The sequence below is a fragment of the Lutra lutra genome, chromosome 8 (assembly GCF_902655055.1).
Source record: "Lutra lutra chromosome 8, mLutLut1.2, whole genome shotgun sequence".
NCBI classification, from domain to species: Eukaryota; Metazoa; Chordata; class Mammalia; order Carnivora; family Mustelidae; genus Lutra; species Lutra lutra.
Window position 1 is genome coordinate 104,444,884 of NC_062285.1, and position 72,089 is coordinate 104,516,972.

Genomic DNA, 72,089 nt, shown 5'->3' on the forward strand with positions numbered 1-72,089 from the left:
GGTGACCCTTGAGCTTCAAAAATATTAATCTGACAATAAAGTCTAAAGTGAACTGGAATGAAGAAAGTCCAAATAAGGAAAGTTAGGAAACTAGGACAATGCTTTGGGAATCTGAGTAAGTACAGGTTGTAAGAAGGAAATGAGGATCAGAATGAAATCCATTAGGACTTGGTTGCCAACTAGAAATTAAAGGTAAAGAGAAGAAGGAGTCAAATATGACTTAATCCTAGAATTAGTAATAGAACTAAGGAAACCAGAAAAGTGAAAAGGATTGAAGAAAATAAATTGAGCTTGGTACATACTGAGCCTGACACACAAGAAGAATGTCCAGGTGGAAAAATTCTAAGAGAAATTGGAAATGTATCTGAACTATTAATTTCTTCAGAGAAGAACAAAAGAATTTTCTCTTTTCAGAGTTTTTTAGAATTTATTTTTAGATCAGCTTGCACTTGCAGCTCAATGTATTCTGGGAACAGAAATGTTTAGAAGGAGAAGGGACAGAATTGCTTTAAAATTACATTAGATCGCTGATAAATCTGATTGGAAAATATTTTAGAGATTCTTATAATGCATGTTTTCTTTTCCTAAACTAAAGATATCTATTCTATTAAATAGCTCTTGAGAGACAATTCCAACTCATGTTGAAAACTGGAATGGTCAAGAAATGACCATTATAACTTTTACAAGCTAAATATAATCGATTGTAATTTAAAACTATTTACATTCATTTTTTAGAGACATTTTCTATTGTTAAATTGCATTTTTTACTCAAATTTTATTCATTACTTACTATGATCTGCAGATCCACTTTTGTATTAATGACCTTTATATTTGTATTTTGCTCTTGAATTCAAATTTACTGAGATGTATTGCCAGGAATTTACCATTATTCCTTGACGTGTTTAAAAGATTTTTCATTCTTTTCTGTTTGATTGTATTTATAATATACTTCAGTATAGCATTACCTGGATGTCTGATTGAAATAATTTAATGATTCATTAAATGAATTAAATTCACTGAAGATATTTATGACAGAACACAGAAAAATTATTTTAACTTTTCTGTGGTCTCAAAGGTTTGAAGGCAGAAAGTAATGATTATTTGGGAACAACTGAAGTGGCATTTGGGAATGTTTTTCTTCTCATTTAGATGTGGTTTTAGGCATGTATAAGAAACTATTGGGGTTGTTTAAGTCTTAGTATACCAGGCTCTTTCTCCTATATATGTAATTGTATAGTGTAAGTTTTTTTCTGCATTAGGCAAAAATAGTAGCAATTTTATCTGGAAATTAAATGTAAAAGTATATCTATATATAAAGGATATCTTCTAGCCCCTTCTAAAATCTATTAATAATTTACTTTAACCTTAGACATAATTCTACCTTATCATAGATCATATTTGTTCTCTTGGTATCATTTGAAACAATGCTGGTCATCATTTCCCTTTTTTAGATGTTCTTGTGGCCTAACGTCAGTAATATTGAATGCTGATCATTTTGCTCCCATGACTCTAAATCACCTTGTAGAGATGTAGCCATATTTGACTCTTTTTATATTTAAGTTGTAGCCATATCTTGTCTAATCTATATCATAAATAATCTCTGTGTACTCCTCACTAACTCCACTGGTACAATCATCATTTTCTGGATGGTTGAAATCAACTTCTAATTGACCCTCTTACCCAGTCTCTCATTATCTCCCTTTCTACGTCATAGTCTAAGACATATCCTTAGCATGTGCCCAATTCTTTTTTAAAATTATTTTTATTAACATATAATGTATTATTTTCCCAGGGATACAAGTCTGTGCATCATCAGGTTTACACATTTTACAGCACTCACCATAGCACATACTCTTCCCAATGTCCATATCCCAACCATCCTCTCCCTACCCCCTCACCCCCGACCAACCCATAGTTTGTTTTGTGAGATTGAGTCTCTTATGGTTCATCTCCCTCCCAATCCCATCTTTTTTCATTTTTTTCCTTCCCTACCCCCCCAAGACCTCTGCCCTGCCTCTCAAATTCCTCATATCAGAGAGATCATATGATAATGGTCTTTCTCTGATTGATTTATTTCGCTCAGCATAATACCCTCTAGTTCCATCCATGTCATTGCAAATGGCAAGATTTCATTTCTTTTGACGGTTGCATAGTATTCCACTGCATATATATATATATACGACTTCTTTATTCATTTATCTGTTGATGGACATTCTAGGTTCTTTCCATAGTTTGGCTATTGTGGCCATTGCTGCTATAAACATTCGGGTACATGTGCCCCTTCAGATCACTATATTTGTATCTTTAGGGTAAATACCCAGTGGTGTGATTGCTGGGTCATAGGGTGGCTCTATTTTTAACTTTTTGTGGAACCTCATCCTGTTTTCCAGAGTGGTTGCACCAGCTTGCATTCCCATCAGCAGTGTAGGAGGGTTCCTCTTTCTCTGCACCCTCACCAACATCTGTCATTTCCTGACTTGTTAATTTTAGCCATTCTGACTGGTGTGAGGTGATATCTCAATGTGGTTTTGATTTATATTTCCCTGATGCCAAGTGATGTGGAGCACTTTCATGTGTCTGTTGGCCGTCTGGATGTCTTCTTTGCAGAAATGTCTGTTCATGTCTTCTGCCCATTTCTTGATTGGATTATTTGTTCTTTGGATGTTGAGTTTGATAAGTTCCTTATAGATTTTGGATACTAGCCCTTTATCTGATATGTCATTTGCAAATATCTTCTCCCATTCTGTCAGTTGTCTTTTGGTTTTGTTGACTGCTTCCTTTGCTATGCAAAAGCTTTTGATCTTGATGAAGTCCCAATAGTTCATATTTGCCCTTGCTTCCCTTGCCTTTGGTGATGTTTCTGGGAAGAATTTACTGTGGGTGAGGTCAAAGAGGTTGCTGCCTGTGTTCCCCTCAAAGATTTTGATGGATTCCTTTCTCACATTGAGGTCTTTCATCCATTGGAGTCTATTTTTGTGTGTGGTGTAAGGAAATTGTCCAGCTTCATTTTTCTGCATGTGGCTGTCCAATTTTCCCAACACAATTTGTTGAAGAGACTGTCTTTTTATCATTGGACATTATTTCCTGCTTTGTTGAAGATTGGTTGACCATAGAGTTGAGGGCCATTTCTGTGCTCTCTATTTTGTTCCATTGATCTATGTGTCTGTTTTTGTGCCTGTACCATACTGTCTTTTTTTTTAAGGCTTCATGAATAATTTATTCCATTTGAAGTTTTTTTTTTTTTAAAGTATAAACCTTTTCATTTCCTCAATCACAATTTGTACAACTCAGTGTTATGGCACGGCAGCAATAGTGTTTGTTCCTTTTTTTTTTTTTTTTTGTCACATAAAAAAAAAAATTGGACCATATTAAATGTCACTGCTAAACAACAACTTTAAAACGCCCCTTCATAAAGTGACCAAGCTATTTTGAGAGAGTTGATGCTGACATGTCCAGTAATGACGTTACAATTTGTAGTTTAAACTCAGTAACTTTAAGGTCCACAAATCCAGTTTACTTTGAAAACTAAAGCTATTTTAAAACTTCATGAATACATCAACCTGAGGAGTATTTTAGGTCCCAAATCCAGTTTTTAATTCATACTCCACAAAAGAGAAAACATGAAAATTTAAACCACAATTCTTACTGTCTTGATGATGACAGCTTTGTAATAGAGCTTGAAGTCTGGAATTGTGATGCCACCAACTTTGGCGTTCTATTTCAACATTGCTCTGGCTATCTGGGGTCTTTTCTGGTTCCATATAAATTTTAGGATTATTTCTTCCATTTCTTTGGAAAAATTTGATGGTATTTTGATAAGGATTGCATTAAATGTGTAGATTGCTTTAGGTAGCATAGACATTTACACAATATTTGTTCCTCCAATCTATGAGCATGGAACATTTTTCCATTTTTTTGTGTCTTCCTCAATTTCTTTCGCGAGTACTTTATAATTTTCTGAGTACAGATTCTTTGCCTCTTTTATTAGATTTATTCCTAGGTTTATTATGGTTTTGGATGCAATTGTAAATGGGATTAACTCCTTAACTTCTCTTTCTTCTGTCTTGCTGCTGGTGTATAGAAATGCAACTGATTTCTGTGGTTGATTTTATATCCTGACACTTTACTGAATTCCTGTACAAATTCTAGCAGATTGGGAGAGGAGTTTTTTGGGTTTTCCACATAAAGTATTATATCATCTGCAGAGAGTGAGCGTTTGACTTCTTCTTTGCCAATTTGGATGCCTTTTATTTCTTTTTTGTTGTCTGATTGCTGAGGCTAGGACTTCTAATACTATGTTGAATAGCAGTGGTGATAGTGGACATCCCCGCCGTGTTCCTGATCTTAGTGGAGAAGCTCTCAGCTTTTCAGCATTGAGAATAATATTTGTGGTGGGTTTTTCATAGGTGACTTTGATGATATTGAGGTATGTACCCTCTATCTCTACAATTTGAAGAGTTTTGATTGAGAAAGGATACTGTACTTTGTCAAATGCTTTTTCAGCATCTATTGAGAGTATCATATGGTTCTTGTCCTTTCTTTTATTAATGTATTGTATCACATCGATTGATTTGTGGATGTTGAACTAACCTTGCAGCCCTGGAATAAGTCCCACTTGGTTGTGGTGAATAATCCTTTTAATGTATTGTTGGATCCTATTGGCTATTTCTTCCTGGTTCAGTTTTGGTAGTTACGTGTCACTAGGAATGCATCCATTACTTCCAGACTGTCAAATTTGCTGGTATATAGTTGCTCATTATATGTTCTTATAATTGTTTGTATTTCTTTGGTATTGGTTGTGATCTCTCCTCTTTCACTCGTGATTTTATTTATTTGGGCCCTTTCTCTCTCTCTCTTTCTCTCTCTCTCTCTCTCTTTTTTTTTTTTTTTGGCTAAGTCTGGCCAGGTGTTTATCAATCTTATTAATTCTTTCAAAGAACCAGCTCCTAGTTTTGTTGATTTATTCTACTGTTCTTTTGGTTTCTATTTCATTGATTTCTACTCTGATCTTTATTATTTCTCTTCTCCACCTGGGCTTAGGCTTTCTTTGCTCTTCTTTCTCTAGCTCATTTAGGTGTAGAGTTAGGTCGTATACTTGAGACCTTTCTTGTTTCTTGAGAAAGGCTTGCATTGCTATATACTTTCCCCTCAGGACACTCTTTGCTGTGTCCCAAAGATTTTGAACAGTTGTGCATTCATTTTCATTTGTTTCCATGAATTTTTTCAATTCTTCTTTAATTTCCTGGTTGACCCATTCATTCTTTAGTAGGATGCTCTTTGGCCTCCATGTATTTGGGTTCTTTCCAAGTTTCCTCTTGTGATTGAGTTCTAGCTTCAGAGCATTGTGGTCTGAAATTATGCAGGGTATGGTCCCAGTCTTTTGGCATTGGTTGAGACCTGATTTGTGACCCAGGATATGATCTATTCTGTGGAATGTTCCATATGCACTAGAGAAGAATGTGTATTCTGTACTTTGAGATGGAATGTTCTGAATATAGCTATGATTTCCATCTGGTCCAGTGTGTCATTTACGGCCATTATTTCCTTGTTGATCTTTTGCTTGGATGATCTTTCCATTTCAGTGAGGGGGTGCTAAAGTCCCCCACTATTATTGTATTATTGTCAATGTGTTGCTTTGATTTTATTATTATTGGTTTATATAGTTGGCTGCTCCTATGTTAGGGGCATAAGTATTTAAAATTGTTAAATCTTCTTGTTGGACAGACCCTTTGGGTTCGATAGAGTGCCCTTCCTCATCTCTTATAGTCTTTGGCCTAAAACCCAATATATCTGATATAAGGATTGCCACTCTAGCTTTCTTTGGATGGCCATTAGCATGGTAAATTGTTTTCCACCCCCTCACTTTAAATCTGGAGATGTCTTTGGATCTAAAATGAGTTTCTTATAGAGAGCATATTGATGGGTCTTATTTTTTTTTTAATCCATTCTGATACCCTGTGTCTTTTGATTGGGGCATTTAACCCATTTACATTCAGGGTAACTATTGAAAGATATGAATTTAGTGCCATTGTATTGCCTGTAAGGTGACTGTTACTGTGTATTGTCTCTTTTCCTTTCTGGTCTACTACTTTCAGGCTCTCTCTTTGCTTAGAGGAACCCTTTCAATATTTCCTGTAGGGCTGGTTTGGTGTTTGCAAATTCTTTTAGTATTTGTTTGTGCTGAAAACTTTTTATCTTTCCTTCTATTTCAATGACAGCCTGGCTGGATATAGTATTCTTGGCTGCAAATTTTTCTCATTTAATGCTCTGAATAGATCATGCCAGTTCTTTCTGGCCTGCCAGGTCTCTGTGGTTAAGTCTGCTGCCAAACTAATATTTCTAGGATTGTATGTTATAGACATCTTGTCCCACGCTGCTTTCAGGATTTTCTCTTTGTCACTAAGACTTGTAAGTTGTACTATTAGATGACGGGGTGTGGACCTATTTGTATTGATTTTTGAGGAGGATTCTCTGTGCCTTCTGGATTTTGATGCTTGTTCCCTTGGCCATATTAGGATGTGCATAATTTGCTCCAATATACCTTCTGCCCCTCTCCCTCTTTCTTCTTCTTCTGGGATCCCAATTATTCTAATATTGTTTTGTCTTATGGTATCACTTATCTCTTGAATTCTCCCCTCATGGCCCAGTAGTTGTTTGTCTCTCTTTTGCTCAGCTTCTTTATTTTCTGTCATTTGGTCTTCTATATCACTAATTCTCTCTTCTGCCTCATTTATCATAGCAGTAAGAGCCTCCAATTTTGATGGCACCTCATTAATAGCTTTTTTGATTTCAGCTTGGTTAGATTTTAGTCCTCTTATTTCTCCAGAAAGAGATTCTCTGATATATTCCATGCCTTTTTTGAGCCCAGCTAGCACCTTGCTAATCATCTTTCTGAACTCTAGTTCTGACATATTACCAATGTCCATATTGATTAGGTCCCTAGCTGTCAGTACTGCCTCTTGTTGTTGTTGTTGTTGTTGTTCTTCTTCTTCTTCTTCTTCTTTTTTGTGGTGAGTTTTTCCACCTTGTCATTTTATCCAGATAAGAATATATGAATTAGAGACTAAAATACTAAAAGGGTGGCAAAGACCCCAGAAAAATATATGTTAATCAATTAGAAGAGACCTGAAATTGGTGGGAGAAGAAAGGGAGAAAGGGGGAAAAATATATTTAGACTGGTGAGTAGAACAGAGCCACCCACTTGATTTTGGGTGTATTCTGGTCTCTTAGAAGAAACTACCTCCCAAAATGTTAAAGAAAGAAAAACTTATATATATTAAAAAATAAGGGTAAACACAATGAAGGGATGGAATATGAGTATAAAGATGAAAATAAAAGAAGTATTCTAAAAAAGGAATTGATAAGATAAGTTGGTTGGAAAAAGGAAAAAAAAAGAGGAGAGAATGTGATCAGGCTTGAGACTAGAACAAAGCCATGTGCTGGATTTAGGGTATATTTTGATCTATTAGAAGAAATTGTAACCCAAAATTTTAAAGAAAAAATAAATCCTGTATGTATACAAAAAAAAAATGTTAAATACAATGAAGGGATAAAATATGACTCTAACAATGAAAAATTTTAAAGATTCTTTAAAAAAGGTATTTTAAGATAAAATAGTTAAAAAACATTACAGGAAGAAAAAGTTAAAAAATAGTTAAAAACTGTTACAGGAGGAAAAAGTTAAAAAAATAGAATAAAGAAATAAAATTAAAAAAATTTAACTTTACAAGACTAAGGGATCGTGGGGGAAAAAGCCATGAATTCTATGCCTTGCTTTCCATTAGCTCCGGAGTTCCACAGTTCTTGTTGATCAGTGAACTTGGTCTTGGCTGGATGTTCTTGCTGATCTTCTTGGGGAGGGGCCTGTTGCAGTGATTCTCAAGTGTCTTTGTCCAAGGTGGAACTGCACTACCCTTGCCAGGGGCCAGGCTAAGTAATCTGCTTGGGTTTGCTCTTGATATCTTTTGTTACTCTGCTTTCTGCAGAGGTTTGGAGGATGGGAAAGAAAATGGTGGCCTCCCAATCTCCAGCCTGGAGGAGCCGAGAGCTCAGAGCCCCACTCCTCAGTGTGCCCTCAGAGAAAAGCAGTCAATCCCTTCCGTCTCCCTGGTCTCCAGCCACACTCCTTGCTCACCCAGCCTATGACCAAGCATTTCTCTACCTGGCGCACAGCCCCATTTGGAGTCTCCAAACCCAGCAGATTCCTGCTGGGAATTCCAGGGAGACTCTCTGGATTTGCCCCTTGTGGGGTTCCTGCTAGAAGAGCAGTGGTATGACTGTGCCTTAGATCATGGTTTAAGGGAACCCCAAGCTGAGAGCTCACTGCTTGGCTTCATCTCTGTAGCTGGCTTCCCAACTTGGATACCTGGAAGCTCTGCCACACTCAGACACCCCTGTTCTTTCTGTGACCCCATGGGTCCTGAGACCATACTGTCCCTGCAAGGGCTCCACCCCCGCTTAATCTCTGGAGTGATGTCGCTCAGTGGAGCAGACATCTAAAACTTCTGTTTTTGTGCTCTGCTGCTCAATGGCTTGTTGGGAGCCGGCCTCTCCCCCCGCGGTCTATCTTCACATCGTTTTGTATTCATGTCTCTGCACATCCTACCTTCCAGAAAGTGGTCGATTTTCTGTTCCTAGAGTTGCTCTTCTTCTTCTCTTCTATCTCCTTTTGAGTTTGTAGATGTTTAAAATGGTTTGATAAATATCTAGCTTAACTCCTGGGACCTAATGATATTTCAGTCTGCCACTCCTCACCATTTTGCTTCCTCCTTCTCGTGTGCACTCATTTCTTACAGAGCTTTCTTAACATGCAAGCCAAGGCCTGGACACGCTTGCCATAAAATCCTTTTCAAAGCAAACTCAAAACCTCTCCCCTTAGCAATATGTATTCTTTGATGATGAAAATATATCTTGTTCCTTTTGTTTCTATTCCTTTTCTCATGATCTTCCATATTACCAGGACACTTTTCCACTTCCTTCTCTGCTTTGTAAATTCTTCCCATTTTAAAAGGCTTAGTATAAATATCACCTCCTGTAGTTTTCCTTGATTCTTCTTCCAGAATCACTTTTTAATCTTTATCTGAGTTTCTACAGACACCTCCCTTATAGAACTCATCATGTTGTACTAGAGTGAATTGCTTATGTACTTGACTGCTTGCAAAAGACTGAAAGCTTCTCATGAATAGATGTGCCTTATTTCCCTATGTATCCAATGACAAAGATAGTACCAAAAATTAACCAGCCCCAAATAATTGTTTGAATCTCTATGTTATCATATTTAGAGACATAGAGAAACCAACTATCTTTAAGGGAGATTAAGAACTAAGAGTCTCAAAATTTACTGAAGTTTATTTTTTCCCCACGGGATTATTATAATAATCAAGACAGATATCATTAACAGGGTATAGAGAGTAGAGCAACAGACCTTCTGAGGTTCAAGCTGTACTTGCACAGGTTGTCCTGTTGATATGTTGTAGGGAAAACATTTTTTCTTGAGCAGCTAGCCAGACAAGACAGAGAATGGTAGGAGTGAGAGCAGCACGTGAGTATTAGCAACAGAGGATGGCCTTTAAGAGTCTCATAATAAGCAGAGCTTCCTGAGGTTTGGGACCTACAGACTTCTATAGACCAATGGGTAATTGGACAAGATCAGGTCTTGTACTCACATATCTCCTTTCTCCATACTATCTTCACTCTTATTTTTTCCTTATTCTTCCTTTTTTGTTCACATTACTCTAGATTTAAAAAAAAATGTGTATTGGGAAAGAGAGGAATATGGTTAAGAACAATTAATAAGAAAGAATTTCTTGGAATTTACACGTTTGTTCTCAGATGCATGTTTATTCTGTACCAGAGAAAGTAGTGCTACCTATACTACCAAGTAAATTCCCAAATCTCAGTAGTTGAACATCATGGAGGTCTATTTCTTGCCCACATAAATTCCAATTGACAGTTTGTCAGGGAGAGGGTGGGGTGAATGTGTAGTGGGTATGTGAGAGAGTAAATGTGTGGAGTATGTGTACATGAGGGGATTTCTGCTCCAGACAGTCATTCAGGAATCCAAGCTAATAGAGACTCTGCATTCTTCAGCATAGAACTCAGTTAAGTAGACATTTCTAACTAACATCTATAAAAAGAACTCTAGGAAGTGCCAAGGAGAAAAGGGAATTGAGTCATTGAACAAGTGGCCAATCTCTGTCACGCTAAATGCAAGTAGTGCTACCTAGAATTAGCAAGAAGAAAGTTTTAGCTGTTATATTTATATCCATATGCACACATACGTATGTGTGTATCCACAAAAAGCCACAAAACAAATTCAGTTAGAATAGTCTTTAAAAGCATAACAATAACTAATCCCATACTTTTCTTTTCTTTTTTTTTTTTAATTTTTTTTAATTTTTTTTTCAGCATAACAGTATTCATTATTTTTGCACCACACCCAGTGCTCCATGCAATCCGTGCCCTCTACAATACCCACCACCTGGTGCCCCCAACCTCCCACCCCCCACCCCTTCAAAATTCTCAGATCATTTTTCAGAGTCCATAGTCTCTCATGGTTCACCTCCCCTTCCAATTGCCCTCAACTCCCTTCTCCTCTCCATCTCCCCTTGTCCTCCATGCTATTTGTTATGCTCCACAAATAAGTGAAACCATATGATAATTGACTCTCTCTGCTTGACTTATTTCACTCAGCATAATCTCTTCCAGTCCCGTCCATGTTGCTACAAAACTTGGGGATTCATCCTTTCTTTCTTTTTTCTTTCTTTTTTTTTTTTTTTTTTTACAGCTTTATAAACATATATTTTTATCCCCAGGGGTACAGGTCTGCGAATCGCCAGGTTTACACACTTCACAACACTCACCATAGCACATACCCTCCCCAATATCCATAACCCCACCCCCTCTCCCAACCCCCTCCCCCGATCAACCCTCAGTTTGTTTTGTGAGATTAAGAGTCACTTATGGTTTGTCTCCCTCCCAATCCCATCTTGTTTCATTGACTCTTCTCCTACCCCCTCAACCCCCCATGTTGCATCTCCTCTCCCTCATATCAGGGAGATCATATGATAGTTGTCTTTCTCCGATTGACTTATTTCGCTAAGCATGATACCCTCTAGTTCCATCCACGTCGTCGCAAATGGCAAGATTTCATTTCTTTTGATGGCTGCATAGTATTCCATTGTAATATTCTAGTCACTATCTCCAAACTATAAAATGAATTTACTGAAGCACCGTGTATTGATGTCATATGGAGACATTTGAAAAGTATGGGATTCCATTGTGTATATATACCAATGGAATCCCATACTTTTCAAATGTCTCCATATGACATCAATACACGGTGCTTCAGTAAATTCATTTTATAGTTTGGAGATAGTGACTAGAATATTACAAGTATACTTTTTTGCTTATTTTTGTAAAAACAGAGCAGTTAGAACTTTAAATTACAGTTGCCTAAGCATTCAAAAGTAGAGATTTGTGGATGTAAGTGATTTATGTGTCATATAAATGATCTTATTTCTGTTTTAAGACAATTGGATGCAGCATAAAAAAATACAGATGTTCTATTGAGTGAACATAGGAAACCTTATTGTGGAGACATGCTGGAGAACTGGAGTCAATAACAGATTTGCTTGACCTTTGCATAGTTTGAGCTATATTTTCCACAATAAGAAGACTTATTTTACAGAAAAATTAAGTCAAATTTTGAAATAAAAAGATGCTTATGCCTAATAATGAATAGTATGTCAGATTAATCCATTTCTGTCTGCTACAAAGCATTTTTTTTTTTTTTAAGAGAGAGACTGTATGAGCAGGGGAGGGAACAGAGGGAGAGACAGAGAGAAGAGAATCTCAAACAGGTTCCAGCTCAGTGACAAACCTGATGTGGGGCGTAATCTCAGTATCCTTAGAATATGACCTGAGCCAAAAGCAAGAGTCAGACACTTAACGGAGCCACTATGGCACCCCTACAAAACATTTTCAGATGCACCATCTTCATAATTACTAAACCTCAACCCTGGGAAATTAACAAACTCTAGTTAGAAAGAGCCAGAATCCAGGTTTGGAGTTGATAAAACACAGGCCCCAAATTATTTTTCTTAGGGTTAAGAAATAACACTAATAAATGAGACCTTTATTTTCTGGTTTTATTTTGTTTATTTTGTTTAGTATGTTTTATTTTGTTTAGTATGGCCATTTAGAAATGGCCAGGACGAATTTCACTGTAAGCTACTTCCCCACATCACACACTTACTTAACCATGGTTTTATAGGATTTGAGGTTCATTAATTTCACCTCTGTGACAGATCAGCAGTGTGATTCAGGCTCATCTCAGTGGGCCAGTGTCCTGTGCACTCAATACTGAATGAAAGATGCTCTCCCTTGAAATGGACTTCTTCATGCCTTCGCTGTCCGTGATTCTCTCTATGTTCAATATGTCAAATTCAAGTTAAATTGTGCCCCAAGTAAAACAGTAATTGCATTTGATACCTGGAGGGGTGAATGTCAACTAGCTTTAAGTGTTCAAAGACTCCTGACTGGCAGGTTACATTTTTCTTGTATGATAATTTCCAATTGCTTTGAAGGCATTTTTAGTAATGTCAACAGGTAGCAAAACTTTTAAATAATTTTGCCACTTATCTTTACCATGATTCCATTAAAACCTTCTATTTATCTACCTTATCTAACAAAGCTTGATTCTGGTCTCTCTGGATTCAAAATTTGATTTCTTTCTTTTCCTATTATTTTCACTGAAATTAATAACATAACTATGTAGGGGAAAGAACTTTAATCACTTACAAGGAAGGGCTCAAAAAGTCAAAGTGATTTACAGTGGCTTCTCAAATTTTCATGTACATACAAATCACCTGAGGATTTTGTGAAAATGCGTATTATGATTTAGTAGGTCTGGGGATCACCACAGAGTCTACATTTCTAATAAAATCCCAGATATGGCCGATGCTGCAGGTCTGTGGAACAAAATTTGAGTGGCAAGGAATAATAATAGTTGAGTAGTACGCAAAGTTAAAGGTTAGCCACAAGGCTAACACATAGCCACAAATTTAGGTCTCTCATTTTCTGATTAGTAGAATAAAGTCTAATATATTATTTTAAAATACATATTTTTAGATGTCTTTGGGTCCACTAATAGCTACTCATAATTCCTGAACTTTAACCCCTGGCAATGAAAAAATTCTAGTAAGGAGAGCCAGAAGTCCCAGAAACCTGGCCTGAGGAGAACAAAGGGAGCAAATAAGAAATCTGGCCTCATAATTTGCTTTTTAGTTGTCTGATTGCAGAGCCACAAAAAAAGTAGGTCTAGATGAATGTCCCTAGAGTTTAACAGAATGTATGGCACTTATTTATTTCTTGGTGAATGTTGAATGAATAAAATTGTATAATAATCTCTAATTGTTAAGAGATGTTGCTAACTGATGGCCTATATAAATTTGAGAGGTCAGTTTTCCTGTTAAATATATTCTTCCCTATATAACTGTATTAAATAAAAAATGTACTCTTTTTCAAGAATATGAGTAGTTTTGTTGAAAGGCTCTCACTATGCAGACTTATTAGACTTATTAGACTTATTAGTAATAATTTCTGTTCAGGAAGTAATTCAAGTAAGAAGTCACCAAATGGAAGGTAGAGAGGATAACACAATTAGTTATAAGAAATTAACAAACAGAAGAAGGCATAGTAGAGAATGAGACAATACGAATAAATTCTAGCTAATTAAAAAGTAGGTAAAAAGCATTGTGTCTGGCATCTATGACATATGGAATGTATTAAAGAGTAAATGAATGAACAAAGTTATTATCCTTCTCCAAAAAAAGTTGAACCCATGTTTATAGGAAAAAGAAAAAGCTAATTTTCTATAATAGAAAAGGCAAAAATTTTAACCTTAAGAATAATATATATAGTGTAGTGTTTGTTGTCTCAGTGCTGAAAATGAGATAGACAACCAGAGGAAATGTAAAAGAAAAAACTTTTGCTCACAGCTACATTTGTTTAGGGTGTCAGTAAAAATTAGATGTGTGTTTCATCATAACAGGTTCAAATCAACTGAAGCTGATAAAGGACAATGAACTTTGAGAGACTCTGGGATACTAGACCTTTACCAAAACCAAATGAAGACTTTCTTAAACCATGAACAATGGAACCTGTTTTAATTAACTGTGTTCAAAGAGATAAACTCATTGGAGTCATAACTGGAATGCAAATTTTCACTCCTTAATTGGCAAAACCACCATGAACCCTCTCCTTCTAACACTTAAAAGACCCTGAAAATTTCCTTTATCCAGGAAGTTAATAAACTCTTGCTGTAGACTGAAAGTTTGTTCCCCACCAAATTCATATGTTGAGACCCTAACTTCCAGCGTGATGGTATTAGGAGACGGCGCCTTTGACAGGTGGTTAGGTCATGAGAATGGAACCTTTATGAATAGGATTATTTCCCTTATAAAAGAGGAGGATTCTCTGGAGGGGTCTCCTCACCCCTTCCACCAGGTGAGGACATAGGGAGAAGTGAGCGATCTGCAAGCTGAAGAGAGCTCTTACTGAACCCTTCTATGCTGGCACTCTGATCTTGGACCCTTTAACTTCTGAAACCGTGAGGAACAAATTTCTGTTGTATGTAAGCCATCCAGTTCATGATCTTCTGTGATAGCAGACTAAGACACTAGCTACTTTTAAAACTCTGGAGATCTTTGTTTTATTTTTAACCAGTCTCTGAACTGGCCAATTTCCAGGAGGTTGTACATTTGTTGAGGAAGAAACCTATTTAAAGTATCAGTTATGCTGACAGTAGTCATGTAGTCCTAGACTACCCGTGACACAAGATGAATGATGCCATTAGGACAAATCTAGGAGATATTTTAAGGATTGTGAAGATGCGAACTCAACTTGAATGACAGGAATGCATGGCAGATATTTCTCTCTCTCCTTCCAGTTTAACTATGATACTCTGGTAGAAAAAAGGACATGGGAAATAAATAGCAAGTGATAGTTATGGTGCCAGATAATGTGACTACATATTGTGGGGAAGATGGGATTTGTCTCAACTATATCTATCTATATCTATATAAATATATATATGCTTCCAGATAAAACTGAGACATCATACACAGTGAGAGAGGTTAGATATTTTCATTCATTTGACAAATATTTATTGAATGCCTAATATGTACCAGGCTGCATTCTATATTCTTAGGAAATAGCAGTGGACAAAAGTGAAAATGCCTACACTCTTAATATGTATGTGTAAATAGACATTTATAAAAATAACTAAATTATATTGTGTAATACCATGTAATATATTAAATAGAGTCTGGAGAAGATTCAACCATAAAAGTGGGATAAGAAATGCTGGGAATGTGGGTTGGAGAGAATTGCAATTACAAATCAGGCAGTTGAAGAAGGTCTGGTTGAGAAGGCGATGTTTGAGCAAAGACTAAAGAAGGTGAGGGGATGAGCCGTGTGCAAACCCGAGATCAGAGGATCTAAGTAGATGAAGCTGCAGGGACTTAGGAGGGTGCCCTGGATATTGTGGAAAAGGGAAGTGTGGCTGTAGCAGAGTGAGCTACAGGGGAACAAATAGGGAGATGAAGTCAGAGAGCTAAGGTTGGAGGGTGAGGAGCAGATCCTGAAGAAAAATATATCAGAGAAGGGAGATGAGCAGCGCTCTGTGTGTGTGTGTGTGTGTTTGTGCATGTGTAAGGAGGTATACTTACAAATTAGGTGGTGATTATATGTAATTAAAAAGTTTTGGCTTTAAGCTTGAGTAAAAAGCGAAATTTGGGAAGGGTTTTGAACAGAAGGAAAAACACGACCTCATGTCTTGATGATACCACAGGATCAATCTGGCCATTGTGTTAGGAACAAATTGAAATAGAATGATGTGAAAACAGAGGCCAGGTAGGGTACTATTAAAATATCTGGGTGAGAGAAAACTGTGACTTCACTAAGGGGATAGCAGTGGAGATGAGGAGATGTGTTGGATTCTGGATATATTTTGAAGTCAATAATAGAAATATTTGTTCATGGATCTAATGTGGGATATGAAAAAAATATGAGAGAAGTTAATATAACTCCAAGATTTGGGGACTTAGTGAATGGAAGGTCTAGGACTGAGATATAAATCAGCTTATAGAACGTATTTAAAGCCAGGAGACTGGATAAGCTAATCTTGATATCAAAGAGAAGAGGCTCAAACACTGACTCTTGTGATGCTTCAGTATGAAGAAGTTGGGGATATATGAGCAGGAACCAGCTAAGGAATCTGAGACTAACCAGCTAGTAAGGTAGAAGAACGAATAATTAATTCTCAGAAAGTAACTCTCAGAGATGAATTACTTTCAGTCATACACAGGAGAAACCTCTAGTAATTCAAAAGTGAAAATAAGTGAGAAGAAAGAAATGCTTTCAGAACTCTATGTATCAATATACAGAATATGAGAAGGTTACTTAGAAATGTAAAGGGATATCATCATTATTAACAATGTAATGAAAAACAAGTACCATTTAAGTTACACATTTTATTTAATCTTCACAAAAGTGATAATATTATTATTCAGTTTTTATGGAAGAGAAAAGCAAGTAACATCAACGTCATTCAGTTACAAAAGAATGGAAAAAATGGAAGTTAAAACTGGAATTTAGACATCAAATGGAATACAAGGATATAACTTTGAATTTAGAACATGCATTTTAATGAATTTAAAATTGTTAAGATAGCATACATTCAGCAGAGTGTATTACATATAAATACAGTTTAAAGAATTGTTATAAAGCACCTATTAGTATAATTACCACCAAGGGCATGAAATGGAATATGTCAGAATTCTAGAAAATTTTCAAGTTCCCTTTTTATTGTATTTTTTTAAAGATTTTATTTATTTATTTGTCAGAGAGCGAGCGAGTGCGTGCACAATTAGGGGAAGCAGCACAGAATTAGTGGGAGAGAAAGAGGCAGGCTCCCCACTGAGCAAGGAGCCCAATGTGGGACTTGATCCTAGGACCCTGAGCCAAAGCCAGATGTTTAACTGGCTGAGCCACCCAGGCATCCTGTAAGTGCCCCTTTTAGGTCAACACCTTCTAATTCATCCCAGAGGTAACCATTATCCTGGTTTCTTTGTTGTTCTAAATAATTCTTTAGAATTATTTCTAAATAATTGAGTAATTCTGCCACCAACGTATGAAATAAATGAGTAATTCTGCCACCAACGTATGAACCTATAAGCCACAAAATTATTTTGTTTCCTTTTGAGCATTACATAAACAGTCTCATATTCCTTTTAGTATTTGGAGATAAGAACTATAGTTGCATCAAGCATAGCTATTAGAACTAAGAACTAAATGTTATCAACATGATTTAATTGTGTGTTCCAGGAAATCTTTGCTCAAGAAAAATAAAACTATCAACCAATGAATGACACCACTGCCTGCTTTAGAAAACTTATGCAAAAATTTCTATGAGATAACTGCCCAGGACAATTGTAGATTACCACTTTGCTATGTTTATTAAGCTGGAAATGATATCACTAACTACAAAATCCAGTTAGTTCCCTGACTTGAAATCCTCACATTAAACCACTTGTGCCAAAACCCCAAGATCTTACAAATATCCCTCTTCTGACTCCCACCTTCTGAATCACTGCTAAGACCTCGCTAAGGTAGGGTATTCCCTTAGTGCAGTGACTCTAATAAGTTTAGCTTTTCTTTATTAACAAGGGGTCTGGTGATGTTTTGGGGTATTCACCGAACTTGGGGAACTTCTGATGAGGCCCACTGAGATCCACCTAAGACTTCCTCATTGCCATTGTCAAAAAAACTTACCTCAGAAACTGTGTGTTCCAGAGGTCCTCTGAGCCTCTCGCTCAGTGGTCTATGGAGTAAGTCTCCGTGGGTCTCAGCACTGACTTCTCTGAGCTCCAAGTATTGTTTACTTTGTATCCCAGAAAGTAGGATATTTTAGGGGAGTGTTTTGGTTTTGGGATCAGATTTGAAATCTCTAATTTTTGGTGGAAATTTGTTTTGTGATTACAAACACTACTGTTTATGGTATCTCTCCTTTTAAATTTACATTGTAAATCTGTAAAAAGATTTCATAGGGAGAAGATGAGCATCGTCTCTGTCTCAATAAGTACGCCGTAGAACAGGTTCTAAAAGTTTCTTCACAAATCCCTTGGGCACATTTTGCCTTGGGCGATATTTTCAAAACCCTGTGAGGAACTTCCTCAGTTGCTTTTATTAACTGATCTGTTTAGTTCTATTTGGGTTTGAGAAATTTGTTGCCCTGTTGGTTGGTGGTACATCATCTGGTGGCTAATATCCGAGGACACCTTTTTTACGTCTGGGCACCACACTTAACGACGGTTGCAATTCTCATGGCTGTTCACATTTAGGTCTTGAGTCCACATGGAACTAATTTTTATGCAAGGCATGGAATAAGTATTTAATTTCATTCTTCTTCCATGTGGATGCATCATTTCCCTGAACATTTATAGAAAAGGCTGCCTTTTCCTACTAATCTGGAATGCCATTTCTGTCATGTATTATGTCTCTGTATGTGTGGATCAATTTCTGGCTTCCTAATTATGTTCCTTTTTGCCTCTATGTCTAGCTCAGGACTATCATCACACTGTTCCAATTACTATATTTTTATAAAAAGCTTTGTTGTATGTTAGTGCAACGCATCTTCCTTCCTTCCTTCCTTCTTCTTCTTCTTCTTTTTTAAAAGATTTTATTTATTTATTTGACAGACAGAGATCACAAGTAGGTAGGGAGGCAGGCAGAGAGAGAGAAGAAGGGAAGCAGGCTCTCTGCTGAGCAGAGAGCCTGACATGGGGCTCAATCCCAGGACCCTGGGATCACAACCTGAGCCGAAGGCAGAGGCTTTAACCCACTGAGCCACTCAGGTGCCCCGTCCTTCCTTCTTCTTTATGGATGTCTTGGATATTTAGACTTTTTTTGCTGTTTTATACAATAAATTCAAATTTATTGTCAAATTTATTGTCAAATTTAACCCAAAAAAGTAAGGATTTTGTTTAAGATTGCATTGAATCCATAAGATAATACAGAGAATAGTGACATTTTTCAATATTTCAGGTTTTCCTGTCACAAACATGGTATATCTATTTAGGTCTTCCTTAAGGCCTCTCAATTAAATTTTATAATTTTATTTACAGATATATCAGAGGAAGTTTGCATTTCTGATTACATTATAAATGGTATATTTTTAAAATTTCATATTCTAACTAGTTTTTGATGGTTTAAAGAAAAGCAATAGGTGTTTATATTTTTATTTTTCTCTGGTCATCCTGTTAATCTCTCTTATAAATTCTAATAATTTACTTATATACTCTTTTGATAGTGCAGATCACAATCATGAAGTACAGATGCCATCACTGAACAGTGAGAGTTTTGTCTTTTCCATCCAATCCTGAGTCTATTTATTTTATTGCTCTGTTGTGTGATACAGACCTCTTTGCTAAATGTCGAGTAGAAATGTTGATGATAGAAGTAATTTTTAGTCCTCTCATAAAGGGAAGGCTGTCAGTATTTCACTGTTAAGTCTGATATTTGCTTTAATTAAAGTGGGGTTACCATTTAGCTGGTTAAGGGAGGTCCTTTCTAACAAGTTTTCTAAGAGTATTACTTTTCAAATCATGAATGTAAACTTTTATCAACTTTTCTGTTCATAAACCCACAAATAAACTTGGTACTATCCTCCCTGCTCTTTTTCTCAGATTCCTACCATTATTCTGTCAGTCTCCATCTTCAAAATATCCATGATTTGCCCACTTCTCACCATCCCTTCTATGCTACTACCCTTTGTTGAGGTCTTCATCATTTGTCACCAGGTTGTTCAAAAATCTCCATCTTCACTGTACTCTCTCCCTCGCCCTTGTGCAGACATGGAAAATTTTTTAATATATAAATTAGACCTCATGACTTTTCAAAACCCTCTAATCGCTAGCCCCTCACTCAGGATAATAATCCCTAAGTAACAAGACTGTTCATTAAGACTCTTCAGGATCTCCTTTCCCCAGCTCTGCGCATGTATAGCCTCTCCTGCTTCATTTTCTAATGTTCTTCCCTGGCTCTCAGGACGCCAGCACAGTAGTGTTTGTTCTCTTCCATGGATATTCCAGGCTTGTTCTTGGGTCAGCGATATGCACTCAGCGATCCACTACTGAGAATGCACCTTCATCCATCTGCATGACTGATGTTCTCACATGCTTGTGTTTTATTAGTTATAATTAACCTACTACACATCATAATAATAACCCATTCGTTTATATTTATGTTTAATACTGATTTATTTTGCATTATTTTAAATTGCTTTGACTATTATAAATATATACTGTGATGGGCATTAATGAATATCACCTTTTTCCATATTTAGATTATTTCCTGAGGAAAATCTGAAACAGTTATTACACCACTACATGCATATATTTATTGTTTTGATACATCATGCCAAACACAAATTCAAAAGGACTATGCCAATGTACAATAAAGGTTCTACCAGCTTAAATTTTATAATGTTGAATTATTGCTAATAGGCAAATGTGTTTTCTGTTGCTATTTTGATTTGCATCTGATTACTTGTATGAATGAATGTTTCCCTTATGATTGTTTCTTATTTGTATTTCTGCTTTTGGAAAGTATGTTCATTTGCCCATTTGTCTTTCAAGATATCTTTTCTTCTATTAATTTTAAGAACTTTTCTATAAAATAAAGAGGTTGACCTTTGGTCTATCATATTTGTTGCCCCTGTTTTTCCTACTCTCTTTGCCTTTTAATTCTGGTTTTTGTTTTTACATGCAAAAACTTACAATTTTTGTACCTTTGAATCTGTAGATTTGAATCCTATGAGATTTTTCCTCTTGCTTCTAGATTAAGAAAATTCTTATACAGAAGATATTTAATAGGCAGTATTTTTTTGTTGTTTGGCTAAAGTTTACTGTTTACCTTTGGGTACTTAGTTAAAATTCAATCTATTTGGTATATGATACTATAAGAACCACAAGGAAACTTTTCTGTTTTGCTAACTGTATATTACAAATCCATTTATTACCTGCTTTTCCATTGATCTGAGATGTCTTTTTTTATATGTATGTATTTATTTATTAATTGTGTAAGATTTTCAGTGTGATTTTAATTTTTTTCTTCAAAGTAAGTCAATATATTTATGGTCCTTGGACTACCTTTCCAATAATGTATATTATATTTTGAAATAGAGACTCCTTCCTTATTAAATAACAATAAATAACTCCTTCCTTATTAAATAACAAATTCATAATAAACAGATTTAGAGGTTATCAGATATGTACTTTTGTTCTGAAGGATAGATATCCTTCTTCATTAAAAGCTGCTGAATGGAAAAGAGACCAAATCACTTTGTTTGTCTTGAAAACTACAGTAAGTTAGATTGGAACATTAAGAACTCTCTCACAATTAGAGCTTTTCAAATGAAATTGACCATCTCAGGAGGCATTGAGTTCTCCTTCACCAAATGGCATTAAAGAAGGTAGTTAAATAAGAGCTCATTACCAATTGGACAGTTTTCATAAAGAGTCCTTGTTGTTTTATGCTTGAGGATTCCTAGGTCCTCAGGAACTGAGGATTACAGCTTTAAGAATCCATTTTTCTTTAATCTACTGGGAATAAGTTGTTTTTTTTAAAATTGAGAAGATTTGGAGGGCAGGAGTATTTTGGTTAATTTTGGGGTAGCTCCTAAACCATAGAGGAACTCAATTGTTTCATTTAACTCTATTTTATGATGAAATTTGCATAAGTTCTCATCAAGTTTAATGTCTATACTAATTCTATATTTCTCAGTAGACAACAGAGTCCTGGGGAATAGGTCCATACCTAAGAAAAACACAGGCTTGTTTAGAGGTTCCCCGGGTAGTTTTAGAAGTTGAATAAAACAGTTAACTGGTCTTACCCAACAGGAACCTCATGCCTTTATTGAGAGAGTACATATATATATATCTTTTAAGGAGGGTAATGATGATGAATCCATAAAACCATGGGTAAGTTGCAGTGAAAGCAAAGTTATGTCTCATCTATTTAGATAATTAAGAAAAAAAAATCTAACATTGAATTATAGAATATTTTAAATAAAAATGTATAAAGAGTAAACAAAACAATAAAATATGATCATGATGGAGAAAAAGTATATTTATTCTCCAAGATGAATTGCATCAACAAATAGATAATCACAAATTATAATTAATGTTGATATTACATTTAAGTGGATACCTTTAGGATTAAAATGCTTGATTTCCCTTATAGTTTGAAAAATATTGATGAGATTATAACCTATTAGTTTGCCCATGAGTCTCTTTTCAGTGATAACCTAAACATTAGTTTGAGCCCTAAATGATCAAAAAAAAAAATAAGTAGGTGTTTCTCAATGATGAAATTGTAACACACTTACACATTTCCTGTAAAGCAAAGAGAATGCCATAGAAATACACATTACAGAAGAGGTAAGAACCTATGGCATTTAAGATGACTCTGAGGATCCTTAACCCTGAAATTCCTGCATCCTTGACTCCAAGAAACTCTGTAGACAGGTCATAAGAAATTATGTGTTTTGGTACCTCCTATTCTGCTGTATGTCTGCAGAAAACAAAATCTGCACTGTTGACATGACACACAGTATTCACTGTTCCTGCAACAGACACAGAGAAATTTGTAATGTATGATCATCATTTCAAAAACTTTGCATTTATTTCCTTCTCTGGAGGAATCATTTAGTATAATGTGTCTAGTAAAGGTGATTTTCACAAACACATACACAAATGCAAGGAGGTTCCACACACTTGAAAAAGTAGCATCCTATTTTCAAATAAATTGACACCAGAATGTAGGTTAAGAAATAAAAGTAATAGTGTTTTAACACAATTAAATATTGCACAAGAAACAAGATGAAAATTTTCCTGTTTTGGAGTTTTGTGAGAAAGATAATAACACCCACGTCAGTGGGTATTTAAAAAGTTAGTAAGTATAAAGCATAAATGCTATGTTCCATTACAATGAAGATGTTTATTATTGTTCCTTAGCATTGAATGAAATGAGTTCATTTCATCTCATCTGTTCAATATGACAGGTTTATAAAGTCTTGCTAGGCAGTATAGAGAGAGCAGGATGGATGAGATTGGATACATGCAAGAGACAGATACGAGGTTAACCAGTTATTAGATTGGCGATGGTGCTGGAACACATGGACAGAGGAGACACATGCCTGGCTGGAGGGGGGTGGATGGCTGAAGAAGAACTGGGGGGATAAGTTTAAGCAGTAATACATGTTGTGGTTTCCCTTAGACCAAATATATTCCTTATACACATAATCCAAACTTCCCTGTTGTACTCTCTTAAGTAGTCCAATATCCTATCACTGGAAACATCCTCAGCTGAGTTCAGAAGCTTTTAAAACATATTCATCTTCCAGCTATCTTCTAACTCTGTTATATCTTATCTCTAGGCCTTTGAAAATGCAGTTCTCTCGGCCTGGAAGGCATCTGCTCTCCCCTTCCTGCCCACTGTGGACTTTATCAGACAACTTGTAAGCCCCCTCCAAAACCCACCTGAAAATAATTTCTTCTGTGGCACCTTCCTCATATCCTTCAGTCTGGTGAGCTGCCCTTTTCTGGTGAGTTTTCACAGTGCTTTGCTCTGTGTTTCATCATGTACTTATCCGACTGAATATCAATTTATCTATACTCCTGAAAACAGTGTTGAGCTACCTAGAAACAAGGACTGTATCTTACCCATAACAGATTTCCTAAAATCTAGCATGCATGGTGTTTCTAACAGATGTTTTTACTTGAGTTGATGGATATAGTAGTTTTTATATCATAACTTGCTAAAAATAACATGGAGACAGAAACATAGCTGAGGGAGAAGGAGGGGGAAGTCAGAGGTAATGAGAAATCTTTAGGAATGCCAGTTCTAGGAAGACACCTGAAAGCAAGACTCCAGTAACTTCCAAATGAGAGGAAGGGTTTCCAAGTGGTGAAAAGGGCTACAGACTTAAGAGGCAAAAATTAAAAGAATAAATTGCTTCTCAATTCTGTCCATGTCAAACTCTGAGAAAATTCAAATTGCTGTCTTTTTTAATTGTGCCCCCTCCAAAAAAGCCACCAAAGACACACTATAATAGACATGATTGACTTTCATTATTTCTGTGCTCTTACTCTTTTTAATCACCATTTAATTAATGTGCTACGTTTAGTTTTTAAGTTTTCATGCTTCTTTGTATTTTCCCTTTCCGGGGGAAATTCTGTAGAAAAAATTCTCTACAAATTTTAAAGCAAAGCATTACTTCTCTTACTACTAGTTTAAAAAAATGTATTTTATGAAATCTAAACTGTGTCCCAGATCAGTACTAAGCTATGTGTGACTGTGAAGAAGGAAAAAAAGAATAGTATAAAGCTATCAAAATATGGGGTCTGCTCCCAAGGAGCTCTTGTGGGCGTGGGAAAGTAAGACATTTATAACATTTTATAGGGGAAAAGATGCTTTCATATGTTGAGTCTCATTTCACCTTTTTACAACTTACTTGTCATCATTATCATTTACTTCTTAATAGAGGAGGCAACTTCAGGTAAGAACTTGAATGGCCGTTGTGGTCACAGATATTAAGTGGAAGAGTGTGGTCTTTGAAAAATGATTTTCTGACTACAGCTCACATATGCTTTGAAACGCACCCTACTTTGTTCTCTTGTAAGACTCATAATGAAATTGATTAAGATTGATCTGGAGAAGCTCAGTTTATCATTGGAGACAGGCACATTTCCAGTGTTTTTTTATGGAACTTATGCATGGTATGTATGTATCCACAAAGTGAAACAAGACCCAAAAGGGTTGAGCTGTAATATTGGGAAGTGGGATGAGAATGTGACTTCCAAAAGGAATTGATTCTTAAGCTGAGTTTTGAAGAATAAGTAAATGCTCACTCAAGAAAGATTCAGGAGATTACCTTCATGCAGAGAGGGTCAAAGTGTATGTGTGTACAGAGGTGGGAAGGGCCAGGATGTATTTGGAGAATTAAAAGTACTGCAGAGAGACTGAAATAGAGAATAAAGGCGTGGAAGGAACTGAGGAAAAGGCAGACAGACATTAGCTTCTAAAGAGGTTGATGGATTCTGAAAATAAATCTTTTGTTTAGGGAGTGGGGACTCTGCAGAAGTGTGACATGATTGAATTTATATTTTGAGAAGTTTGTTCGGTTGGCACAGTAGATGATTGTTTGGAGGGAGGACAGGGATTATTTAAAGGCACAGAGTGGAGGAAACCATCACAACCACTCAGGGAAAAAGGAAAGAAAGTTTAAAACACAGAATGGCAGTATGAATGAAAAAGAAGGTACATGAAAGATTTAGGCAGGTAGATATCCATGATAGTTGATAAGAGATTTTATGATTGAGATGGAAAAGAAGGCAGGATCTGTGATAATTGTCAAATTTATGGTTTGGAAAAACAAAATAGGTGATGTTGCTATTTGCTGAGGGAGAAATTTGGGGCAGTTCCGAAGAAAAGATACAATGTGTTTAGGCTGCCATATGTTAGATGTGATGCATTTTTGAGCACTAGACCACGTAACCCAGCATTAAGGATTGCAGTCTGTGAAGTTTAGGTGACTCGCATATCGTGCCCTCTCACCACCTATCCACCTGCATGACTTTAAGCAACTTATTTATTTATTTATTTATTTAGTTAGTTAGTTAGTTAGTTAGTTCAATTACCCAACACATAGTATATCGTTAGTTTTTGATGTATTGTTCAATGATTCATTAGTTGTGTGTCTTAAAATCTTATTTCGGTAACTGGTAAAAATAAGTTTAAACTACCTCAAAATTTGTTTTGAGGATTAAATATGAGGATTAAATATTAAAATAATTATTTATGGTCTATCTGCCCAACTGAATTGTCTCCTATTTGAGAATAATGACTAAGTCTCCTTTGTTTAATTCTGTATCTCAGTATTTAGAGCTGGTCTGGAATAGAGTAGGTACTCAATAAATGCTGAGTCAGTTGATTGACCAAATGCATAGGGACTCTTGCGTGGTAGGTGCTCAATAAATTGTTGGTCTAAGTATCATATGTGAGATTGGAGCTTAGCATAGAGTTGAGAGAGAAGATATATTTGTGTAACTGATTCTAGCTATGGGTTGAGAGTAGGCCACTCCTTTGCCAGCTCGGTGAATTCTCCAAAAATATGCATTAGTCAGTCAAGGTTAGGACCAGCTTAAAATTAAAGATCTTCCTTTGGGCAGTCTATCGTCCATCTGCCTTCTGAATTGGGGAGTTCCAGCAACATTCAAGAGTGTCACTGGCTTTAATAGGGGCATTTAGGGAACAGACAGGAACAGCCATTCCTTCTATGCATTCCTGTATATAGCAAGCTGTAGGTGTTCACTTTATGTGGATATATCTCACTAACTTCTGTGCTGCTGCTATTAAAACATGAAACAACTGTGGCATCTTTAGATGGGAAAATCTAATTTGTTTCATGCTATTCTGGATTTAAGTTTCTAATTAGACTCAGAGAGGTGACAACATTGTGGGTGTGTGAAGTTGCCTTCCTGCCAGCTGAGTGTTTCTCCTTTTCCTTGTGTTGCAGAGAAGGTTGTACTTTGCTTTGTTAACAATACATGACAGATGCTTTCTCAGGCTTTCTGTCAACAGCTGGCCATTTGGTGTACACTCAACTGCTCTTCAATCAGATGACTGAAATGTCTTAGGATGGTTCTCTAATCACAACCAAAAGAGTTTTTCTGTATATCTGAGTGATAACAATGATTTTCTGAGTTTTTATTACATTTTAAGACATGAAGAAGACAAGGAAGGTAAGAATGGAAGGCTGTGAAGGAGTTGTTTATTGTGATTTAAGGGCAAGGTGATGATGGCCTGAGCTGAGATGGGGGTTGTGGGATTAGAGGGAAATGAGGGGATTTAAGTATATAAGGAGCTATAAATTACATGCCTTGGTACTAGATTGGGGGTAATAAGTAAGAGGGACAATCAGTGATGACCCACTGCCATCCCTAATAATTATGTGTCCCGTATATATGTTCTATGTACTTTACCTTTTCCAACAGTCTTAATATCTGCTATTTCTTGTTAAAATTTATCTTTACTATTGGATTGAAGCTGAAGGAAGGCAGGGACCACATCTGTCTTGTGTGCCAGGGGATCTTTAGCAGCCAGTAGTGTGAATAAATGCCATTTTCTAATGGTCCATTTTCTAGTGGACCACAGAGAAAGGAGCAGATTGGAATTGGGTGAAAAAATGATAGTTTGGGGGCATATGTGAGGCATGCAGATGGAGCTGTGTCATAACAAGTCTGGGACAGCATTCTGGGCTGAGGAGAGAGTTCTCTGGTGAACATTTAGATTAGGGAGCTATCAATGCTTAAACAGGAATTTCAACTCTTAGAAGATTTGCAATCCATGAAGAATTTATAGGGTGATGGAAAACATTTCAGAACTCTCCTAATCCAAGGACTTAAGAGGATAGAGAAAAGCCCTACTCTCCTTAAAGAAATTAAGTAAACTGAGGAATTAAAAGCAACCTTTGGGTTAAGTACTCAAGATCTCATTGATTACCTTGCTAAGGGGAGATTCCATGGACTCTTGGCAATGAAAATAAGTTTGTAACAGATAATCTAGCTTCTGTCACTGTTATTTTGGAATGGCTATTTCCTTTTGTGCTGATTGAGAATACTTGTCTTTTTCTCTCCACAACTGCTCAGAGTGTACACTTGCAGGACAAAGCTGTGACTCTTTTCTCTCCTGCTCTGTACATTCCCTTTATATTGGTTCTGTCAGGCTTGTGTGAGGCCCTGAAATGATGAGACATACTTTCTCTTTTTCTGGTAAGTTTGGGAGAAAGAGAGAAGTGCCCAAGCTGACCTGCAAATGAGTTTTATAGCTGTTATGAAACTTTGGGTTACAATATCATGGACAGCCTTGACTTTAGAAGCTCAGCGTTTTTCCTAAATTTTCATGCTCCCATAGGTGAAAGCCATATAAATATCACCCAAATTGTGTCAGCTAGAGACAGGGGAGTGGCAGAAGTAATAATCCACCACCATGGCAGTCACATCTGAACTAAAACACTTCTTAGTAATCTTGACCTTTAAAACATCCATTTTCTCTACAACCATGTTCAAAATAAGCTCATCACCAAATGTCCTGTGGATGCAGCTGGAGAAACTGATGAAGGGAATAATGGAACCCATATCAAAGAGCTCATGAAACATGGCTAAGGAGTCAAAGCAAAGATTTACTGGCAAAGACTTCTGAAGAACAATCATCTTGGCATTGAGATGCAACAGGTGTACACATTGGACAGTATTTGAGTCATGCTCTGAGGCCAACAAAGAGCCTGTCCCTACACCGCTAGGTGAGAGCACATGAGTTCCCTTAGTTCCCTGAGATATTGCTAAATTGAATCCTGGCTGCCATTATAACAGATAGAGCTTGATTTATTTGTAGGACTTCACTTATCATGGACATACCATGGGGCTTGAGGAAGAGATTATTTGACTTCTAATGTTGTAAATTTAATTTTCTTTCTGAACACCCACTAAAGGACTAACTAAATCATTTACCAGTATGAAATACAGGCTTACCTCTGAGATACTGGGGATTCAGTTCCAGACTAGTGCAATAAAGTGAATATCACAATAAAGTGACTCAAGTGAATATTTGGTTTCCCAGTGCATATAAAAGTTATGTTTACACTCTACTGTACTCTATTCTAGTGTGCAATAGCATTACGTATAAGAAAAGTATGAATCTTAATTAAATAATACTTTATTATAAAAATGTTAGCTATCATCTAAGCTTTCAGTGGGTCATAATCACTGATTATAGATCGCCATAACAAATATAATAATAATGAAAATGTGAAATCTTGTGAGAATTAATAAACTATAGCACAGAGACATGAAATGAGCAAATGCTATTGGAAAATGCTTGACATAGGGTTGCCACAAATGTTCAATTTGTAAGAAGTGCATAAAGCAAAGCACAGTAAAACAAGTATGCCTGTATATCATATTGAAAGCTGATAGTGGCTATAATTACTCTCCTGGAGCCCTATTGCCCAAGAAGTCTGCCTCAGTCTATAGAGGCAGAAATGAATTTCTTTTTTTCTTTTTAAAGATTGATTTATTTTAGAGAGAGAGAGAACATGTGAGCCAGGGGAGAGGCAGAGGGAGAGAATCTCAAGCAGATTCCTGTTGAGCCTGGAGCCTGATGCTGGGCTTGATCCCAGAACCCTGAGATCATGATCTGGGCTGAAACCAAGAGTTTCACCTGAGCCACTCAGGCACTCCTGAATTTCTTTTCTTCTCTTTTATTTTCTTTCCTTTTTTTTTTTTCTTTTCTTTTCTCTCTCTCTCTTTAAAGATTTATTTATTTATTTAAGATTTATTTATTTTAAAGATTATAAAGTTAAATGTCCCAAGAGTGGGACATTTAACCAATTGACACCACCCAGGTGCCTGTGAATTTCTTTCTTTTTTTGTTTTAATTTAAATTCCAGTTAGTTAACATATGGTGTAATATTACTTTCAGATATAGAATTTAGTGATTCATCATTTATATACAACACCCAGTGCTCATCACAAGTGCCCTCCTTAATACTCATCACCCATTTAGCCCATTCCCCCCTCACATACCCAGTGGTAACCATCAGTTTGTTCTCTATAGTTAAGAGTCTATTTCTTGGTTTGCCTCTCTTTTCTCCCCCTATGTTCATTTGTTTTGTTTCTTAAATTCCACATATGAGTGAAATCATATGGTATTTGTCTTTCTGTGAATGACTTATGTCACTTACCATTATAGTCTCTAGCTCTGTCCCTGTCATTGAAAATAGCAATGTTTCTTTTTTTTAATCACAGAGTAATATTCCACTGTATAAATATACTTATCACATCTTCTTTATCCATTCACCAATTGATGGACATTTGGTTTGTTTCCATACCTTGACTATTATAAATAATGCTGCTATAAACATCAGGGTGCATGTATCCCATTGATTTAGTATTTTGTGTTCTTTGGGTAAATACCCAGTAATACAATTGCTGGATCATAGGGTAGTTCAATTTTTGACTTTTTGAGGAAACTTCATACTGTTTTCCATAGTAGCTATGCCAGTTTGCATTCCTACAAACAGTCAGGAGGTTCCATTTTCTCCACATCCTCGCCAACACCTGTTCTTTCTTGTGTTGTTGATTTTAGTTACGGAAATGAATTTCTTAATGAAGATTTTACAGCAGTTAAATCTTTCAGGCTAAAGGTTGAGTAATTGTAGGTTATACCTACTAGTCAGAGTATTGATTATAATGTAGAAGAACTTTAGAATTTTTGTGGTACATTTGTCTCACATATTTAGTCTCTTAGTTGTGAAACTGTCACATGCAGTCATCACACTTATCCAAAGAAGCCCTGACTGTATTTTCACTAACAGTCTCACTGAGAGTCTCCACAAACAAGTCAAATAATTAATAGGTAGGAAAACCAAACTGTCCTCCTACTACAAAAAGCAGGACAGAATTAGGGCAGACACATTTGGGAGAAAACTTAGGAACTTTGCCTTGCTTTTTGAAAGAAAACTAAAGTTTCCATTTAACATCTTCTTGATACTTTCCTAAAATAAAAAATGAGCTATTCAGTTAAAATTAGGGAAATAAGTTAATAATATGTACAATTAATTAGTATTTGCCTTAGTTCTATAAATCTCTTAGAACAGTAGAAAAAAAAATTGATTTTATACCTCTGGTATCCTAAACAGTATAAATGAACTTGAACAAAATATACTTTATAATGGAATACCCCATGATATATAAAAATTAATATAAATTTGATGTTGTATAATATGAATAATATTCTAATGAATAGAAATTTAACACTGTATCATCACCAGGGTTTACTTATTTACTTCAGAATGTAGAATAACAAAATCATATGTGTGGAGGAAAAAAGGAAATATATTTCTAAATTGAAAATGATCTTTAGGGGACACGTGGGTGGCTCAGTGGGTTAAGCCTCTGCCTTCAGCTCAGGTCATGATCTCAGGGTCCTGGGATCAAGTCCCGCATCGGGCTCTCTGCTCTGCAGGGAGCCTGCTTCCTCTTCTCTCTCTCTCTGCTTGTCTCTCTGCCCACTTGTGATCTCTCTCTGTCAAATAAATAAAATCTTAAAAAAAAAAAAAAAGAGGGGGCGCCTGGGTGGCTCAGAGGGTTAAAGCCTCTGCCTTCAGCTCAGGTCATGATCCCAGGGTCCTGGGATCGAGCCCCACATCGGGCTCTTTCCTTGGTGGGGAGCCTGCTTCCTCCTCTCTCTCTCTGCCTGCCTCTCTGCCTACTTGTGATCTCTCTCTCTGTCCAATAAATAAATAAAATCTTAAAAAAAAAAAAAGAAAGAAAATGATCTTTAGGAAAATAGTTTGGTAAGTTCCTCTTTGGGAACGCCTTCAGAATCAGACTCACACATGAAATTCAGATTTTTATATTATAGTAATATATTTAGGACCCTACATTTCATAATTTCTCTCTTAAGACCTTTATTTACTTATTCCATTAATTGTATGCATGTCTGTCATCACAAGTAGATTATAAACTCCTTAAAGTGTACAAACCATGGTTCGTTGAAATTTACATCCTTCACATAATCTAACGGAGTGTTTTCTATTTGATCATTTTGATTTTTGAAACTTTTAGGGCATATGAGAATTCATGTGGATAAAAGGACAAAGCCCTAAAAGAAAGCAAAATGTGGGAAGGTTGGGTCACACCCTATAGTTCCACATGGGCTGTTTTCCTAGGCAACCCAAATAAGCAACAGTTGTTTTCCTCAAAGAGCTATACTACCTATAGTTGCTGCTGTGAGTTTAACAAGGAGTGGGAGCTCTTAGCAGATGCTCTAAAATTATTGCAGTAAAATAGCAGAAGTCTACCTTATAAAGTCCGTTTACTAAGCTGATGCAGAAAACTTACGTACAACCAAAATGAATGATCATTAAAATGAGGACCAATAACTGAGAGAAGGACCAATAATCAATAAGAGTTGATGAGCTGAGAATATATGTGCCACTGAAATTGTACTATGACCAGGTCTTCAGTTTTCAGGTGGAAAGAGCCAGGAATTAAACAGGAAATAAGAGAAGAGAAAGGAAAGAAAGAAAAACACAACTCCTTTAGAAATGTTTGGCAATGAAGTACTAGGGTTTCATCATTACAGTTTGTCACCTAACTCCTTCATAGAATTAGAGTATTTAGTGGGTTTCAGTGTGTATTTCTAATTTTAATTTAATTTATTTTTATTTTTAATTTGTCTTAACTTTAATTTCAATCTCTGCTCTATTTTAAAAACCACTAAACTTATTTATTTCTAAAGAAGACAAAATATCTGGGCTCATGTCAATTTTCTTAGCTCTGTTAAAGCAGACTGAAAATGGATTATGAAGTTGTTCATTCATGAACAACCAAATATCCTATTCTTTGCTGAAATGACAACTTCGGTTAGTTCCTTCTATTGCAGGCATTTCCACTTCTGTGGGCAGAGGTCCGTGGTCTAAGTTGCTCATGGGAGCAGCTTCAAGATTGTCCTACTCTTAATACTCACATATTATTAAAAGGGCTTAACCTATTAAAAAAATATTTTCATTAATGATCATTTTCTCTCTCTCTCTCTCTCTGTCTCTCACTTCCCTACTTAAAGCTTTGTTAATGTAAACCTAAATGACCGGTAGTTCTCACCACGGATACTGAATGAATGGTTTTGTCTGAAAATGTCATTGTTTCCTAAGCTTTCAATTTCTAGTAGATCCTAGAATTCTTCACCCTCTCCCCTTGAAATGTTCCCTCGCCTTCAGTTTATATGTCAACAACTCAACCCACCTCATCAATCTCTCTTGTCTCTGCTGTTGCAGAAACTTCAATAGTAGGACTGGAGGATATAAGATTCGAGCTTTAATTTTCAATTGCATATGCTCTTTGACCGTGTCCTGAGGAAGCTGTGAGATTTCAGTATCCCATTTTTTTGAGCAAGGGTTTGTTGTGAATAAGTCTGGCAGATGGCCACAACCCTGGGACAATTAAGCCCCAGGGATGGATGAGTAGTTTCTAAGGGGAGCAGAATTTTCCATCTGCTCAAATGGCACTTTAGGGGTTTAAGCAAGCCAGTGTTGGCAGTCTGGGGTGCATTCCTCATATAAGCCCACCTTTTGGTCCCCCAGGACTTGCTGGCTGTCCCTCTAAAAAGTGGGAAAGACTGGAAAATAAATATTTACTGTATGTTACAGCTGTCTGCTGCTGGAAATGGATAATTTCACTTCTTTGGGTTTATCTTTAAGAAGCAAGATCAAACAGTTTTCAAGAAATTCCACTTACATCTTAAATGCACGTCTTATTTTGGTTTGTTATGTTGTAGAATATTCTAAAGTCAGAATTGAATGCCAAAGAATAAATTAGCCCATTTAAAAGAGATCATTGTGCCATGAAACAGGTGTGGCCACCCATATTCTGAGTCAGGCCTTCCCCTCCAAATTCCCCACTATCCCCTTCACCTATACCACCCACTAATTAATATTGTATGATGGAATCATATCAAATCAGTTTTACGAATGGGTTATTTAGAACCTAGGTTATTGTTTTGAAGATTTGTTTCTTAAGATAATGCCATAGGAAATCTTTTGCGAATTGGGAAGGTTGGTTGTTTGTTTTCTGTTTGAGGGTGTACAGTAAGTTGGCTTGTCCAAGGAAGCTCTTACATCCCTGCAAACTTGAGTCACATTGCCATGTAAAGTCATTGCCAAGTTTTCAAAAATGAGCCTGGACTGCTATTCCAATTCACCAGTGTTCCGCCTCCGTGGCAGATGGTGTTCGCTTATGCAGGGGACACAGCTGAAACTGCGCAGTGGAGGTGTCATTCCATTGCTAAGGCTTTGGAATTTGTTGCTTTGGAGAACTCACATGCTGAAGAGTTACAGCTTCTCTGTCTTCTTTGCTCTGCATCACCGGCTGGAGCTCATCCTAGACCAGCCACCCCAGTATCACTTCTGGACCACCCCTCTTCCCTTTCTAAACTTTTTTTTTCTTTTTGTAAGCACATTGAGTTATATGATTTACTGGTAATTTCTGAATATGCATTTCAGCCTTGAATTTCAGTGCCTTTCTGGCATAAATATCTGGACGATCTTGTGGCAGTATTTGGAGAATCCTCTAAATGCTGAGAACCAACCTGTCGAAAAGTTGAGCTAGCATGAAGGACAAAAAGAGCATGGCTCTTGAATTCAGACAGACCACATTTGAACTTGGCTTTGCCACTTGCTATCAGTGTAGCTTTAGGGCATATACTTGACCTATGCTATTTATAAAATGGAAATAATTCTTTAGAAACCTCACAGGGTTTGGAGGATTAAATGAGATTGAATCTATGTTTGATAGAAGAAATGATAAATGATTGTATTTTTCTCTGGGCCAATTTGTTAATAGTAAACTTCCAACATTGGCATTATCTTTAATTGTTCACTCCTTTACCTTCTAAATCAAATATATTGCCATGTTTTATTAATTATAGTGCCTCTCTTTTTCTGTGTCCATGGCTGCATTTTTTTTTTTTATTAGCTCAGACCATCATTGCTTACCAGGAATACCACTATATTTTATATTCAAAATTCTTTACCTTTTTCTATCCCATTTAATATAATTACATTTTCTTTCAATTTAGCAGACATGATTTTGAACCTACTATATGCCATAGAGATTATGAGGCTATGTCATAAATGGGGTTGCTCAACTCCTTGGAAGCCACTATTAGTTAAAGCTTGGGCTCTGGAGCCAAATAGAGTTCAAATGCCAGCTCAGCCATGTATTAGCTATGTAACTTTGGGCAGTATCTCTTTTTACTATTTCTTTATCTTAACTTCCTCATTTCTAATAAAGATATAATAATAGTATCTCATGTCCTAATGATTGTTAAAAGGAAATAAAAGAGATGCTGCATTAAACCTGCCAAACATGTAGAAAGCACTCATAATTGTTACTTTTTATTATTAATAATCTTAAAATATTTCTTTCAGCCTTAGCCTCCCACTGTGAACACCTACAATGACCACATCTTCCTTTTTTTTTTTTTAAATTTTATTTATTCATTTGATAGGCAGAGATCACAAGTAGGAAGAGAGGCAGGCAGAGAGAGAGGAAGGGAAGCAGGCTCCCTGCTGAGCAGAGAGCCCAATGTGGAGCTTGATCCCAGGACCCTGGGATCATGACCTGAGCTGAAGGCAGAGGCTTTAACCCACTGAGCCACCCAGGTGCCCGACCACCTCTTCCTTTTATACAAAATTGAAGTTTGTGTATTTGAGTTCTCCATTAACTTCCTTTTAATCAACTTACACCAAGTTTGGTTTTTTGACACCTGCCTAAATAACACACATTCAGCCTACATATGTACTCATTTGTCTTCTTTCCTCTGTTATTCCCTAGACTTCCAATCTCCCACATGTTTTGTCCACAGTAGACATTCTCTGTCTCACTCATTATTCATGTTCATGTATCTTCATTTTCACCTGATGTACAGGATCTGATAACCGATTCCGTGTATTTACCTAACTCATTTCTGCTTTTTTATTTTTAATTTTGCTAATTTCAAACATTCTGCTTAGAACTCGCTTTTCAAGAATCTTTTCCTTATTAAATGCTCCTAAACTAACCACTCTTGTATTCCATCTGCCTTTAGAACACTTATGTTCTGTTTGTGCTATGTTGAATCTATTATTCCATTTGCCTGCTTAAATCTTTCTTCTCCCGCCACTTTGGTCTCCTGCTGTTCCTCAAGTATGTCAACCATTGATCTATCTTAGGGCTATTGCACTTGTTCTCCCTTTTAACTGAAACTGATGTTTTTCTCTAGATATTTACATGGTTTATGCTCTTACTTCATTCAGGTGTTTGCTCAAGTATTCGCTACCATGGAGAATTATCCCCATCATCCTTACATGGTTTTATTTATCTTTGTAGTATTTGATACAGGTAGCTCTGATATTTATTTGTTCATTGTTCTTTTTCCCTGCTAGGGAGAAGGGCCATTGTTTGTTTTGTTCACTGTTCTATTTCCAATTCCTAACACAATGCACTTTATATAGTAGATTCTCAATTAAAATTTTGGATAGATGAATGAGTAAACTGTAACCAGGCATCCCCCACTCAAAGTAATCTTAAATGCTTAAAATGGTAAGACAATATTTTGATTTTGTAACATACCACCATATACTGTGATATAGAGGAAAACATACTGGTTTTTGGACAAATCTGGCCCAAATTCCCAACTTCTCAATTATTATCTGAGTGAATCTGCGTAAATATCTCTCTGAGCTTCAACATCTTTATGTATAAAATATAACAGTACCAACTGTGATGATTAACCTTATGTCAACTTGCCAAGGGTTATAGTGTCTAGTTGTTTGTTCAAACACTAACCCAGGTGCTCCTGTGAAGCATGTTTCAGATGCGGTTAATATTTAGGTAAGTAGACTTTGAGGAAAACAGATTACCTTCCAATATGTAGGCAGACCTTAAGAGAAATGACTAATGTTTCCTGAAGGAAAAACAATTCTATCTCAAGACTGCAACATAAAAACCCTTTCTGGGTTTCTAGTGGGCAGGTTTTGCACTCAAGGTGGCAACATCAGTTCTTCCCTGGATTTTCAGCCTGCTGGCCATCCCTGAGCATTTCAGATTTAGCTCCAGTTGTGTGAACCAGTTCCTTAAAACCTCTCCTCTCTTCTCCCCTCTTCTTCCCTCCATTCCCCTCCCCTCCCCTCTCCCCATCTTCAACCCCCCTCTCTTCCTCTTCAATCCCCCATCCCCTCCCCTTCCCTCTCTCTGTCTCATATTCTGTGCATGTGTATATGTGTATGTGTGTACCCACTTATATACATATATACCATATTGTATTGGTTCATTTTCTCAGGAGAACACTGACTAATAAACCTATTTTACCTGATTGAAGTTAGCATTAAATGAGGTAATATATTTAAAACTCTTTAATGTGTTTAAAAAGGTAGTGATTATTATATGGTCAGTAAATTCTTTTGGCAGGTTAATATGCCAGTCCCATAGTAGGTGGTCAGTAAGTATGTGATAAATGAATGAGTCATGAATGCCAGGAATTGGATGCCCTTTGAACAAATCTTACTCCAGATGACTGTAAAAGCTCATATGATTTGGTTACCATTAATCATCTCTGAATAGTATTTGAGGCTAGATATACAGCATGTTGCATTCTCTGTGAAGGTCTAAGGAAGCCTATTCATATGCAACATCATTCACTGAAAGAAAGTATTTCTTTTGTGATGGCAAAAGTACTGTTTGAGATTGAAAGGAAGTCTGATGCCAAATCATCCCATGAATCTTCCAGTGGCTTTGAAATAAACCTCATTTTCTATATCTGAAAACATTCCATAAGAGTGTTTTGAAAACTACTTGGCTAATTGGGGCAATGTTCTTTGAGGGGAGAAAAATACACACACACATACACACACACACACACACACACACACACATATTATGTAAATGTTAAGTATTTTGGTTCAGATGGAAATGGAGGTGGTAAGGATTTTTTTTTTTTAAAGATTTTATTTATTTGTCAGAGAGAGAGGAGAGCGAGCGAGCACAGGCAGACAGAATGGCAGGCAAAGGCAGAGGGAGAAGCAGGCTCCCCGCCAAGCAAGGAGCCCAATGTGGGACTCGATCCCAGGACGCTGGGATCATGACCTGAGCCGAAGGCAGCCGCCCAACCAACTCAGCCACCCAGGCGTCCCGGTGGTAAGGATTTTTAAAATGTCTGAGCATCTGGAAATTAGGTACACAAAATTTAAGAATATATATATTCAGATGGTGTTCTAATGAGAACATATTATGCTCTAAGAATTGAGAAGACTGAAATAGTCACTGTTGAAATTTAGCAGATTCACACTTATTGTAGAGGTATTTAGTAGTATGTGGACTTGGAGGCTTATTAGATGCCTTCATATTTGGGGCTTCCCTGAAGGTATCAACTACAAGTCGAAGAGGTAGGCCCATGTGTCAGGGATGACAGAACTAATACTGGACAATGGTAGCAGTCTTTGGTGTCAACCAAGCATACTCACCAAAGTCCAGGCTCTAGACAGACATCTAGGGAGTAGATAAGAGGAGGGAATGACTGAAAGATCCAAAATCAGATTCTGGAAGCGAAGTTGTCACTTCTTAGGTTCGTGTTGCTTCCCAACTGAGTCCTTCAAAGAAAATGGTATTTTAAAACTCTATTGACATTCTTACTGTGATGGAAATATCTTGAGAATTAGCAGCAATTCCAGTCATCTTCAAGCCTTGATTTAGGACAATTTTATAACCCTACCACCACTATCTTTCCAATTCCCCCTGATTTGATAGTTGGGGATAAATGCTCTAATGTGAATGTTTTTGTTAATTAAGATAGGAACCTAAAATAGGAAAATGTTTCTGCCACTTTTAAATACACTTGCATTATAAACCCACTGACTGGAATAACCAGCTCCTCAAACATTATTAAATACTTATTTAAAAATTCATTTTTAATATTTCCATATTACATTGAGTTTTGTTTATTTCAACAGATGCTAAAGTAAGCCTGCCAGTTCCATGGGAATTTTAGCAACAAGACAGAGGAAATATCTAGATTTCAGTTATTTTCTAAGCATTTGAATTCAGGCCAAATATAGGGTATCAGCTTCTAGATGTGTTCAAGCTGTCAGATTTTTTTTCTTTTTTCTTTCTTTCTTTCTTTTTTTTTTTTTAAATGAAAGTTATACAGATTAGAATATCAGTGCAATGGAGATATTTTGGGGAAAGGAGGGACACATTAAAGAACTCAAAGCTAATTTATAGATTTGCCCCTTGTATCCTAGGTTCCCTAAAGGACATAAAATGCCTTGTGGCTATAAAGTATGGCTAAGTAAAGTGACATATTGGACATAAATTGAATTCCCTATTGTAAAGAAGAAGAGAGGTCTGTGCTAGAGCAATAGAGCTTGCAAAAATAAAGTGTTGTAAGCTGAACTGTACTTAAAATTCACATTAAGCACTTGTGCCCTATGCCATAAGCATTCGGGTGTTGTCCTCCTTTGTCCCTTGGTGTCATTAGTGCTCCTTTGACTTGTAGTGGGCCCATGGCTGGGAAGCAAGCACAAGTTAAGAGCACGCATCACCTGGGAAGCAGGTAGATAATAACAAGAGTGTACTTGAAGGGGGAGGGCACAAAAGAGGGCTTAGGCAGCCGTCCACTGAGATTTGCTACTGTATGCAGAAGAGGTCAAGGACCAGCAGAGTGACTTAGAAAATGCCACTGTGGGACCCGTTCTAATCCAAGTGATCTATAATTTGAGGGATGCAGTTTCCATGCTTGCCTAACTATATCATCATTTTTCACTAAGCAAAATGAAATTTGTTACAAATGACTGTTTTGTATTGATATATTCAGGTCTAAAGTACCTTCAATCTGATAATACTATTAAATAAGCTGTGATACACAACTCAGCATGTGTATCTTAATAGAAATTCAGATAGTTGCCACCCAGAACATTCAGCAGAAGGGAGGGACTTTCCTTCACCCCAACTCTTTAATTTCTTTTTTTTTTTTTAAGATTTTTTTTTTTTTTTTGGTCAGAGAGAGAGGGAGGGAGAGCGAGCACAGGCAGACAGAATGGCAGGCAGAGGCAGAGGGAGAAGCAGGCTCCTGCTGAGCAAGGAGCCCGATGCGGGACTCGATCCCAGGACGCTGGGATCATGACCTGAGCCGAAGGCAGCTGCTTAACCAACTGAGCCACCCAGGCGTCCCCCAACTCTTTAATTTCTATCTCTAAGTTGCATGGTTGCTTCTTGGGCCTTTTTAGAAATCCTTGTCACCAAAGTTAAACATATCTGCCAAATTAGATTTTAAGAAGAACAGTGCATATATGTACTGATTTTTGCTTGTTTGTTTTCAATTTTGCTAAATTGCAGATACATAATTCTCTGCACAGCTGAGCACTGTGCTCTTTCAAATATTTTTCCCTTATCAGAAATTTAAACAGGACTGCAATTGCACTACTGGGTATTTACCCCAAAGATACTGATGTAGTGAAAAGAAGGGCCATCTGTACCCCAATGTTTATAGCAGCAATGGCCATGGTCGCCAAACTGTGGAAAGAACCAAGATGCCTTCAACGGACAAATGGATAAGGAAGATGTGGTCCATATACACTATGGAGTTTTATGCCTCCTTCAGAAAGGATGACTACCCAACTTTTGTAGCATCATGGACAGGATGGAAGAGATTATGCTGAGTGAAAGAAGTCAAGCAGAGAGAGTCAATTATCATATGGTTCCACTTACTTATGAAGCATAAGGAATAACATGGAGGACATTAGCAGAAGGAAAGGAAAAGTGAGTTGGGGGAAATCGGAGGGGGAGATGAAGCATGAGACACTGTGGACTCTGAGAAACAAACTGAGGGTTTTGGAGGGGCGGGGAGGATGGGGGATAGGTGAGCCTGGTGTTGGGTATTAAGGAGGGCACGTATTGTATGGAGAATTGAGTGTGGTACATAATCTTAGAACACTGAAAAAATAAAATTAAATCTAAAAAAAAAAACTTAAAAAAATTAAAATACACATATGTATTAATGAAATTATCTTTCACCAAAACATGTGCAAAAATTAATTTTATTAATATTTCTTAAGTTTCAAGGTGGCATATCTACCTTCAGAAACCTGTCACTAAAGGTTACTTGCCATCACTTTAGACAGGCAGCCAAAATGTTGGCCCCAGGTTTTATTATTCAAATCTGCTCAGTGAAACCCCAGACCAACCTTGATCATGATGCAATAAGGCTACAGATATTGTCAGAGAATCTAGAGTCCATAACATTTGCATGTTGCATGCATAAATTTGCATAAGAAATTATAGAGGGCTTCACTCCAAGTGGGAAAACTAAGTGGCTTCCTGAGCTTAAATGCTTTTATGTTTCATCTCAATGGTCATGTCTGAACATCTGAAATTTACAACTGGTTGTGCCACAATGCTTAAGAAGAGTGGGGTAGGAGTTAGCCCATTCTTAGCTTCGAGCAGGGAATCAAGCTTCAGGTGAGGCCTATAATAGGCACAAATGGACAGCAAAGGTTTCCGATGTTCTGCTTGTTTCTATTTCTACAGGGTAAATGAGTGTCACATTTTAACTATATATTATAATGAGTCTGATAGCCACAGTTCAACAGTAGCTGGTAGTAAAGAAAGAACTGGACAAATCTTTCTGACTCCTATTTTGATATTTCTCTTCTATCAGACTGTCTTAACAGGCTAAAACCATAGCCACAATAAAGTACAGAATTTGGAGATAATCCACATCATTTTTTAAGTACTTTGTAGATCTCTCCCTTTCTACCTGCAAGAGCCACTTGAATGATGTTCATGGAAGCTGAAAATAGCTAATAACTTATTCATACAACTCCATTTCTGAGGAAAACACATCAGGGAAAGACTTGCTCTGGCTTTTCCAGTATGCAAACCCATTCATATCAGTTCAACATACAAAAACAATTTAATGAAACACTTAAAGACTCACTCCCCCTGGGCCCAAGGTCATATCTATGTGGAATTGATAAATTGAAAGTTTTTTGACAATATTATTGATTTTCAGTTATTTTTAACTTAGCCAAACCAAGCAATATTCACAAATTCTAAATATAATTCTTAATCATTAGGATGATTAAAAATAACATATCAACAACTTTTCTAAGCAGTGCTTTGCATTCCTTCTTTATAATCATAACATTCTCAATTATTAATTTAACACCTACTTATTGAAAATAAACTGCTCTAGGCATTGTGAAAAGCTTTGAGAATATAAAGATAAATAGCAAAATCCCCTCCCTGAGTAGCTCAAAAATATAAACTTCTTGAAAAGAATTGCAGAAGAGCTTTTAATCCACTCTGTCACAATAGTCTCCACAGCTGCTATCACACACTGGGTGGAAAGGCTGGTGGCAAAAATCCCAGTAGGGGAATCAGAGGACCCGAGTTAGAATCCTGCCTCTGTCATTTGTTTGCTGAGTAACCTGGGTAGGTTAGTGAAGAGATATACTCTTCAGCCTGTTTCTTAATTTATAAAATAGGGATGTAATAATGCCTATCAGTTGGGGTTATTTTCAAAGTGAAATGAATTGATACCATGTCAAGTGCCTAGTACTGTGTCTTATGTAGAGTCTGCATTATGAATAGTAGCTATTTTCAAGGAATTGACATTTAAATAAGGCATCTCGTTCTATTTTTCCACAGTTCTAATGTCACAAAGTTCTGAAATCTGCCTCTCTGCAAATTCCAACCACTGGAACTCATTATGTTTACTAGAGCAGATACGTTTAATTCTTTCTTCCACATGAACACCCTTAAGATATTGAAACGCTTTCTACCCATCTTCATTTTTTCCCAGCTGAACATCTGCAGTGAGCTTTTATTGTTACTTAACTGCTTTTTCTTAAGTGTAATGAATATATTAGAACCTTCAAAACCATTTATGCTAGAGTAGGAATCAGTATAAATAGAACATTTTATACTTAATTTAAATCTGTTTAATAATTAAAATTAGAAAATAACCTCTCCTCCTAGTTTTTCTTGTAAAATAAACTCCCTTAAACTCTCCCTGGGACAGCAATCTCCTAGCCTGTTTCCGGTCTGCTCACCGAGTCATGTTCCAAATACAAATCTGTTTTTCTATGTAAAGTCGTAAATTAAAGTTTTCAGCTTACTTAGTAGAGTGGTTGTAAACTCTTTGGTCTCCTGACCACTTTACACGCTTAAAATTTATTGATGACTTCTAAAAGCTTTTGTTTATCTATATCAGAGAAGAAATCCTAGCACTATAATTACTTCTTGAGCTAGTTTCTTAACCATTCCATGTCTCTAATCTCTCATCTGTACAATGAAGTACTCTTAGTACCCCCAGAGAAATATTGTGAGAATTAAAAAAGAAAATGCATACATAGTTCAAAATATTAAGTATCATCATTATTACTAAGTGTGTTTTTTGTTTGTTTGTTTGTTTAAAGATTTCATTTATTGGGCGCCTGGGTGGCTCAGTGGGTTGAGCCTCTGCCTTTGGCTCAGGTCATGATCTCAGGGTCTGGGATGGAGGCCCGCATCAGGCTCTCTGCTCAGCGGGGAGCCTGCTGCCCCCTCTCTGCCTACCTGTGACCTCTCTCTCTTGCTCTCTCTCAAATAAATAAATAAAATCTTTAAAAAAAAATTTCCTTTATTTATTTGACAGAGATCACAAGTAGGCAGAGAAGCAGACAGAGAGAGAGGGGGAAGCAGGCTCCCTGCCGAGCAGAGAGCCCGATGCAGGGCTCGATCCCAGGACCCTGGGATCATGACCTGAACTAACGGAGGCTTTAACCCACTGAGCCACCCAGGCGCCCCTTACTAAATGTTTCTAAGGGATTACTCCAATGATTAAAGGATTCCTGTCTTAATATGAAAATAATTAGTCAGCATTGCGTCTATAAAATTGAGTTTACAAAGGTTTCTTGTCTTGTATTTTTCTATCTAGGGTCTAAATTCTAAACAATAATTTACTTGGGTAATTTTTCATCCTTCATGAATTCTTTTTGGTAAGCAAACATTTGCAGGTAAGATGCTTCTGTCACTGTGTTTATTCTATGAAGCTCCATATTTTTAAAAAAATATTTATTTACTAATTTAAGAAAGAGAAAGAAAGAGTGGGAGGAGGGCAGAGGGAGAGTGTCTTCAAGCAGACTCCCCACTGAGCGTGGAGCCTGATGAGGGTCTCAATGCCATGACCAGTGAGATGACGAACTGAGCCAAAACCGAGAGTCAGATGCTTAACCAACTGAGCCACCCTGGCACCCCTTTGAAGCTCCACATTTTAAGCACCATTAAGTGGTTCAGGCTCTCACTGACATGGTCTTTCTAGACTCTCTCCTTTCCCTGATCAAGAAATCCATTAACCACATCCTGCTCTTAGATTGTTCTTCAACTCTCATCCCTACTGCTTCCATTTCAGTTTAGTTCCTATCCCTTTACACTTGAACTATTCCAAATAATTTCCATTCTTCTTCACCTGCAATTTAACTGCATTCTGATTCCAGAAAGATCTTTATAAAATGCAAATATAACTAAAAACCATTGTTAGCTACCTGTCACACACACCAAAAAAAACTCAAATATTTTTTGCATGTGTATGAAGAGTCTTGTGCCCTTACCTCTTTATTTCTTGCTAAACTGGTTTCTCAGCTCATTTCCTGTGCCCCGCCCTACTTCTTTATGCACCTGCTATGTTAAACAAATTGCAGCTCCTGGAATGTGCTCTATCTCTAGTTTATGGCTCAGATATATATATTTTTTTCTATTCCTGGGATATCTTTTTGAAAATTAGCACTAGGCTTTCCAGACTCAGCTCTTCTCTGCCGTGATGTCATTCTGCTATGACTTTCTCCTCTCCTGAGTTTATTTAAGCTCTATATTTAATAATGATTTATGTCATAGCCCATGGCACTTTGTTATCTCTATATGTGCTTATATTTTACTTTCTTCACACAGAAGGCATATTTACAGAACCTACCAGTCATAAACTCTTCCAAGAAAAACTGTTCTCCCTTCATCCCTGCTGTATAAAGATCTATGAGTTGGAGCACAATTCTGTTCTCCTAGTAAGGTCTTCCATCCAGGAATGTTTAGCTAACAGGAGGACCATTCATCTAAAGAATACAAAGGATCGAAAGTGATCTATGACTTACGACCAGTGGCAAACCAGGTATCAACCTTTGAGCTAGGCTGATCACGTTCTCTGGGCAAACCCAGTCACAAGGAACTGAGTCATAACTTGCAGGTGAAAGAATTTCTGGGAGAACTTTCACAAGTTCCTATCTCTGTATCTGCTCACCTGCCTACATCCATACCCACAACGCCAACTTCACCACAGCTGTACTTACTGCAATGCTTGTGGAAGGCCAGCTCTCCACCAGTACACTCCATTCTACCCTTTCTCATGTATTCAAGAATATCAGTGATTCTCTCCTTTTCTCTTACTTTATTGTTCTCTACTCTAATAAATCATTCTCATCAGCATACACCTATCCTATAATTTCTTCTGTCTAAAAAGATATATATAGTATTCCTATTTCTCTTCTCCCTTTTGTGGCAAAATTTCTAGAATAAAATCATCTCTAGTAGATGTAATAACAGAATCTCAAACCTCGAAAAGAACAGTTCTCGAGTTCCCTGAACCCTCTCCAGTCAAGCTTTTACTCTACTACTGAAGAGCTGAGCTTCGGTCATTCTCTTCCTTGATGACTCAGTGGTTTTATACCGCTGGTCAAGCCCTCTCCCATGAAACACTTTCTCCACCTGTCCTGCAGGAGACCAAACTTCAACTTTGTGACCCTCCTTGGGAGTTGTCCTGCCATTTTCTCCCTGTTTTCATGCATTAAGGAAATTCTTTTCCTTGTCTATACTTTTCTTGTTAGTATATTCATCCAGTCAGGTGGTTTTATATAACATCCCTACACTGATCATTCACACATTTTAATCTCCAGCTCACACTCCTTTCCTTAACTGCAGATTCCAAATGTCTCCTAGATGTATCCTTCTTCTCCCAACTTCTGCATTTACCCCTCCCAGCAACACTTTTACTAATGCAGTAGCCAGACCAATGCTTTTATACTGTTAGTCACAGATTACCCTTCCTCTGTGGCCCTCACTTACAAAGATAAGTCAGAGTCCCTGGTATGACCTCAAGGTCCCTACATGGTCTGGTAGACTTCATCTACTGCTCTTCTCATTGGTGTCAGTACTCCCATTAAACATGCTTCTCACTCAGAGATTTTGCACTGGTTCTTACCTCTCCCTGGAATTCTCTTTTCCTTAAATATTTCCTTGGCTTAACCTTACTCCCCTCAGAACTTTGTTCAAGGTTAATCTATTAGTGAGGACATCTATGACCCTGTTTTTAAGACTGAACTCCTCCCCCCTGCCATCCCCTGCCTTCTTCCCTGCTTTGCTTTCTACTATAGTGCTTAATCAGATACACTGTTTTATTTACTTACATTCTATCTTTTTTTATTAATATAGTCTCCTAGAATATAAGAATCAAGAGAGCAGGGATTACTGCCTAACTTTCTGCCTGCTATATCTCTGACCAACAATCTTAAATTCCCCCTTAGCTTAACTAAACTTTAGACAAGTTTATTTCTGACTTTAGGCCCCTGACCTCCCTTTTCTTAGAGCATTCACTTTAGAAAACTTGCAACTGTAAATTTTTTATCTGCTCCTTTGTAATGTAAATTTTCTCCCAGCCTCTTGCTAGTTTTATGACCCACGCACACGGATGTCTTTCTCAAAGACCGGGGAGTCATCCCTTTGAAACATAATCATCAAGAAAAATTTAACTCCTCTCTCCCAGTCTGTGTTGGACAGTAGGAGCCTAATGTCGGTAAGCACCAATTAGCAAACACAGGCGACCCAATCCCATTGACAAACCTACATCCCCCTTCACTTCTTCTAGTACTTGTTCCCTAGTTCACTCCAGTGCCTAAAAACTCTTCTGCCTTTTGTTTCAATGGGTTTGAGGTCAGTTCTATAATGAAGTCCTCTCCCCCACACAGTAACTTGAATAATAGCTATCTTGCCATATTTAATGAGTGCAATTTTTTTTTAACATCCATGTCACTTCTATTGGGCATTCCACAGACCATGCCTGCACATAGTATATATTTAAGAAATGTTTGTTGAGTAAATAAATGGATGCAAAGCCTCATAAAAACAAAAGCTTTGAGAGGGTGGGAAGGAAGTATAGAAGATAAAGATTCTAGTAGGCAGAAGGAAGATGAAAGAGAATATGCTTAGAAAACAGAAAAAGGGAAGGAAAGAGATGGGGGAGAACAAAGCACAAGCCACCTCTGGGCTGTGTCTGTCAGCTCCTGCTGCCTAAAATGTATTACAGTGATGCCTGGGTGGTGCAGCCTCTTGGTTTCAGTTTAGGTCATGATCTCAGTGTTATGGGATCAAGCCCTGTGTCAGGCTCTGCACAGAGTGAGCAGCCTGCCTGAGATTCTCTCTCCCTATCCCTCTGCCCCTCCCATTTGAGCTTTCTCTCTCTCAAATAAATACATAAATCTTTAAACATTTAAAAATAAAATATATTACATATGCATCATAAGAAATTATCAGAGACATATATTATATATTATGCATATATGATTTATGTAAAATATGTTAAGAGAATATACATATTACATATGATAATGATATTAAAACAGTATCCTTACACTAAACCTGCTTTTTCTTGAGTTTAATTGAGTGAATTTCCTGAATCCCTGATGCTAGCTATTAGATGAGGCCAATTAGAACTCTCCATTAGTCTCTGATCTCTTTTTTAAAAGACCCCATCTTTGAATTTGGAGTCCCTTGCATGGAACATACTACATATCAGGCATTCTCTGGCCAATTTTAAAATAAAAAACACAAGGATATTATTATCTTACTATTCCACCATCCTCATAAGTAGGTATTCTAACAGTTTATGATGAAATTTTGGACAGAATAAGTTTTATGTGGTCAAGATTGGGAAGAGAGTTAGTTATATGATAGCCTTACCTTGGGATAGCATTAATAACTTTGACTACAAGTGGAAACAAATCAAATTCTTTTGGAATTAATGATTGTTTACTGAGGCCCTCACCAATTTCTGGTTGGCAGAAACTCGAGGTAATCTAAACACACTGATAAGAGAAAAATACATTTAGATTTCAAGTTCCAATTTTATTATTACTTCTTTACATTTTGCCAACAGAGGTGGACTGATTTTTCTGTAAAACCCAATTAAAGGTCTCAGAAGAAGTAGTCAATAAATGTATAGTAAAGAGATGCATTTTCCCTTTGTTTGAATGACCCCTCTACCCACTGGCTCTTCCCAATTCTAGTCTTCAAACCAGACACTTTCTTAAAGCTGGATGAACTGTCTTACTTCTCTACTGTCTTCATAGGGCAACAGATCTTGTTCCGTTCTCATATATATTTTTTATTTAGGAGGCAGAAAGCTGTCATGCATAGCTTTGCAGTGCAGTGTTTTGCCAGTTAACTTTGATGAACTCTGTGTCAATTCACAACAAAGCGAGGTTTGTGCCACCCCCTCAGAAAACCAAAGTCTCTCTTGACCTTTGAGCAAAACAAAAAGTATCTAAAGGATTCTTAAGTCCCCCATGCTAATTATCTTAGGAATTTGGTCAAACAGGAAGATAGATTTTACGCTTCTGTGTATCGATCTATTTCAACTGCACAACCTTTTGTGTGAAATAATTCTTTTTTTTAAGCAGTCAAGTGAGATATGAGGCAAACATCTGTCTTTGACTTTAATTCAGGGCTTTTTTTTTAGGACCAGGCTAAAGGGACGTGTATCGAATGCTTCATGATGAGACCAAAGACATGGAATTTGCTTCTTTTTCTAAGGTCCAAATGTCAAAGCCAAATCGAGATTCTTAAGGCAGTTTACACCAAAGGGCTCTAAAAAGCAATGCTCTACCCAATTCTCAACTGCTTTGACCCGCCCTAGCTAAATGCTAACTACAAGCCAAGCACAGACTACACGAAGGGGAGCCGGAGGGGATATGTTGTTCTGTAAAGGGGTCAAATGCATGGTTCAAATCAGTCTCACAGCATCCTGGTTTCTTAGAAGAGGGAATTATTGTATTGAGTGCTAGAGATGGTCCAACGGGACTACAGTGTGCTTTATTCTGCCTCTATTGTGTAAAAGGATTTAGGGAAGGACGGAAACAAAATACATATAAACTACCCACGTGGGTGTGTGCACACACATTCATTTAATCATCTAATGATTTGCTTTTATTTGACAAAGGCAGACTCTTCAATGCGAAAGATTGAATAGAGTTCTCAAGAGACCAACTTTGGAACACCATTTATTAATGTTATTGTGAAATGCTCAAATATTTCATCTTTTTCTTACTCTGTGGGAAATGTGTTCAGATGGTAGCAATAAAAAACAGGATTTTTCCTGATCCTCCCTCCACGCTCATATTGTTCTTCCTTGTTTTACTTCAGCTTTTAATTATATTTAGCACTTATTATTGCGTTTTCCCAATTAGGTAGGGCCTTGAACCTGCTGAAATGTGCTCTATCTGCCCTCTCTTGGAATGATTTCTACTGATTTTTTAAAATTATATTTAAATTTTAGTTAGTTGACACATAGTGCAATATTGGGTTTCTGGAGTAGAATTCAGTGACCCAACACCTCCATACCACCCCCAGTGCTCATCACAACAAAGGCCCCTCTGACATTTCACATGCAGTCTTTAGATGTCTTTTCCACTTTTCAATCCAGGGGGAAATGATGAGAAGGCTAATTTGGATAAACAAGCCTCCCAGAAAATAATTGCTTTTTAAAGAAGTTTAAGATATCTTATTTATTGCAGTTATTGTTAGGAGGAATTGGATTGAACTTCAACAACTATTTAAAAATTAGTGTTATAATCTGTACTACCAAGGAAAATGTGGTGATTGGACTTAGAATAATATTTGTGGGGGTGCCTGGGTGGCTCAGTCAGCTAAGTGTCTGCCTTTAGCTCAGGTCATGATCTTGGGGTCCTGGGATTGAGTCCCAGGTGGAGGGTAGAGACCTACCTGCTCAGCTGGGAGTCTGCTTCTCCCTCCCCCTCTGTTGCTCCCTTTGCTTGTGCTCTCTCTTTTTTCTCTCTCTCAAATAAATAAATAAATCTTAGTGAAAAAAAGCTTAAAGAAGGTCAGGCTTGCTCAGGAGGGTACAATATGTTATGGGAAATATATGATTTTATTAGTACTGAAATAGGTAAACAGCCTGATGGCAGAAATAAGAACTCTCTCAAAAAATTCAAGGGCTTCCCATTGTGTTTAGAATAGTTGAAATTACCTGGTATGGCCTTTCTCTACCAAACCACTTCCTACAATTTTCCTCCTGGCCACTTTGCTCCAACTGACTGGTCTTTCAGTTTCTTGGTCATTTCAGGACTTTTCTTAACTTAAAGGCTTCTGCCACAGCTTCTCCCTCTACCTGGGCTGCTCCCGTCCTGCTTTGTTCTCTCAACCTTTAGGCCTGGAGTAAGTATCATAGTCACATTTTGATTTTCCCCGACCATCTTATCTAAGCAGGCTCCCCCATCAGTTTCTATTGTTTTTCTTTGTATGTAAGCTTAATTAACACAACTCATAATCATATGCTGATTTAGTTATTTATTCAGCTATTTATTTATATCCAGACTCTCTCTATTCTAAGTTGTAAACTTAATGAAAGCCACTTTATGAAAAATTTTAGTGTTCGTAGGAACTCAATAAATATTTTAAGAATAAATGCAAAAGAAAGGAAATGATCAGGAAAATTTTCAGACAACGATAATATTTTTAATATTTTTCTTCTTTAACAATTCCAAAATTTCTGAGGTTTTGAATATTTCTTTGTTTTTTTCTTTTTCATCTTGAGAAAATTCTTCCAACCAAATGAAATGGAGCTAAAACCTAGGCTAGCACCAAAATTCTAGTAAAGCTTTCAGAAAGCTCTGTTTGTCTATCTATAGCTCCACGGGGGGAATATTTGTAAGGATATTAAACTGTAATCATCTCTTTCTGTTGTTGTTGAACACCAAATGTTGTAAAGTATTCTCTGCCACAAGGCAGGTGAGAATGTGACCCAAAGGAGAGAAGAAAGGTTAGTGGTTATCATTCCAGTCACTTTGAAATGAATGAGAAGAGACCACTTCTATCTGATTATTATTTACCTTTGATCCTTTACCTTTCGAAAATTCCAACCATCACAACTGCAATCTATCTCACTTTAAGAAATATGATCCACCAGATTTATATTTCTCTCTTTCTGAGTGGAACAATAGAAGGAAGGAGTGGTGAGAAGTCAGAGTCCTTCTAGAGAATGTCTAGCAACTCTTTTGCACTTGAAGAAATGTGGATGAGGCGTGCCTGGGTGGCTCAGTGGGTTAAAGCCTCTGCCTTCAGCTCAGGTCATGATTCCAGGGGATCGAGCCCCCCCATCGGGCTCTCTGCTCAGCAGGAACCCTGCTTCCTTCTCTCTCTCTCTCTGCCTGCCTCTCTGACTACTTGTGATCTCTCTCCCTCTGTCAAATGAATAAATAAAAATATTTTTAAAAATGTGGATGAAAGCTAATCTATTTGTGCATTCTGTTTTCATATCCAAGTGTCCTTCCATCCCAAAACAATCCTGTCTGATATTACTGCAGGAAATCTGGGTTTGATATAAATATATACAAAAATATCCAACATAAAATATGTAAAATAATCTATGTGAAATTTTTAGGAAGAAGATAATTACTGCAAAGATTTTTCAGGCCACATTAGAACAGAGAAAAGTACAAAGCTGCATTTATTTTTCCCAGTAAGTCCTTAGTGATTAATGTGTGAGGATTTGGCAGGTAAGGAAGGTCATCTCTCAGACTCGTAGATCCACAGACGAGACAGAAATAAATACGAAGTGTGCCAAATCACACCGTTGCCTGTTTTGGACCCCTGACCTCAAAGGACAGGTATTTTCCATGTCCAGATATTCCATCCCTGATGATAACTGGAAACTTCAGTTTACCTGTCATTATGTAACAAAACATCTAGAACATTGATATGAAAAAAAAAAAACCCTAGATATCTAGGCATTATTTAGTCTAAATCTCTATTTAAACTGTACAGAAATAGTGTTTTAGAGTATTTTTCTTATGAAATACTTATTTATAAATTCACAATATCTCTCTGCCTTTTAAAAGTTGTCTGAAATGTCAGAAAACATTTAAAATTATGAAGGTTGTATATCCTAATAATATAGGGTATGCTTTTGGCATTTTTCTGTGCAAGTTTATTCTGTTACTTCACTGTCCTTTATATTGTATTATATAAACCTAAATTACGATTTCCTTATGCTCCTACTTTTCTCTTTTATGGTAAGTAGCTTCATAGTTCTTTATAAAAATCCAATCATCACACTTGTCCATATAAACCATTTTCTCAGAAGAGGCTATTTGCTCTGAGAGCTCACATTATTCTTGAAAAATTCTGCTCATCTCTCTGTTGTGGTTAAAAATAAACTGTTGTACTTCTTGGAAAACAAAACTACTGAAATTCTAACTTGTAAATCAAATAGTAAATCAAACACAATGACTTGTAAATCAAACATAATGATTCTCTAATCTGAGCAATAATTTTAGCATACCTGATTAGATAGGGTATATAGCATCTGGACAATTGAAATAAATCCCCAAATAACAAAGGAGTTGAATTTCAGTAAAATTTTGGAGAAAATTGTATAAGTTGTCCTATAAGGAACAAAACTAATTTCTGTCTTTAAGTTCTCTGTTTTTACATAGAATGGGGTTAGCTAGTGAACTAAAAACCAAAAATGAGTCACGGTGCTAGTTTTAAAATCAGCAGTTATTGGAATATAAAATCAGATGTATGAATTCTAGAAGCCACAGAATATTTGTTTCTAGAAATAAAAAGGACTCCTTGGCCACTGGACTGTTTTTTTTCTGGAAGCAGAATGTGGATAGGTTTATGAATCTCTTATGTTTGTTTGAAAATGTGACGCTATTTTATAAACAAATCTACAATTTCTTAAGAGACACTTAAAAATAAATTTCTGTTAGAGAAGTGTAAGTTGGATTATACTGAAATTTCAGGCCTGAAACCGGGAGAAAAAAACACACACACACACACAATGCAGATTATCTGTTGAAATGAGAAACCTGGTATCAAGGATTTTGCTAAAAGTGGTTGGTTGCCATGGTAACAAGAAGTAAATGTAGATACTAATGGGGAAGAAAATACCATGTAGTGGTATCAGATAGGATCAGAGTGGCAGGAGAGAGTTTTATTTTCCTTCTAATTTAGAAGGAAAAAAGAAGTAAATAATGAAGTTGGCTAGGGCAGATCAGAATCCAACTGAAACAGATCCAAAATAGTTAGTGTATTACTTCAGGTTTATGGGTGAAAGTATTGTAACCCCAAACGGCTAATGATGGGCTCTCAAAGCCACCCTCGGGGTGGGAGAGAGGGGAGACAAGGGCTGGACAGCTGGATCCCAGGTTTGCCATGACTCTGGATTTAGTACAGATGATCAAATACATGAGTTTATCTAATGTGAAACAGTAATCAAATACGTAGATGTGTATCTTTTAATTTTTTTTCCAAAGGAGTTATATTTTTCAATTCAAGGTTACCCATAGATGGAAGACACATCAAAATGATAACTTTTTTAAAAGTAAGGGTACATTTTACCTTTAATATATCATATATGTATCTCATTGGTTGTTACATGATAATACTTTTTAATGTTTTAACTCTTTCACATCATTTTTAAAATTTAAATTTGTTAGCTAAAATATAGTGTAATATTAGTTTCAAGAGTAGAAATTAGTGATTCCTCCCGTGTATATAACACACCAGTGCTCATTAAAATAAGTGCCTTCCGGGGGGTAGGGGGTGGGTGCCTGAGTGGCTCAGTCTGTTAAGTCTGTTAAGCAGCTGCCTTTGGCATGGTTGGGGCTCCCTGCTCAGCGGGGAGCCTCCTCCCCCTGCTTGTGCTCTCTCTCTCTCTCTCTGTCTCAAATAAACAAGTAAGTTCTTTCAAAAAAATAAATTAAAAAAATAAGTGCCCTCCTTAATCCCTATCACCCATTTAGCCCATCCCGCACCCCTCCCTCCAGCAACCCTCAGTTTGTTGTCTGTCGTTAAGAGTCTCTTATGGTTTGTCTCTCTCAGTCTCACTTTTCTTTCCTTCCCCTATGTTCCTCTCATTTGTTTCTTTTCCTTTTTTTTTTTTTTTAATTTAAGAAACTACAAAGTGTGAACATCTAGGATTTATTTGATGTTTGACAGAAGTTCTTTATACACACATAATACAAACTAATGTGAAATATAACTTGTAATCTAGATTAACATCAATAAGCTTCACATACAATGTTTAATTCTTATTTGCTTTTCAAATGTGATGAAGTATAATCAAAACAGAAATCCTACCATTCCTCTCCCTCTCAGAATCCTTACCCGCTCTGCTTTTTCTTCCAGTCCCTCACTCCAGCTCAGGTCTGAGGCATGAGAAGGCATTGGTGCTTCCCTCAAGAATCCTGGGTCTCCGCTCATGTTCTGAAGTTAGAGGAGGCGGCTCTTTCTGGAGTGGTTTGCACTTTCCAAAACGCCTTTTTTCCAAAAAAAAAAAAAAAAAAACCTTGTCCTTCTTTTGCCAAAAGCCCTGAGATCAGATAGAAAAGGAGAGTGATCCTTTTGGTTTTAGCATGGGCATAGAACAGAAGAGAGGCTGTGACTATGTAAAGTTTTTGCTTTCGGCCAATTTTGTCTTGTTGTGCCACTGGGCCACCTCCTAACCATTTGTAGGTTTATGGAATCCTTGCCTTTACAAAGATGCTTGGCCATACAAGTAAACACATAGACAATGAATTCCAGCTCACAGTTTGCTTGCCAAAGTATAAACATGGTCTTAGGGGTTTGTCATTTGAGAGAAAGTGTCGGTGGGTGCTTTTCAGCAGCGGCAGTGGAAACAATAAAATGATAATCCTAACTATTGTTCACTTGGCATTTAATATACACCTTCCTTTGTATTTTATCTGAATGATCTCTTTATCTCATTTAATTCTTAAAAAGAAACTTGTGAGATCTGTGGTTTGAATCCCCAAATTTTAGAGAGGCTGAGGAAAATTAAGTATCTCATCCAAGGACAAGCCTCTGGTAAGCAGAAGAAACAGGACTCCCTCTCAGGGCTGACTGATGCCAATGGCAGGGCTCTTAATGCTTTGCTGTCTTGATGCTTCAGAGTGAAAAACACCAAACTTCTAAGAAACTTGGCCTTCAAAACTGTCAGTGACTAAAGTTCTAGGAGAATTTCATAGGCCTAGAAATGACACATCAGTGGATGTCAGCCTCAGAGACAAGACTTGTTTGGAATGGAATAAAATCAGAAGTCTACTCACACAGATGTATTTCTGTACAAAACTAATGACAGAGGAAGATTATGTAGTTATCAAGATAAATGCCCCCCAAAATGATTACTGAAATTCAACACTCATTTTAACTTTCCCCACCCCTCACATGAACACAGAAGAAAAACTAAAACAAACATAAAAGATTCTTGAGCCAGAAATAAAATAAAGCATTATGTGTGTAGGTCTGTTTCTGAACACTCTTTTCTCCTCTGACCTATATTCCTTTCTTTATCTCAATAATACATGGTCTTGATTATTGTGTCTTTTGTTGTCTTGGAATCAGTTAGCATAAGTCCTCCAGTTTTGTTCTGCCTTTAAAATTGTTTTGACACTTCTAGGTCCTTTAAATTTTCAGGTAGCATTTAGAATCTGCTTGTCGATTTCTACAAAAAGACTCTGGGAACTTCTATTGAGATTGCATGATTTATTCATCTTTATGTGAATATATATATAAATTTATTTATTTGATTTATTTTATTTATAAAATAAATTTGGGGACATATCTTAAATAACTGTCTTCTAATCCATAATCATGATGTGTATCTTCACTTATTTAATTTCTCTGACCCGTCTTTTGTAGATTTCAAAATACAACTTTTGCACTTTGTTAATTCATGCTAGGCATTTCATATTTATTAGAATTTGTTGCTTGTCATTTATTAAAAATTACAAATGGCATTTTTAATATTTTTGTTAGTTCATGGAATATAGTTGATTTTTGTATATTGATGTATTCTGTGTTCTCACAAATTTACTTATCTTTTCTAGTAACTTTTTAACAGACATCCTGGGGTGTTCTTCAAATATGGTAATATTGTTTGCAAATTAAGGCAGTTTTACTTCTTCCATATCAATTTCTATGCCTTTCAGTTCTTCTTTTTTTGGGGGGGGGGCTTTATTTCACTAGCTAGGACCCCTGGGAAAATGTTGAATAGAAATAGTAAGAAGAAAACTCCTTATCTTACTCTTGATCTTGGGGGAATAGAATTCAGTATTTCACACTTAAATATGAGGTTAGCTCTAGGTTCTCATGGATATCCTCTATCAGATTGAAGATGTTTCTTGTATTCCTGGTTTACTGAGAAGTTTATCATAAGCACCTATGGAATTTTATCAATGATTTTTTAGTCTATGATCTTTTTTAGAGGGTATAAGACTTTTCTTTTTTTAGAATACTTATATGGTAAATTATATAAAAATATATACAAAAAATAAATTATTTTGATTGATTTTTTAAATATTAAACAACCTTGAATCCATGTAATAAACCCATTTGGATAAAATATGCCATCTTTTTTATATTTTTCTGAATTCAGTTTGCCAATAATTTGTTAAGACCTTTGCATCTATGTTTAAGACAGACATATTGGTCTCTTGCTTTCTTTTCTTATGAGATCTATCAGATTTTGGTATCAGGATAATGCTGACCTCATAAAATGTGTCAGAAAATATCCTCTCCTCTTCTCTTTTCTGGAAGAGTTTGTGAGGAACTGGTATTTATTTCTTCCTAATGTTCTGTAGAAGTCACCATTGAAGGCAGCTAGGCCTGAGGTTTTTCACTGTGGGAAGGCTTTGAATTATTAATTTATTTATTTAAGAGATACAGCGTCATAGAGGTTATCTATATATTCTTTTTTTTTTTTAAGATTTTTATTTATTTATTTGACAGAGAGAAATCACAAGTAAGCAGAGAGGCAAGCAGAGAGAGAGGAGGAAACAGGCTCCCTGCTGAGCAGAAAGCCCAATGTGGGGCTCGAACCCAGGACCTGGGATCATGACCTGAGCCGAAGGCAGCGGCTTAACCCACTGAGCCACCCAGGCGCCCCTTATCTATATATTCTTGAATGAACATTAAGTTGGTGTCTTTCAAAGATTTTATTCTTTTCACCTAAGCTGTCAGTCTGATTACCAAAAGGTTGGTGACAAATTTTTTTCTTATTATTTTTTTAAATGTCTACAGGTTATTTAGGGATCATCCCCTCTCATTTTTGGTATTGTAATTAGAGGTATGTTAATTTTATTGTTAAAAACACTTATTGCTCTTTCAAAGAAACAACTTTTAGTTTTATTTATTTTTGTTGTTTTGTGTTTTCTGTTGGTTCTTCTTGCTTTAAGTTTCAGTTCTTTTCTAGATTGTAAATGTGGAAAGTTAGATTATGAATATTAGACCTTTCATATTTTCTCGTACAAGTGTTTTTTGATAAGTTTTTTACTAATTACTATTTTAGCTGAATTGAATACATTTTGATATTTGTGTTCTAAATCACCCAGTTTAAAATAACTGATGATTTTTTTCTTTGACCCATATTACATTTATGTCTTTTGTTTAGTTTCCAGAGACTTGGGAATTTTACAGATGTCTTTGATACAGTTTTTGATTCCCAGTTTAATTCCATGTGGTAAAAGAATGGCTTCTGAGGTCATAACTGCCTGAGGACTCTCTCTGATGTCCTGTGTGTTGTACATCTCGCCACAGTGACTGGTGGAAAAGCACACTATTCCCAACCTTGTGGGAGTGCTAGAAAGTTTTCAGCTTATTGCTTTTTAGTGGCCCTTTTCCTGATCAGTGGTAGTTTTTTTTAGGTAGGTACCAGTCATTACTCATCACAAGATTTAATTAAGAGGAATCTCTGCAGAATTCCAGAGCTCTCTTCGGGTAAGCACCGCTCCTTCCCTTAGTGTTTGGCTTCTTAAGTTTCTAATGGCCTGTCTTCCTTTAATTCATATTTCTAACTTCAATTCAGCAAGACTATGGGTTCTTATGGAAGTACCCATATGTATTAGTTTCCTATTGCTTCTGTAACATTACCATAAACTTCATAGCTTGAAACAACCGAAATATATTTTCTTATGGTTTTTGGAAGTTAGAAGTTCAAAATGGATCTCACCAGGCTAAATTCAAGGTATTGTCAGGGCTTAATTACTTTCTGGTGGCTCTAAAGTTGCACACCAAGAAACATTTTATATATAAATATTTTGCCACTATAAATATAAAAATTTATAAAATATAAAATATGTATATAAAAATATAAAATTTGGCATAAATGTTATGCCAATATAAAATATTTTGCCACTTATGGATGAATACAGTCAGCTACATTTCAGAAAAGTTATCTCATTAAAGGAACATAAATTAGACTTTCAAATTTCTTCTTCTTTTTTTTTCAAATTTCTTCTTAGTAATAATAAAGATTAAAAACCTAAGTGTCCAGAGATGTGTGTGTATGTGTGGTTTATGTGTGTGTATGTGTGTGTGCGTGTTTGGTTAGGGGTGGGGAGTACACTCGTAAGACTCTTTTCCCATCCGAATAATCACTCATTTGGGAAGTTCAAATGAAAGCCAAAAAATATGCCATAAATATACATTGGTAAAGAAATCTTTCAGATTTATTTCAGGAACCTGAATAAAGAACCAAAAATAAGAAAGAATAGGAATATTGACATAAAATAGGGCTTGAAGGTCTTTCTTAGCTTTACCATCTAAATAGGGACAGCACTGGTTAACAAAGAGTCAAAGGATTCTGGATGATTTTTGTTTATTTCAACTTTTTGGGGTGTATTTTCCAAAGTTTAGACAATAAACATGTATCACTTTTATAAGATTCCAATGGACTGAATGTTCATGTTCCCAGAAAATTTATATGTTGACACCCTCACCTCCAATGTGGTTGTGTTAGGAGGTTGGGCCTTTGGAAGGTAATTAGGTTTGGATGAGGTTATGAGGATGGAGCCCCCCAAGGAGATTAGTGTCCTTATCAGAAGAGGGAGGAAAAGCAGAGCAGTGAGAAGGCAGCCATTTGTAACTCAGAAAGAGGGCGCTTTCTAGGAATCAAACTGCTGACACCTTGATCTTCTGACAGAACTGTGAGAAATAAATGTCTGTGGTGAAAGCACCTATTCCATGGCATCTTGTTATAGTAGCCCAAGTTGAGGAAGACAAATGTGAAAATAGACATTTAAAAATAAATATGTGTAATTTGGGTATGAATAATCACAATTATTATTAAGATATGTACATAAAATAAATTTTAAAAGTTCACTAAGATATCATCTTAAGACAATGTATCTCTAAGTCAGTCTTTCTCTCTTTCTTTCTTTTCTTTCTTTTTCATTTCCCATGATTTCCCTCTTATCCAGCTTTACTTTTATAATAAAAAATGTTATTTAAAATTGTAAATTTTAAAATAAAATTATAAATAAAATTTCAAAGACAATCACCCAATTTACAACAACAAACATTTAAAAACAAATATTATAATCTATGGAATATAAAGTATATGCTGTGGTTGACAACATAAATTGACCAAAAAAAAAGAGTAAAACCAGGATACTTCACAAAGTAAAGAATAGAGTAAAGAATACTTCACAATGTAAAATAAAGATCGAGTGATAATGTTGTATAGTCATAGCATATAAGTGAAAACAAATTTTAGTTACTATCATTTTGAAGGCCCAAAATGGATGTACAGTGCCTAAAACTAAAATTCAAATTAAAAACATAAACTATAGCAATAATTTGGTTTATAAGTCTCAAATGATAGAACCTAGGGAAATAAAAAGGAGAAAAAAAACTCAAAGTCCAGAGTTTGTTGTATAAGGAAATAGAATGTGAGGTAACATTTTTAGATTGCTTTGGAATTTGGGGCAAATTTGGATATTTGGTTGATTATGGAAGAACTTTAAATGTCTTTTTTTTTAATCATTGAAAAAGTCTTTAGGAACAAAAGAGATTATATATGTTAAATATATTTGAAAATCAAGAGTAGATATTTTTAAATTAAGACTCATTAGTATCAGGCTTTTCAAAGCAGATTTGGCTCCGTATAAGAAAGAAATATCTGTTAGTTAAGAATGTCCAGAAAGTGTATAGATGGCTGCCTGGGGAAGTCCATTCTCTGAGTTTCTGAAAGTGTTTAAAAATAAACTTGACTTCAGTGGGCGGAAATGTTGTAGAAGAGATTTAGCTTCAATTGAAAAAGCGAAGCAGATAACTTGAGAACTCTGCCAGATTATCAAGTAAGAGATTTCATAAGTAGTATATTCCAACCTCCGGTATGCTGAAGTTGGCTTGCACCAATCCATGGTAGCTGGCTGTTAGTATCTATTCCTAACCCAGCCCTGTGTTCAGGGGCATCATATTGGCATTTTGAAATCAGCCATGGTGGGAATAAAAATCAGCAAAAATTTTCCAATCAAGACTTTCCCTCTGACCAGTGAGGCAGTAGTTAAACATTTATACTAAAGCTTTCAACAAAATTCAAGCCTATAAAATATTTCTATTCATATATGCACCCAGTATTTGGGAATTAGAATAAAGCATAGTTCTTTTCTACAGCATAAAATAAATGTTCTTTCCCCAGGGCCAGGTTGAGTCACTTAGACACCCTAAAACCTGAAAAGATTACAGCATCTAACAATAACAAATCACAAAAATATGTGTAAGAAAATCCAACTAAAGTCTGTTGCATCTCCAGGAACAAGAAAGAATTCTGATGCCTTTTATTATTATTTTTTTTAATAATTACATTAAAAAAAAAACATTGTGTGTCTTTATTAGTGACTAAAATGTTTGGTTGGTTTGCCTATTAAGTAATCCAGCATAGGCCTCCCCTTTATATGTTCATTTTATTAAACACTATCCTTTATTATACAATAAGAATTAAAGAGATCTATTTAGAAGGAGAAGTCTGGCTTAGCACTCATTGTCCATTATATGACAAGGATGATTGGATGGATGGATGAATAGATAGATAGATACATATATGTACGATAAACAATAGGTAGATGGGTACTGTGTCTTTTAATTTCATTCCTCAAATAACACTGTAAGAAAGGTGATATTTGCCACATTTTTATGTTTAAAGAGGAGACTCAAAGAGATGAACTAAATTATCCTTGTGTTTAGAGCTTTTATTTTATTCCCTCTGACTGAATACCACTCTTCCCGTAGGTAATACATAAACACACACTGCATTAGGTGTGGCCTCTTGTAGTCCCTTATCACTAGAGGAATGTGGTGACTGACTAGTACGCAGAAGATAATGTTGAATTAGGAAATTCACATGAGAACACATTTAATTTTCTACAACATTTTATATTCACATGTGATGCAAAAGGCCTTAAAGGGGAGGCTCTTTGCTTTATTCATTATTGTTTGGTCCACTCTTTTTCCTACTTCTAGTCCCACTTATGTTACCTAGAAATATTAGGGATGCATGTTTTAAATGAAGTGATGAATAATTAATAGCTTTCTGATGTCCTTTCTGAAATGATTGCCTTGTAACACTGTTCTTCATTTACTATCTGTAGATATATGAAGCAGATCCACATATATTTCTACTCTGACAACTGAGTAGAGTTTATTCAACTTCTGGATGGAGGAAAAATGCTTTGCTTAAATTTATTCAGATGGCAAATGGCAGGGACAGAATTGTAAAATATGACAACTTAACTTCTCTGTCATGCTCTACACACACACTTTTAATTTAGTAAACCACTAACAAGTTCCTTTGAAATTTTGTTAAAACTGGATTATATAATTTTACATCAAAATTATTACTTCAGCAATGAATAAAATGATTAGAATCTCATTAACTCTTCATTTTAATGAACTCTGATATGCCTATATGCTCAATTTCCTCAATTAATGTGATAGTATTTTAAAAGTTAAGTACAAATGAGCACGGAATTTAAAACGGGGAAAAGAGGAATTTCAAAAAGCACATGTTGGCGCCTTCTGAGAAACCGAGAGACTTAAGAAATCTAAATAGCTATTTGAATTTTTTGAAGTGGATTCTAGGCTGACAGTTTTTTTTTTTTTTTTTTTTTTTTTTTTTTTCATTTTACAACAGTCTTATTTTACATTGGGTCATAAGATTTGGAGATGAAGTTTGATTCAAGTCAATTCTGGTTTATCTGCAAATGTCTGATCTACTTTTGAAATTTCATACAGTCCCTTTCCTGTCACTCCAGGGTGGGTTGAAGCCTGATGACTGAAGATCCTCCTTGACAAGGGAAAAGAATATTCAAACATGAGCACCTGGGCAAATACTTTACTAAATCAGTATCTCAAAATCTTTCAAAAATGAACATGCTTCCCCTAATTTATAAAAGTAGAATTATGCAAGTTTGGTTGAATAAATAATGGGGTATTTATGATGTAGAATATTACATAGCTATGTAAAAGAATGAAGCTGACTCAGATGACATGGAGTGATCTGCAACATTCACAAGCTATTGCTGAGAAAAGATAACACACAGAGGGGCATGCCCGTTATTTTGAGTATACTCTTATAAATAATGTGAAATATCCTATGCAAGTTCACTTACATGCCCATGCCTCTAAGGGTATGGAAAATAAATTTTTATACTCAGATGATTTAGACACCTCACCTATGGCTAGGATTAGGATTGTGGTGAAAGGGAGATCTGGAGGTATAGAATGGAGAGAAGCAATATGGAAGAACAACTACATAAAAGAAAGTAGCACCAAATTGTATATATGATCACATTTTTGTAAAATTGTGTGTGTATTATAAATATATATGTGCATTAGAGATAACAGAGGTACAAAAGAGTTTGGTTTATATTTACTGACTCCAAAGGAAAAGAAAAGTGTGAGAATATTGGCACATGAAAATATTTAACAGTGGTTGTCTCATAGTTCTATGGGAAGGGAAATGAGCGAATGTGTGAGGTAGTATTTAGTTTTGCCTTTATATCATTTCATGTGTATTATTTAAATCAAGAGATTTAAATATGGTAGCAGGCGAAGGTGGTCAAAAGCTAAAAAGAAAACAAAATTAAATATATTCTTATATTCATATATGCATCATTTTTATGATCAAAAGAAAAGGAGAAATTATTTTTCTAAACATTTTTGTTATGCATAGAGTACATAAATGTAGGACTGACTGTATTTTGACATGTGATTTTTGCGATCAAAAGAAACCTTATTTATATCATAAAAAAATACATTATTACCTGAACATTTTCTATGTCTCCTATAACTTTTGTCCATTGTTTGATAGTTTCTTTTCAGTTGGATGTACTTTTCAAAGAAACTAATTGGTAACATATCCTTTACCAAGCTTTGAAATGATCATCAAATGGAAGAACATGAATATGAGTCATAAAATATTAGTTTTATATTATTGAATGCACTCTAATTATCTCTGTGTTCATTTCTTTGCTGGAAGCATGTTTTTCTCCTTTCACAGTCATTAATTTTCACAAGTATGAATTTAAACCATCTCAAATGATTTTCTTTTGGTATTCCACACTCTCCACCAGTAGGGTAGTCTAATTCAATGATGTTGGAGGGAAAAAAATGAATTAATTAGTTTTCAGATAAATACCATAATATATTTAACTTTTAAAGGGATAAATAAAGTATTAGATATCTGTAGTGAGAACAAAAATATATTCTATCTATAGTATTATTTTTCTTTCTATGCATACTTATTTTAAGACCTATAGATATTATCACATCAAAATAAATATGTGCTGGTTAATTTGTACCAAGGAAACGAAGTATGAAGAATAATTTCTCTTATATGTTTATTTCTCTTATAATGTCTATTGTTAAACAATAGACAAAATCATGGGACATTAATAGCATACAAAGATTTGTATCTTCATAGCTAAAATTTTATTGTACCATTTTGTGAAAGAAAATGAACCTGAGTCTCCAGTATTACTAAATAGTATGTATTCATATTAATTCTTAAAAAGAATATAACTCATTAAAATAAAATAAAAGATTTAAGTAAAAGAACATTAAAAATAAAAATGTTCAGGAGTTTAGATACATTGTATCACCTTACTATGCAAGATTTTTTTTTATTTTAAAGATTTTATTTATTTATTTGACAGAGAGAAATCACAAGTAGGCAGAGAGGCAGGCAGAGAGAGAGGAGGAAGCAGGCTCCCTGCTGAGCAGAAAGCCGGATGTGGGGCTTGAACCCAGGACCTGGGATCATGACCTGAGCCGAAGGCAGCGGCTTAACCCACTGAGCCACCCAGGCGCCCCATTACTATGCAAGATTTACTGCTACTGTTTCTACTAAATAGCCATTTTTTCTAAAAATTGATATAATTATTTTTTTTTACTTCAGAGTCACAAACAGTAACTATTATGAACAATAAATACAAGCAGCGTTTTGTGCCTGATACCATATTAAAAGAGAATTATGTATACACAGGTCATTCCTAGAAATGAAATATATACATCAATGATAGTATAAATGGTGAGCTTATGATTAGATAAGTCAGGATCACTTATATACTGAGGGTTCCTGGTCGTTCACTACAGGGATAAGAATCCCTTGTTCTCTTCTCACAGTGAAAGACTCCCTGGTGTAGCATGTGAGTAGAGGCTTGGGAGTTCAAAGGATCTGGCAGTAAATCCTGTTAACACTAATTCAATGGCAAAACTTGGACCAACTCATAATCTGACTCAGTCTTGCTCTCACTCTCTTTTCTTCTCTGTAAAATAGGAGCAAATGCTGTCTATTCCACACAGTTGTTAGTTTTATTTAACAAGATAGTGTATCTCCACATAAACATGTTATTTTTTCCATTTCAACTAAGCCCTTTCTCTACTCCATTTTTCACTCCTACAGCTTCCCTCCTTCTCTGCTCCCCTTTAGAGCAACATCTCTTAAAGGAGATTTCTATAGTTAGAATACTCTATTAGATAGAGTTATATAGTTAGAATACTCTATTACTCTCCATTTTTTTAAAAACTCACTACAGTAAGGCTTGCATCCCCTCCTCAAAAACCACTCTTGCCATGTCTGCAATGATACCCACATTGCTAAATCCAAAAGTCAGTGCTCAGTCTTGGTCTTGTCACAGTTGGTTTCTTTTTCTCCTGGAAATACACCAAGTTCTCATGACTTCTTTCCTACATTATAGGCTGCTTCTTAATATCTTGTGCTGTTCCTTCTCACCTCCTCAATTCCTGAACTGTGCCTCCAAGCTCAGCTTTTGGGCCTATTCTCTATCTACCTAGGCTTTTGGTGACCACACCCAATGACAAGGTTTTAAATAGTTTATATGCTGATGATTCCCAAGTGTTTTCTTTCTAGTCTGTAGTCCCTCCTGAACTCTCTAGACTCCTATATACTCTACTGCCGTTTGGATATCTCTAGCTCAGTATTTAAATTTTATCTTAAAATTAACCAGGCCAAAATTAAGCTCCTAATCTGCCCTCTCATAACTCCTTTATTTAGACTATTCCTCATCTCAGTTAATGCCTACAACAGCCAACCAACCATTCAGGTCCCAAACCTTGAAGTCCTCACTGATACATCCAATTAATTGGAAATCCATTCATCTATCACTTTAAAAATAACCAAAATAATATATACAATGGAATACTACGTGCCATCAAAAGAAATGAAATCTTGTCATTTGCAACAATGTGGCTGGAACTTGAGGGTATTATGCTGAAAGAAATAAGTCAATCAGAGAAAAACAATTATCATACGATCTCCCTGATATGAAGAATTTGAGGGGCAAGGTGGGGGTTTGGAGGGTAGAGAAGGAAAAAAATGAAACAAGATGGGATCGGGAGGGAGACAAACCATAAGAGACTCTTAATCTCACAAAACAACTGAGGGTTGCTGGGGTGGGGGGTAGGTAGAGGGTGGTTGGGTTATGGACATTGGGGAGGGTATGTGCTATGGTGAGTGCTGTGAAGTGTATAAACCTGGAGATTCACAGACCTGTACCCCTGGGGCTAAAATACATTATATGTTAATAAAATATAAAAAATTAAAAAAAAAAAACAGAATAAACATATCATCACTTCTGCTACTATTACTCTAGTCCTAGCCACCATTTTTCTCTCCTGGATTTTTTTCCCGTGTGGTCTCTGCTCCTACTCTTGTCCTCCTCTCTTTCCTTCAATCCAGAAATACTGTAAGCTTTTCAAAAACTTTTAGTGAGATTGTGTTTTTGATCTGCTGTGTTCCCTCCCATGACTGCCTATCACTCAAAGTAAAAAGTAAAGTCCTTAAAATGGTCTTCAAACCCTGCATAATCTGGTCTGTCATTAATTTTTTAGACTTTCTTTTTTTTTTTTTTTTAAGATTTTATTTATTTGAGAGAGAGAGAGCAGGCGGAGGAACAGGAGAAGAGGGAGCGAGAGAATTTCAAGCAAACTCCCTGCTGAGTGCAGAGCCCTACTTAGGGCTCCATCTCTCTGAGATCATGACCTGAGCTGAAATTAGGAGTCTGATGCTCAACCAACTGAGCCATCCAGGTGCCCCTAAGCTTTCTTTGCAACTGCTCTTCCTTTTCCTCACTTGTCTCCAACTACTAGCTTCCTCGCAGTTTAGAGAATATATCTAGCATGTTGCTCCCTGAGACCTTTGTAATCTTGTTTCCATTTCCTAGAATACATTTTCTTTAGATAGCAGCATAACTTGCTCCTTTTTCTTCTTTACATCTTCATTCCCTGACCTCACTGCAAATCTCAGCACTTGCTATCTCTTTCCTCTACTTGATTTATTTTGGTTGCATTCATCACTGTGTTATACACTGCATCATTTACTTCCCCAAGGAGAATGAGAATGTGGGCTCCATCAGGATGGAATCCTGGTCTGCTGTGTTCTGTGCTATATCCCAAGAATACCATCGGTTGTATAATAAAGGATCAATAAATATTTATTCATGGAATGAATGAATGAATGAATGAGAAAGAACTTTGTGAAATAGAAAGCACTATAAAAACAGAGCTTATTATGTTTTTCCTAGCATTACAGGAAACACTATGAAAATAGCTAAGCATCCATCTGAGGGAACAAACAGTTCTGGAATGTACATGCATTGCTTTGGAGAGTACCCAGGTAGTAAGGACATAACTAGACTTGTCTGCTACATACACATTCAATAATTATATATAATATACATGTTCTGTATCTTCTGTACTAGATTTGCCCACAATTATTAACAGTCAGCCCTGCTATTAGGATATAAGCATTTTGAGAGCAAAGACCATAAAAAATGGGCCAGGTCGATGTCATATGACAATGTGGCTCTTGTAGAATCAAAACTAGGTGTTGATTTTAGCTCTTGTATCCCATCGAGTAGGAATATGTTAGCAAAAAATGCTATGAACTTCAAACAATAATTAGAAGACTCATACTGAAGCTTATGGAAGCTTTAGAGGAAGATACAGGTGAATTTCCTACAGAGTCTATATTATATGACTTAGTTGGAGAAAACTAACCCCCTTGGCAAGAAACAACACTAGTAATGATATGGAATTTATGTAGTTATTAGGGCTCTGAGTGGGAATAGCAGTGCCCAGCAGCCAAATTCATATTTTTATTGACTGCTTCTTATCCTACTGCTACAGGACTCTACACCTTTTTTTCAGGCATTATGTACAGAATCTTAAATACCTTGGATGAGTCAAGGGGTAAGTTTTGAGTGACAGGCTTTCTCTTATATTTACTTTGAAAGCCAGAACAGAAAACTTTCTTGGCCACAATGAGCTATAACACAATATTCTGAAATACAGTGTGGTCAAAGCACTGTTTTAAGAATGTGGCAAGAAGAAAAAGATGTACAGTGTTTTGTTTGTTTTTCTTTCCCATTGTAACCACAGCAACTGTAATGTTGACTTTGTATTTGAAGCCTTTCAAACTGCTGAGGTTTTGCATGGGAAAGAAAGAAAGAAAAGAAAGGGGGAGAAATAAATAAGGTAACATCCTCTCTCTCCATCTCAACATTCGGTGTCTCAGTTCTGGATTCGTATTTCCAGGGCTCGTGCCACCGTCTGCTTGCTGTTTTCCCTGTTTTCAGGGGCCGTACTTCCCATCTTCCTTGATTGCATCACAGTGATTTTCCTAAAACATGAAACAGGCTTCATTTTTCTCTGCTTTAAGTCTTAAAATGTATCTACGAATATGGTCTGCATCTCTTGAAAGGATCCTATGGTTCTTATCCTTCCTTTTATTAAGGTGTTGGTGTATCAGGTTAATTGATTGGCAAATATTGAACCACAACTTGCAGGGTAGGAATGAATCCCACTTGATCGTGGTGAATGATTCTTTTAATGTAGTGTTGGATTCGATTTGCTAGTATTTTATTGAGAAGTTTCGAATCCATGTTCATCAGGGATCTTCTCTTTTTTTTTTTTTTTTTTTTTTCTTTACGGCGTTCTTTGCCTGGTTTTCGTATCAAGGAACGCTGGCCTCCTAGAATGAATTTGCAGGTTTCCCTTCCATTTCTATTTTGTGGAAAAGTTTGAGAAGAATAGGTATTAACTTCTTTAAATGTTTGGTAGAATTCATCTGTTAAACCATCTGGATTCAGACTTTTGTTTTTTGGGAGTTTTTTGATTGCTGATTCAATTTCTTTGCTGGTTTTTGGTCTGTTCAGGTTTTGTCTTTCTTCCTATTTTGGTTTTGGTAGTTATACGTTTCTAGAAATGTATCCATTTCTTCCAGATTGTCCAATATGTTGGCATATAGTTTTTCATAATATTCTCTTATAATTGTGTTTCTGTGCTGTTGATACATGTATAGTCAGTATAAGCCTTCCGGAACCTTACTGCTCCATCTGAAGGTGATGATGACGAGGAGAATCTTATCACCCAGATACTAAGAAAATATTGTAGATGCCTGTTTTGTTTTCTATTCACAGAATCCCTGTAAAGTGAATATCATTCTCTCTTTCTAACAAATGAGGCCCAGATAAGTTATTTCGTATGCTCAAAATCACTCAGCTACTCAGTGGTGGGTCAGAGCTCTGAGCTTGTTTGACTTCAAAGTTCATGTTTTTCTCTCTATGATCATACCTTATAGCTTAGCCAGATGAATCTACTTGGAGTCCCCAGATGCTTCTCAAGGTTTATATATCCTTATGCTTTAATGCAGTTTGCTCTGAAATACTCTCTCCCCTTGATCGCTTGAAAGTCATTACTCATCCTTCAAATAACTAACACGCTCCTTCTTCTCTGACGCCGGTCCCTACTATTCTTCCTGCCTAGGGGCATTTAGATAATAAACTCCCTCTACAGCCTTCAGTGAATCCTGGATATAACTCTATTACCACATCTTAAATTATCACATTAATGATTAAGGTTTGTTCATCTGACCTGATTTTTGGGCTAAAATTTCACTTGGGGCAAGTATTATGAATTATTCTTTATACATTTTATAAACATGATTTTAAGTAATTCTAACACATTATAATTAAAGGATAAGAAACGTACTTTAGAAACAATTACATTTTCTATGTTTTGTGCATTGCACCACCTGCTGTTGAGAGATATTTATCTCTATTTAGCCCTGGAAACCCCTATTCCTTTTTTTAAAAATCAACTCACTTGGGATCTCTGAATTGAATTCTTAGAGGCTCCATTTTTCTGTTGTTCTGTGCTAACCAGGCATTTTCCTTACATTGTTCTGTATAGCTGCCTTTTGCTTACATGACTAATTAAGGGCTGAGATTTATTGTCTTCGTGCGGTGCTAAGGTTCACTTGGAAAAAAAGGAGGGGTGCCATTTCAGTCAACACAGAAATTTCTTAAAAACTGGGAGAATAAGTAACCATTACTGGAGGTAGCATGTTGCTCTTGTGAATGATATCTTTTAGATGGCCAAACCAGACATGTTGAATATCTCTGCTTAGCTATATTCTGTTGTCTGCCGTTTGGCTGAAAGGATAATTATTTTAGAAGGCACATTCTAATTCTGTTTCTTCTGACCTCCTTGGCCTCTCTTGGTCTAGCTTACCTTAAATTGTATATATCCATTGTCTTTTTTTTTTTTTTTTTTTTTTTTTTTTTTTTTTTGTCAAAAGGAATCTTTAAGTACCTACTACCTAAGTAAAAGAAATGAACACATTCATTCCTTCCCCTGTGATGTGGAACACGAAGAATGGATATTGTTAGGAGGAAGACCACCCCCTATGGAGAGTAAACTTAGATTGTGATTTTTTTTTTCATACCTCAAGTTTAAAAACTCACTCTATAGCTGCTGAAAAAAGGATAACATGTTTAATGCAGAAATTGAAATTTGCATACTAGTTCCTACTATATAAAAGGAAAAAAGAAAGCTAGAGTTTTAATCTTAGCATCTTTTTAAAAGTATTTGAGGATTACATAGACTTATTTGTAGCTTTGGATATGATGCATACATTCAAGAAATAATCTCTAATAGTGTATGAGTACTTGCTGTAAGCCTGACATCATGGCAGGTTTTTTAATTACTAAAATGAATATGTTAAATTTTTCCCTCAATAATCTGGATTGTAGCTGATGAGATAGACATATACATAGATAATTATAACACAGTGGAGAGAGAGTTGAAGTACACTATCTTATTATAATGCAGATCCATACTCCCAGAATAATTTAAAAAAGAAAAAACAACTAACTCTATTACAATGCAGCTTGAAATCTTTGAATATTTTTCTCGTGTCTAATGGGAAGAAGTCATCATTATGAGGTCTTCTGTGATATATTCCCTGAATACTTTTCTAAACATATTCTTTTTTTTTTAAGATTTTGTTTAAACCCAGTTAGTTAACATGGAGCATAATTTTAGTTTTAGATGTACAATATAGTGATTTGATCAACACTTCCACACAATACCCAATGTTCATCACAACAAGTGCACTCCTGAATCCCTGACATCTATTTTACCCATCCTCCCACCCCCTTCCCTTCTGGTAACCATCAGTTTGTTCTCTATAGTTAAGAGTCTGTTTCTTGGCTTGCCTCTTTCTGTCTCTTTTTCCCCTATGCTCATTTGCTTTGTTTCTTAAATTCCACGTGTGAGTGACATGATAGGGTATTTGCTTTCTCTGACTGACTTATGTCACTTAGCATTATACTCTCTAGTTCCATCCATGTTGATGCAAAGGGCAAGATCTCACTCTTTTTTATGGCTGAATAATATTCCACTGCATAAATATACCATGTCTCCCTTATCCATTCATCAGTTTATGGACACTTGGACTGCTTCCATATCTTGGCCATTGTAAGTAATGCTGTAATAAAAACAGGGGGACACATATCACTTTGAATTGGTATTTTTGTATTCTATGTGTAAATACCTACTGGTGCCATTGCTAGATAGTAGGGTAGTTCTATTTTTAACTTTTGGAGGAAACTCCATACCATTTTCCACAGTGGCTGTGCCAGTTTGCATTTTAGCAATAATACAAGACAGTTCCCCTATCTCCCACGTCCTTACCAACATCTATTTTTTCTTGTGTTGTTGATTTTAATCATTTTGATAGGTGTGAAGTGATATCTCATTGTAGTTTTGATTTGCATTTCAAAATCAGTGATAATCAGTGATTTTGAGCATTTTTCATATGTCTGTTGGCCATCTGTATGTCTTCTTTGGAAAAATGTCTGTGTCTTTTGCCTATCTTTTAATTGGAATATTTGGGTTTTGGGTGTTAACTTGTATAAGTTCTTTATATATTTTGGATACTAGCCCTTTATCAGATATGTCATTTACAAATATCTTCTCCATTCTATAGGTTCTCTTTTAGTTTTGTCAATTGTTTCCTTTGCTGTGCAGAAGCTTTTTATTTATTTATTTAATTTTAAAAAGTATTTTATTTATTTATTTGACAGAGAGAGACATAGCGAGAGAGGGAACACAAGCAAGGGGTGTGGGAGAAGGAGAAGCAGGCTTCTGGCTGAGCTGGCTCCCTGAGTAGGGAGCCTGATGTGGGGCTCGATCTCAGAATTCTGGGATCATGAACTGAGCCAAAGGCAGACACTTAATGACTGAGCCACCCAGGCACCCCAGAAGCTTTTTATTTTAATGTAGTCCTAATAGTTTATTTTTGCTTTTGGTTCCCTTGCTTTAGGACACCTATCTAGAAAAAAGTTACGGTCAATGTGAGAGAAATTACTGCAATTTCAGGCCTCATATTTAGGTCTTTAATCCATTTTGAGTTTATTGTGTAAAGGGAAAACAAGGATCTGATTTCGTTCTTTTGCATGT